This window comes from Cololabis saira, chromosome 22 (genome assembly GCF_033807715.1).
Source record: "Cololabis saira isolate AMF1-May2022 chromosome 22, fColSai1.1, whole genome shotgun sequence".
In the NCBI taxonomy this organism is placed as follows: Eukaryota; Metazoa; Chordata; class Actinopteri; order Beloniformes; family Belonidae; genus Cololabis; species Cololabis saira.
In genome coordinates this window covers 7,010,171-7,079,516 of record NC_084608.1, presented here as the reverse complement: position 1 = coordinate 7,079,516, position 69,346 = coordinate 7,010,171, and the positions used below count along the sequence as shown (strand labels likewise).

The 69,346-nt window shown below is 44.5% G+C and overlaps 1 protein-coding gene across 1 annotated transcript; it reads right to left on the bottom strand.

The window, feature by feature from the left end:
* Nucleotides 1-27,785: 27,785 nt before the first annotated feature.
* On the bottom strand, nt 27,786-66,544 carry mkxa (mohawk homeobox a). The gene is made up of 7 exons (XM_061713778.1): nt 66,444-66,544; nt 65,022-65,311; nt 62,742-62,901; nt 59,365-59,518; nt 50,652-51,014; nt 28,196-28,229; nt 27,786-28,078 (listed from the first exon to the last, which is right to left on the bottom strand). Exons 2-7 carry the CDS (start codon nt 65,198-65,200, stop codon nt 27,874-27,876), a joined length of 1,095 nt encoding a protein of 364 aa, XP_061569762.1. The 5' UTR covers nt 65,201-65,311; nt 66,444-66,544; the 3' UTR covers nt 27,786-27,873.
* Between the last annotated feature and the right edge of the window lie 2,802 nt (nt 66,545-69,346).

Below are 69,346 nucleotides of genomic sequence, written 5' to 3'. Positions count from 1 at the left end.
GCCGGCTTTCATCCGGGCCTCGGGTTACCGTGGCAACAGGCAAGGCAGGTTTATTTGTATAGCACAATTCAACACAAGGTGATTGAAAGTGCTTTACATCAACATTAAAAGCAGCAAGACACAATTAAACAGTAAATGACAAATAAATGAAATAAAATGATAAGAAAAGAGGTAAAATAATAAAAAGCACAAGTTGTTAAAAAGTAAGGGCAGTAGATCCAGCAGGTACATCTCATTCTTACAATGGCAAGAATTACGTTTCTATACGGTCAAAACGTACAAAGACCGGGTCAAATACAGTATTACAAAAGTAATCTGTAACAATTCGCGCGGTGAATTAAACCAATTTGACAATTCTATGCCACAATGCCTGTTTCCAGGGTCCATTGCAAGAATTACGTTTCTATACGGTCAAAACATACAAAGACCGGTGTTCTGCCAATCCTTGCTATCTGCCGAAAAATGCTACTTTGTTGTTCTGCGCATGCGCACAGTCGATTTTCAAAGTTTGCATCATTTCTTGCACGATGTCAAATTGATAATATGGGATGTTTAGTATTTGATCCTTTAAAATACACGACCCATGACATGAGTTGCATTACACTTTGTGAACATTATACGATAAAGAGGGAAAAAAAACAATTCTATGGCTTTATTTGATATTCATTCAGTCATTGGCCTTTATTTAACCAGGCAGGTCATTAAGAACATTCTTATTTACAATAACGGCCTGGCAAGAGACAAGGACCACTTGGGGGGGAAAGGGAAGTGGTTTAGGGAGTAAAACACAGTAAAATTGTAGCTCTACAAAGGTAGAAAACCATTTGGTAGCATTTTTTGGCAAAGCAGCAGAAATTGGCAGAACATCGGATCAAATACAGCAGTGGTTCCCAACCTTTTCCAACTCAGGGCCCACTTTTATGTCTCAAAAATTTTTGCAGCCCACCTCCGAACTTTTTAATTCTCCCTGTTGTAAGCCAGCTATCCATCTTTATACTCCAGTTTCAGGTATCAGCATCAAACGTAAATAAGTCAAGTGCAATGCAGTCCCGCTGCAAAGTGGTCCGACCGATAACAACAAAAGTTCCTATCGCTCATTTGCTTGTCACATGTCTAATACTTGAAGGAAAGCAAAACAAAATAATGAAAATAATATTTAAAGATTTTTAATATAATTTTAAACATAACTGAGTTTTAACATTTAAAACATTGTTCTGTAAACATTGTCCCCCCCCCCCACAAAAATCATACTTTTTTGGAAAGGATTTGGCGGCCCACTTGCAATACCTTACTGAAATACAGTATTACAAAAGTAATCTGTAACAATTTGTACGGTGAATTAAACCAATTTGACAATTCTCACAATAAACAGCAGGGCCTCGGACGGGCGGCGGTCGGCCTGCAGGACGGGCTGCAGGACGGCCTGCCGCAGGGGCAAAACGCAGAGATTAGTAGCTCCATTCATCACGCCACAACCCATCATTTCCCGTGTTCACGTTTCTCCCGTCCGGTGTGTATATCTGCGGCCGCCCGCTGCTCCTGCCGTCATCAGGCGTGTCAGGCTGCTCACCCAGGCCCCGCTCATGCTCCTCCCGCTGCCTGCGAGCCAGCACCCGCGCACTCAGGCCACCGGCTTCTATAATAAACTAATCACATTGTGTCAACACGGCCAGGGTGTACGTTTTCCACATGCCTTAAACATTTTCACGGAGGAGACGCGCGCTGGACTGCAGAGCTCTCGAAAAAAAATTAATAAACTGACTTTCTAGGTGACATGATTGGCATGTATGGAAACAAATTCATTATTTTGTATAAATAATCAGGCCCCTGCGTAGTAATTTCGTTGCTTATTTTTCTTTGCCAGACCGATCTTGATTTTTGTGGGTTTGACAAGCGTTTTTTACTCTTTTTTTTTTTTGGTAAACCACCAGGACTAAAAGACCACTGGAAGTTGCTTTGAAGAGATGAGGTGGTGTTGGAGACCCAGACCCAGATCCAGATCCAGATCCAGGGCACGCCTCTGCGTAAGAGGAGCCTAACTGGATACAAGGAGAAAGTTCAGAGGTTTGTGGCTCTCACAAGACCTCAAAGCTTCAGGGGTCGGCGTTATTACAGGTCCGGATCACTTTCTCTCTTTCTTCCTGACCATTTGCAGTCTTTTGTGCCGGGGATGTAACCCGAGCGTAGGTTTATTACAGCGAACCGCAGGAAGCTCAGGCGCCTCGACTCGACAGTGGACAATTGAATTTGAAAATGCAAAGCCAACCTCCACCACTCCCACCCTCCCACCAGCATGCCAAATGAAGCCAAAGTCAAATAAAGCTCTCCAAGGAAATTGGACCAGGTCACGCAAACACCAGATACTTTCATTTAATCCGGGGTTGAACGTGTACACCATCCACTTTGTCGCAAAGATTGTCTTTCAATCAGATTAGGAGAAATAACAGAGGTGTGACAAGTGTTTTGTAACTGCATAGGTTGGGAGAGTCATTCTGCAGGTATTTCTGTCCGTCTAATGGCCTGAGAGAAGACGCTGCTTGATCTCTGGTTACTAAAAGTGCAGATCAAGACATGAGAAACGGGCCTTTTAGTGTTTCTGGGGGGGTTTCCTTTGTGCCAGTATTGCTGGTGAGAATCTTTGCTGTGCTGAAGCGATGGATGAAGATATACAGGACTGTCTCAGAAAATTAGAATATTGGGATAAAGTTCTTTATTTTCTGTAATGCAATTTAACAAAAAAAATGTCATACATTCTGGATTCATTACAAATCAACTGAAATATTGCAAGCCTTTTATTATTTTAATATTGCTGATTATTCAATTCAATTCAATTCAATTCAATTTTATTTATATAGCGTCTAATACAACAGATGTTGTCTCTAGACGCTTTCCAGAGATCCAGAACATGAACATAAACATAAACATAAACATAAACCCCTGAGCAATTATTATATAAACAATGGCAGGTAAAAACTCCCATAGTGGGAGAAAAGCCTTAAGCCAAACAGTGGCAAGAAAAAACTCCCCTTTAGGAGGAAGAAACCTTGAGCAGGACCTGGATTATAAGGGGGGACCCTCCTGCCGAAGGCCAGACTGGGGGAGTCAGGGACGTCGACAGCACACAGCAGGCAGGTGGAAGCAGCAGCGGGATGACCAGAGGGGGGGGGGGGGGGGGGGGGGGGGTGTCAGCAGCACACAACAGTCATGTGGAAGGAGTAGCGGGATGACCAGAGGGGGGGGGGGGGGGGGTGCAGGCAGGCGGAAGCAGCAACAGCAGACATCCACGTAGGCAGGTGGAAGAAGCAATGGGATGACCGGGGATGGGGGGGAGGGCCGGGAACACAGGCCAGAACGCAGCTCCTGAGGCTCCGGCCTGCAAACATACACAAAAGAGAAAAAAGGGGGGGCCGGCACAAGAAACTACAGGAACGATGGACAAAAATGATAGCTATGAGATATTTATAATAAATAAAAATGGTAATGGAGAAGAGAGGCAGGGAAAAGGAGAGGAGAAGAAGGGTGAGAGGCACCGCCCAGTGGATCATGTCGGTGCCCCCTGCAGCATAGGCCTATAGCAGCATATCTACCGCGAAGCTATATTTGAGACTAACTATTATAGTTTTGTTCTATAGCTGCGACTAAGACTACTGACTCTAACACACTAGAGTTTACACTACCTAGAGATTTACCAACACCAGCTAGAGGTTTACTAAACACTAACTATAAGCTTTACTAAACAGAAAGGTTTTAAGTTTAGTTTTAAAGGTGGAGGTGGTGTCAGCCTCCTTAACCCAGATTGGAAGTTGGTTCCAAAGTAATGGTGCCTGATAGCAGAAAGCCCGCCCCTCCAAATCTACATTTAGATACTCTAGGAACTAGGAACTAGTTCTGATTATGGTTTACAGTTTAAGATTAAGATTCACAGAATATTCAAATTTTTTTGGAGATAGGATATTTGAGTTTTCTTAAGCTGTAAGCCATGATCAGCAATATTAAAATAATAAAAGGCTTGCAATATTTCAGTTGATTTGTAATGAATCCAGAATGTATGACATTTTTGTTTTTGTAATTGCATTACAGAAAATCACAATATTCTAATTTTCTGAGACAGTCCTGTAATGTCGATATTCTGAGTAGATATCTTATAAATCAAAGCCGTTTTTGTCCTTTTGATCAGCCGGACAAAAATCTGAAGCTGAACGGCTCAAGAGGGGAAAAAAAGGGAAGAACAACAACAACAAATGATGGTTTTGGTTTGTCTGTACTTGGATGAGATACCGTGGTGCAGCCTAAAGCAGGCTGGTCATGCTCAAAAACCCTCCAAAGTGGCTGAATTAAGACGATCCAGCGAAGAAGAATCCACCAGATTCCTCCACAGCGACGTGAAACGCTCATTGCCGGTTATCACAACCGCCTGATTGCAGCTGTCGCTGCCAGGGGCGGCACAACCGGTTATTAGGTTCAGGGGGCAAAGGCTCTTTCACATGCTGTACAGGCATGTTGTTGTTTTTGCTTTTCTGTTTTTTACCTTAATATTATTAAATTAAATCTTAATTTAAAAACTGCATTTTTTTTATTTCTTTTTATCGACATTCAGCATTAGACATTCACATCTGATACATCATGTATGCTACATCTTACATCTGTTGTCTGTCCTAAATGACGGAATAATGTTTTTGTTTTATGTCCAACAGTGAAAAGAAAGACAAACCACAAAAAACTACTATGTACAAGTAGGGAGTGATCTTTTCAACATAACACAGTCATTGACTTGAGAAAATAAAATCAGGCCTATGGAGCGTCACGCGTGACGTAGTTGACCCAGTTTTCCAGTTATGAGGTGAATTTCTCCAATTTATAATTAATAAATGGTGTTATCTTCATTCATTTTCTCCATTTTATAAATGTCATTTCTATCCATACCTTTAAAGTTGGGCTCCCCTGTGATAACCATTTCCTTGTAATAGTCTTTTTACAGGCCTAGCAGGATATTCATTAAATGTTTATCTCTTTTTGGCCAGTCCTGAGGTATGTGTCCAAAAAACATGCTCTTACTCTTGAGGGATATTTCACATTTGACGATATCCTGTAGGGCTTTTTAGTGTCTACGCCCTACAAAAACTGCATTTTCTATGTACTTGAGTTATTTTTGTGTGTTATAAAAAACGGTTTATGGTTTAAATAGTGTAAATATTAAGAAAAAAAGGAAAAACAGAAGGAATAAGGGGGGAAATACTTTTTCAAAGAAACGTAAACAGGTTGGCCTGATGTACGATTCTGCCTTTTCTGTTTTCTGAGGAGTTTAGAGGGAATGTTTAGGATTGTTGTATGTCAGAGGACACCCTCATGCTTCGGCGTCCATGCCACCGTGTGTGAGAGCTGAGGGATGCTCAGGCGGCCATAGTAACAGGGGATCTGTTTTGTCTACAGCTCAGGACCCCCGGTTGCAATCAGGCTGCTGTTATTACCTGGCTCGTCATAAAAGGCCGACTTCCCATGGTCCGGCCGACTGCTGCCGCGAGCTCTCCCGGTGCGTGAAAACACATGGTGTAGCAGCACGCCGGCGTTTGCACGTGTGGACGTCTGTTCCCCTCAGGGTTGCCACCCGTTCCTTGAAATACGGAATCGTTACGTAATTGGGAATTAAAAATTGCGTGCCGCGTGCGATGAGTCGAGGCCTAAAGGTGGACCACAGGACCGTTTGAAATACATAAAATTATGTACTTGGCTCTCTTCCTCCCTAAATGTGCTGTGGCATTCGCCAGGATCCATCAGCTCAAACAGAACTTGTTTAACATTAGCCATGGCCGGTTGATTGGCTCACAGGCCTGGGTGGTTGGCTCAGCTCGGGGTCGTAGCCCCCTGGAGCCGTAGCTCCTCTTTGATAAAGCGATCAACGTTGATTGAACCCTTGTTTAACTTGACCAACACGATTATTTGTTGCAGACGTCAATAGAGGGAATGCTCATGACGTCGCGGTTAAATCATAAAGTTCAGTGTCCTCATCACTTTAATTTCTACAACAAATCCTGCCTTGAAGTCGGACCAAGCGTCAAGACTTTATAAGCCTTCAAGCTTTGCTTCGTGTATTTCCCCGGCGTAGAAATTAAGTACATATAAATATCAGGAAACTGGATTCGTGGCCAAATATTAATGTCCATGGACCACTGGTTCTTGGTAACTGTACCAAATATTAATGTCCATGGACCACTGGTTCTTGGGGTAACTGTACCAAATATTAATGTCCATGGACCACTGGTTCTTGGTAACTGTACCAAATATTAATGTCCATGGACCACTGGTTCTTGGTAACTGTACCAAATATTAATGTCCATGGACCACTGGTTCTTGGGGTAACTGTACGGGTCACTGTCAAGTCCAACTGCCTTTAATTTAAGCCGCTGTTTTTGCCAGTTGGATGTTTTGCCACCCAGTGCGAGTAAGTGGTCCAGTGGGAAAGTGACGTCAATGCATACCCTCTATTGAACCAATACGGACATATATTATGCTCTTATTTATTGATGTCATAATATACAGGTGCAGGTCGGAAAATTTGAATAAATTGAAAAACTTCATTAGTAGTAAATTAAACTAAAGGTGAAAGAAATATATTATTTCCCATTACATTCAAAGTGAGATATTTCAAGCCTTTTTTGTTATAAGTTTGATGATTATGGCTCACAGTTTATGAAAACCCCAAATAAAAAATCTCAATAAATTAGAATATTTTTCTGAAATCAATAAACAATTCAATCATCAAAATTATAAAAAATAAAGGTTTAACATATCTTGCTTTGCATGTAATGTGACTATGTAATATATTAGTTTGACCTTTTAAGTTGAATTATTGAAATAAATTAACTTTTACACCAGTGAGATTTTACACAATTTTCTGACCTTCACCTGTATGTATATTCTACATCTGGGCTGATGTGGACATACATAGCATAGGAGACTAGTTCAGTTGCTATATGGTTGGCTGCCTTTACAGTCATGCAAGTTCAATGCTATTAAAGCACTTTAAACTTTAAATCAAAGCGTTTTGTTTTTTCATATGAAATAAATAGATTTCTATGAAGTTTAGAAGTTTTGGGGATGTCTCTTTATTTTTGGCGCCTGCGCTGCTGGAATCGGGGCGTCCCTTATTTCTGAAAGGTGGCGACCCTAGTTCCCCCACACCTCCAACCGTGGCTTCTCGCTCCTCTCAGCAGCTCGGGGAGATCTGGGAGATCTGAGCTCTGCCTCCCAGCCGCGCTGCGCTCCAGTATTTACATTCACTCAACCAGGCATCCCAGTAGCACGTATACATTTCAGTGAAGTCATGAGCTGCTGTACATTACCACCTCGCCCTGTGGGGAGATCAAGGAGCGGCTGCCGGCTCCTGAAGGGAGCACATTTATACGGAAGAGTATTAGGACCATGCAGGAGAAAAAATATTTGAGAGGGGAAGATTTTTTTTATTGTGCACTTCGAGAAAAAAGTTGAAATGTCGAGATTAATGTTGAAATACAATATGAGTGTAAACAAACAGCAGTGTAGTAGCAGTGTAGTAGCACCAAGTGAACAGACGGAACGCAAAAAAAGATGTTAAAATGCTGGAAAGGAACTGGAATTTACCGGGATACCTTAAACAAGGAAGCCAGGGAGCAGTATATGGAGAAAATAATGATTATTAACGGTTTGGATCCATATGAAATCCCTACTAAAGAATGGAGCTCCTCGTCAGAGCTCCACTCTTTAGAAAGATTTACTGCCGCAGTTCTGCACAACCCACGTCTTAGGCTACCTTGTTTAGGAGTGTTTGGCAGCTGCTTTGGTAAATGTTTGACTCGCCATGTGTTTCAATAAATGTGTATAATAGTACAACATACAGTACATGTTTTGTATTACTCTTACTTTTTTCTTTTTTTACTACTATATTATGCGGAAGAGGCTCCAAGGCGTGAGCAATATTTTTGTTTTCCTCGGGAGATTATTGTTTTCCTCTGCAGCTACAAATAGAGTTAATATTTTTTCCTCAACAAATTAGTTTTATCTGAAGATTGGGGTTAATCGCACCGCAGAGAGCCGGCCAGCAACTGTGTTTAGCTCGAGAAGTGGGGAATAAAACCCGTGTGAATGATCCGATCCCGGTCTGTGTGAGTGTTTGTTTGTGGTTTACTGTGGAAGGTTACAGTATGTTTGGTCGCCTTACAGCTGCGATCCAACCGAACCGACGACTCTTTTACTCTGTTACTCTGTTATCTCAGATACTTGGCCGGCCTCCGTGGTTCTGCCTCCGAGCAGGAAAGAGGTGAAAAGTTGAACCATTAGCGATCTTTTCCCCCACGTCTGTTATGTGTGGAGCTGCTGCAGCTACAACACAGCAACGGGTTACAATGGTTTACAGAATAACGGAAAGTAACGATTACAAGTACCGGTAGGCTAAGACGAAACGAAGAGGGAGCACGTCTGTACACAGAACAGTGGTCCGAAGAGCAGCTCAGGTAGCTGCCAACAGGGCGGCTCCGCCAGGTGATGACGTCAAGACGACCAAGCCCTATTTCGAGAAAAATGTTGAAATGTCGAGAATAAAGTTGAAATACAATTTCGTGAATAAAGTGGAAATGTCTCCTCTGGTCCATCAAATCCAGTTAGAGCGACCGACAGCTCTGCAGCAGCAGCCGTAACTAACTAACTAACTTACATCATTGGAGTGGAACGTTAAGGTTTCTGAAGTTATGCAACTGCATATGTGTGATATGTGTTTCAAATCAATATCGTAAAGCCAATTCTTGTTCTGAACTTTTTTCGACTTTTTTCTCAACATTTCGACTTTTTTCTCGAAGTGCATAATGAAAGAAAAATCTTCCTCCTCTAAAATATTATTTTTATTTTTCTCCTGCCTGGCCCTAATACTCTTCTGTATGGAAATAATGTCTCTATAATCCTGCTTATACCCATGAAACCTGCGTCATATACTTTATAGCAAATAAGAACATATCAAATGCATCATGTGATGATATCATAATCATACTTTGACTCTACTTTGATCAAAGCATAATACTCTTCCGTACATTCAGGTTTAAATCAGCGATGGATGTTGCTGTTTCTGTCTCCTGCTCCATCCTCCCCATCCTGCTTTACTCCTGACAGAGTTCCTGCGGTGCTCTGACCTGTCGCTTAGTAGGAAATGCTGTTTGTTTTGAAGCTGTGTGGCAGATAAGAAGATGCATTTATCAAGTTGGTGAGAGGATACCGCATGCAGCTGGTTAACCATAGCTTTAGCATGAAGTCCAACCTAAAACTGGAAACAGGGGAAAACAACTAGCCGAGCTCCAAAAATAACAAAATCCTCTTACCGACACTTGTGAAAGAGGCTCTCTGACAGCATACCAGACTATCTGTTTCCCAGTTTCCATTCTTACTAGGCTACAGTCGTGTTGTTGCTCGCTGTCTTCCTGCTCTCCACACTAAATCTGTCTGAGCCAAGCTGCCGCGGGTGCACGTTGTGCAACCGTTTCTGATTGTTGTCGCAGGTGTACGGTGCAGTGTGGTGCAATATTTACTTTCTTTTATGGCAACGGCGAGGAGCTGCATTTGCAGTTGTCTGACTGCTTCAGGCTGTGATCTGGGACTGAGTCCAGGGTTCTGGCGGGCAGTCCAACTTCACATTTGTGAAGATCAGGCTTGTTGTTGTTCCACCGAATGACCTCGTCTCCGTCCGTCCGTCAGCGCGGAGACGAAGCCCACAGCGGCCACAGCCAGGCAGCTCGTCGGGTGCCGCGAGGGCAGCATAAAAACCTATTTTCCTATGGACCTGGGAGGCCTCGTGCAGTTTCTAGCCCAAATGTTGCCATAGTCCTGCGCAATCCTGCACACAGAGCTAACCACAGCTGAAGACGGGGCGACGGTAAACCATGAAGAGCTCCGCTCTAGAAACTGGACATGGTGCAGGAACTGAAGCATCCGCTTCACCAGGCCGTGGTTTCCGTCCACCAACGTCCAGCCCGTGCAGAACCGGGGACTAAATCATCATATGTTTGATTAAACTTTCCTCTGAAACAGCCCAGGGATAATTGCAGATCCTGCGGCGGTGTTTATGTAAGTGACCCACACCCATGTGAAGGTTTATGGGTGTCCAAGTCGTAGCTCTGGTGGCATCTGACATCTCTGGACGGGGAGGAGCGCAAGCATCGGTAAAGCTGGGCATACACTGTGCGATATTTTAAATTGTTTGATTCAGCCCCATCTCACACTGCACGACTGGATCGCTGAGTTCAAAAGTTCACAGCCCACGAGTAATGGTCTCACATTGTACGACCCGATACTCTGATGCGACTCGTCTGCTCACACTATACGATCATAATCCTCACGTCGGACTTCTGTTACTGGAACTGCAACGTCAAAAAGAAGTGGAAGAGGAGGAACCCCGAAGTGGGAGACACTGAAGATGCTCAGCAAAATCAAACGCGCTGCCTTAAACCTGAATTATGGTTCCGCGTTAAATCGACGCCGTAGGCTCTGCGTTGGTGTAACGCGGAACCATAAATCAGCCTTTAGCAATTTGTGCCATTCTGTGTGGTGATAAATGAAAAAAGATTAGACAACGTCATGATTGGACAAGGAATTGGCTGGGCAGACGTGGGAAATGCAGTCTTTTTTTCTGCTATTAAAACATGATTTGTAATTTGAATTTGCAACACTTTAAACTACAAATAATAGTTTTTGACGTGACATCAGAGATTGCGCATGCTCTCTGTGAAAGGATGAGTCCAATTGGGTCGTAGCTGCTTCAACTGTGCGATTCCTTCACGAGGAGCGACCAGGATTTCAAACACGTTTGATTTTCTGGCGAGTACACGATTCGTGATCGGGAGCTCTTCGTGAGGTGTTAATCTCTCGTTGTGAAGTGTTAATCTCTCGTGAGGTGTTAATCTCTCGTTGTGAGGTGTTAATCTCTCGTCGTGAGGTGTTAATCTCTCGTCGTGAGGTGTTAATCTCTCGTCGTGAGGTGTTAATCTCTCGTCGTTACCCCACGTTTACTGCACGAGGCACGACCAACGATTGGTCGAAATCCGGCCCGATCCAAAAAATAGTCGCACGACTGGAAAATCAGTTCAAAACGAGCCGACAATCGCACAGTGTAGGCCAGGCTTAAGGGATGTGACTCTGGTTCTTCAAGTATGAGGGGAGTCAGTGAATGTTAAAAATGAAAAATTAGTTAAAATACGGGTTCATGTGTTCACATTATATGTAAACCTGATTCAAATGTACATTTGTGCTAAACAGGAGGAGGAACTTCAACCCCAAAGCAAACTGGTTCACCGCAGTCCAATTAAAAACAGGCCGGTAAAGATCCAGTTATTAAACCCCATTCATTTCCACTCAGCCTTATTCAAATTCAAAAAAGGAGCCTAGTTAAGGATCAATATCCACTTCAGTTCAGCCCCCCATCCTGAAAAACCCCCTCCAGCAGAACCAGGACCATGAATGTCAGCCGTCTGGAATGGTATCAATCAATAACTGTGCAATAATAATAATAACCACAATAATATGCTGTAAAAATGCACCTTTCAACAACCACGTCCACTTCATACTGCTGCACCTTTCACTTTTTTAAATTGTATATATGTTAATAAGAGCTGTCATTTGCCTATTTGCCTATTTACTGTACAGTGAGCGTAAATATCAGAGTCAAATTCTATGTCTTGTTTGACCTGACTTGGCCAAACAAACATGATTCAGGTTATGATTCAGATTCTGGTTGTGTCTGAGTCGACAGGAAAGAGATTAGTCCAGGAATACCTGCTCGCTGCTACGAGACGTAACTGTGAGTAATAACGGGAAAAAGATGGAGAGTAAAGAACCCGGTGCATCATCGGTGCTCCCTCTGAAACCACTGATCTGCTCTTAATCTGTTCAATATGTAGAGTCCCAGTCTTAAGACTGAAATGACACTGTTCACGCACACGTTGATCAATACTGTGAGATATTGTTCAGTAAATGAGGTGTGTTTGATGTGAAAAGGCGGTTTCCATAGCCATAATGCATATGTGAATAAAGATGAGTTGAGCAGGAAGTCTGTACTTGCCGTAGACGCAGGTCGGATGAATGTCCCCAGTGACGAGGTCGTGGATCCAGACAGCTCCCCGTCGGCGTTTTTACGCCCAACGCGTGTACGTATACGTCCGATGAGGGGGCGGGAGGGAAGGAGAAAGAGTTCTATAACTAACATCTGGAGGAGTGAGCTCCTGCTCATGGAGCTCCGGCCATGTGCTCCCATTCGATCACAGATTTATGGTAACGTTGCAGCGTCTGCTCCAGTTGAGCGATGTGAGGCCTACTTAGATGCTGGCCTTGGGAGCTGGCCGCCACGCTGCCACGCTTGTTGCCATGCCGCCTGCCAGGCCCGCTGCTCCTCACTTCACCTCCGCGCTTGGAGGTCACAGTATCTCGTGTGAAAGTGTGAGCATGCTTTTACGCACAAAAACAACAAGGGGATGGACAGGTTTTACACACACTCCATCAACAGTGGATTCTGTATTCCCAAACACAAAGTGTTAACGTGAGAGGACCTTCCCATCTCTCTCCAGGCCGCGCTTACTGCCAAACCGCATTCCTCCAGCAGCTGCCATTTCTTACATCTGCTGCATTGACGTGGTTTCACTTGACTGTAGTGAGGAATTTATTTAGCTTTTCTGTGATGAAATATTACAGAGAGACACCAGGCCCCGCTCTCTTCTACGTCCTCGTTGTGATCCCACGGCTGTCATTATGTGAGGAGGGCTGCAGCTCCTGTTTTACTCTGCAGGGTTCTGCAGCCGCCGCTGCAGCCGCTGCAGCTGCTGTAGCTCATCCTGCAGCTCATCCTGCAGCCGCTCCAGCTCAACCTGCAGCCGCTGCAGCTCATCCTGCAGCTCGTCCTGCAGCTCATCCTGCTGCCGCTGCAGCTCACCCTGCAGCTCATCCTGCAGCCGCTGCAGCTCATCCTGCAGCCGCTGCAGCTCATCCTGCAGCCGCTGCAGCTCACCCTGCAGCTCACCCTGCAGCTTATCCTGCAGCTCATCCTGCAGCTCATTCTGCAGCTGCTGCAGCTCATCCTGCAGCTCATCCTGCAACCGCTGCAGCTCATCCTGCAACCGCTGCAGCTCGTCCTGCAGCGGCTGCAGCTCATCCTGCAGCTCAGACTGCGTCCTCCATCACTGGACTTTTAGCAACATCCCAGTATGTGTAGAAAAGTGCAATTGAGTGTTTCAACTCTCACGTAAGCAGGACTTTATCCATTTATAACCATGTGATCAGTAAGTTTATCTGATATAAGTATTTTTAACCCACCAAAGAGCTGTTGTTTTACATGCCTGTTTTGTTTGAGAGTCGAATGATGTGTATTTTGATTGGATAATTCAATTGAATGAGTTTCATCTATGCTGACGTTTGAAGCTTCATTTGTCATCTAATGTTAAGCTTTTGTATCCAATATAATGACATATTTTTAAATTATTTGCTGCTTGAAGTGATTTACTTAAGACAGGAGATGATCCCAGTCTGTTTCACATAGATCATCTAGCATGTAGCTGGAGACAACCTCCAGAAGTCCTGTCTTAAACAAAACAGACCAGAAAAGAGCCTCTTTAACACATCGGAGCATGTCCAGAACCGTGAACACGCTACGTCTCTCGTGGTCTTAGGGATTTTAGCAGGATTTTAAAAAGATGCAAAAAATTTTTTGTCTCACTGACTGAAGTTAAATCAGACTACACAGGATCACCAATATAATTTTATTTGAGCTAAATGCCACAACAATGAGGGAGAGAATTTCTTAGAGATTTTTATAATACTGTCTTTGAAGTCAAAGACTTTGTTTGACCAATGTTACATTTGGAGGAATATGGGGGGAAAGCTTGTAGACCTGAAAACACCATACCAGCTGTGAAGCACGGAGGTGGCAGCATCATGTTATGGGGCTACATCTTAATATTATGGCAACATCTCAAGACATCACCCAGGAAGCTAAATGTTGCACCCAAGATGGGTCTTCCAGATGGACAGTGACCCTAAGCACACTGCCAACATAGTTAAAAGTGGCTTGAGGACAACAAAGTCAGTGTCTCATAGTGGCCATCACAAAGCCCTGATCTGAATCCCATCGAACATGACAAAACTGACAAACCTGACTCAGGTACATCAGTTCTGTCGGGAGGAAGGGGGAACAACTCCAGCAGAGTACCATCAAGCTGGTGAAGGTTACCCAAAATCCCAAGGTTACCCAAGTCATGCAGTTCAAAGGCAATGCTCCTAAATACTAAGGAAATGTATGTTAACTTTTGACTCTCTCGAAGAAAGTAATATGAAATTCTCTAAGAAATTATCTCTCTCTTTATTATGGCATTTAGCTAAAATTAAATATTTTGGTAATCTGGACTGACCTGAAAAAGTCTGATTTAACTTCAGACAGCGAGACAGAAAATGTTATATGTTTTTCTGTATGTAAACTTCTGGTTTCAACTGTACATTATATTCATTTGGGGGTTTCAGTCCAAAATACCAGACGTAGGTGTTGTGTTTTTAGATATGCTGTATAGGGGAGTTTTTGCCTGCCCTTGTTTATGTAATAATTGATCCGGGTCATGTTCTGGGTCTCTGAAAGCAAATGGGGTTTGTTTTTGGTTTTTTTAAACTTAAAGGGGACCTATTATGGCATTTGATACCTATTTTAAACAGGCCTTGAATGTCTTAAAAACAAGCTTTTGATTGTTTTTGCTAAATAAATTAGAAATTCAGCCTCTGAGCCATGTCTTTAGCATCCCATCTCTGGTTGCTTTCCTTCTTCTCTGAGTTGGCAGGCTGAGGGGACACCACTTTATATATGTTAAAGCAAGAAAAAACGTGCTTTTCATAATGGGTCTCCTTTAATACAGAATGTATATCCCTGCATGCTGCCCGGGAGAATCCCGGTGGGACCGCTGGCAGCAGCTCGGTCTCTCCTTCTGCTCCCACGTCCTGTGCAGGAACCAGCAGCCACTTTATCGCTGGTATGATGACGGCATCGTAACTGTGAACGACTGCAGCTTAACTCTTCCCGTCTGACCTGATCCATCCATTTTCTATAGCCGCTTTATCCTTTGCAGGGTCACGGGGGTCTGCTGGAGTCTATCTCAGCTAATTTCAGGCAAGAGACAGGGGTTCACCCTGTATGTGGCCCTGTGATGGACACGTCACCAGTCCATCACAGGGCCACATACAAACAGCCATGCACACTCACACTCACACCTACAGTACGGGCAATTTAGAATCATCAATTAACCTACTACGCATGTTTTTGGACTGTGGGAGTAACCGGAGGAAACCCACACAAGCACTGGGAGAACATGCAAACTCCACACAGAAAGACCCCCTTGCTGTGAGGCAACAGTGCTAACCACCAAACCACCGTGCTGCCCCCAACTTGATCCATCTTGATGTATTTTTAGTTTTCAGAGCACCCTCCTGGTGGCTGGGAGCCAGCAAGCTGCTTCACATTATTCTCTGTTTGTGTGTCTGGGAGGACCCCGGGACACCCTGCTGACATCTTTTCATGTTGTCTCTCCTTTCTCTCCCCTGCCCATTTTCAAAGCCACATATATAAATAGTTCACAAGTATATTAAAGGTTTTGTGTACTAATTGATTCCTCTAAAGTATCCATCGTGTATTTCTTGACTACTTGTGGCGTGAGAAGGGAGGTTGGCGTGGCCGTTTTTAGATCCACAAGTGTCTTTTTTTAAGCCGGCCTGTGTGTTTGTGTGGAAAATGATGCTCCCATCTCAGCGAGCCGCTGTCTCATTGGAGACACAAGATACCACTTTCCCAAACGAGCCAATTCGTTTGGCTAAAACCAGCGTCTCCGTGCCTGTTAAGAGTTCACCAAACAAACGGGCAGGGAAACCAGCTCCGGTGGACAAAGCTCGCGGGGTGAAGTAGCTGCTGGTGACACCACAGAATGCGAAAACAGCAATCATGCAATCATGGTATCTGGTGCTGTTATGAGCGTTATTTCTGAATTCGGCCTCTTTGGTGAGCGGAAACACCCAGATTTTCTACGGGAGCGTCCGTGATAAATGGTTTGTCGTGTACAGCATCGCTTCGAGGAGCCGTATGTTGCTCTTCTTCACTCCTCCGCTGCACATTTACCGTTTACAACCCACCAGACTGCCGTTTATTTATTTATTTATTCATTTATTACGGATCCCCATTAGTCCTCACTGCAGTGAAGATTATCCTTCCTGGGGTCCAAAATTGCACACATAAAACAATAAAATACAATCCTTACAATTAAAACATAACTAAATCTAAACAAAAGTGATCTGAGATGTGATGGAATTCAACCCTTAAATTGTTGAAACCAGCCAGAACCAAACAACAAAAAATATTCAATTTTACACACTCAGAATTTCAGAATAAACCAAGAATTTCAGAATAAACAAACTAACTAAAACTGACTTCCTTGCAAGTATTGCTTTTGAATCTAGCTTTATTGTTTATCGTGGTTAAATGTGGTGGAAGCTTATTCCAATATGTTACTGCTCTATACATTGTAGCATCTTTAGTGCATTGGTTCTTGCTAGAGGAAGAGTGAAGTGAACACCAGAAGCAGATCTGGTTGCAGAACCATGTTGAGTATAAAGGGTATGTATTGACGTCACTTCCCCACTGGACCACACCCCCTTACTTGCACTGAGTGGCAAAAACATCAGCAAAAATAGCTGCAACTAGTGGAGAAGACGGGATAACAGCTGATTAACGGCTTAAATTAAAGGCAGTTGGACTTGACAGTGACCCGTACAGTTACCCCAAGAACCAGTGGTCCATGGACATTAATATTTGGTACAGTTACCCCAAGAACCAGTGGTCCATGGACATTAATATTTGGTACAGTTACCAAGAACCAGTGGTCCATGGACATTAATATTTGGTACAGTTACCCCAAGAACCAGTGGTCCATGGACATTAATATTTGGTACAGTTACCAAGAACCAGTGGTCCATGGACATTAATATTTGGTACAGTTACCAAGAACCAGTGGTCCATGGACATTAATATTTGGTACAGTTACCAAGAACCAGTGGTCCATGGACATTAATATTTGGTACAGTTACCAAGAACCAGTGGTCCATGGACATTAATATTTGGTACAGTTACCAAGAACCAGTGGTCCATGGACATTAATATTTGGTACAGTTACCAAGAACCAGTGGTCCATGGACATTAATATTTGGTACAGTTACCCTAAGAACCAGTGGTCCATGGACATTAATATTTGGTACAGTTACCAAGAACCAGTGGTCCATGGACATTAATATTTGGTACAGTTACCAAGAACCAGTGGTTCATGGACATTAATATTTGGCCACGAATCCAGTTTCCTGATATTTATATGTACTTAATTTCTACGCCGGGGAAATACACGAAGCAAAGCTTGAAGGCATACAAAAGTATTGACGCTTGGTCCAACTTCAAGGCAGGATTTGTTGGTGAAATTAAAGTGATGAGGACACCAAACTTTATGATTAGACCGTTTAACGTTAACCACCCAAAAATCCAACATTACCTGATACAAAATGGGAACCACAAATCCAAATTCGGTGCCTGGAATCCAGTTGTTTCTGTGAATAGCAGTGATCCATTTGTCTCTCTTAAGCTCATTTTTCAGCAGTCTGTAAATCAATTACTCAGATTTCTTGCTAAATCTATGAGTACAGTCGATTGCACAACAGCTCTTTCCCATTTTAGATGTTTTCCAGTTGCTCAAACTGAAAGTTTACGCTGCCACTCAGTCTTTCTGCCACTCGGTCTTTCTGCCACTCGGTCTTTCTGACACCCAGTCTTTCTGCCACTCAGTCTTTCTGACACCCAGTCTTTCTGCCACTCGGTCTTTCTGACACCCAGTCTTTCTGCCACTCAGTCTTTCTGACACCCAGTCTTTCTGCCACTCAGTCTTTCTGCCACTCGGTCTTTCTGCCACTCAGTCTTTCTGCCACTCAGTCTTTCTGACACCCAGTCTTTCTACCACTCAGTCTTTCTGACACTCAGTCTTTCTGCCACTCAGTGGGCGAAACCCGCTGTGAAGTCGCATCTGTGACGTCATGCGCATTCCCTCTATTGATGGGTTTTAGATGTGATAACCTCTAAAACGTGTGCAACAAATAATCGTGTTGGTCAAGTTAAACAACGGTTCAATCAACCTTGAGTGCTTTATCTTTATTTGTTATGGTGTTCCGCAGGGTTCGGTGCTAGGGCCAATCTAGTATACACGCAGCCGTTGGGAAGTATAATCCAGAATCACGGCATACACTTTATGCTGATGATACACAGCTCTATTTGTCTATGAAGCCGGATGAAACAGAACCGTTAGCTAAACTTCAGGCATGTCTTAGGGACATCAAAGACTGGATGTCCAGAAATTTCTTGCTTCTAAATTCAGATAAAACAGAGGTTATCATTCTTGGTCCAGAGCATCTTAGGAAGGGACTAGATGGTGTTGCGATGGCTTCCAGTGCAACTGTGAGAAACCTTGGGGTGCGTCCCAATACTCCCCCTCGCCCTCCTTTTCTTCCCTAACCCTAACTTTTGCGCGTTCCCGTGAAGGTAGTGGTGTCCCAATTCCTCTTTTCACCTAGGGGGAGGGGGCATAACGAGGGCTAGGGGCTGAGAATAGCCCCTTCAAATCGAGGGATTTCAGATGCTGACTTGGCGAGCGAGGGGGTATGAAAAAAAGAGGCTCTGCGTCGATTTGACTCGCCGACCGAAGGCAAACAGGCAGACTGGTCTCAGAGAAATAGAGAGAAATAATCCTGTGACTCGTCAGATTTGTTTTGGGTGTTTCTGATATAATAGTCTTCAGAAACCACAAAGTAATCCAGCTGTTATCTGGGTAATTTACACACTTTCAGATAAAGTTGCGGAAGATCACGCCAGAATAAAGGGATTTATGGTTCCGCGTTACACCAACGCAGATCCTACGGCGGAGGTTACGCAACCTCCGCCGTAGGCTCTGCGTCGATTTAACGCGGACCCAAGCTCCGGACCCGGCAGACAGAAATCTCTAAATTTCGGAGCAAATTTCTTAACAGGCGTAGCTACAACTGTTAGATTTCATCTATTAAACCAACATCTTCCTAAATGATTTATTTCAGCCGGCGTGATTCTCAACAGAGCTGCGTCCCGGGAGAGAGTGTCTCTCCCGGGGCTGACGGAGCAGCCTGACCCGGCGGAGACGTCTGTTCTCGGGCTGTGAGCTGAGGCTGCTCCCCGGGGGCGGCGGCTCTTCTCATCTCCGAAAACATCGGGTCAAATTTCTTAACAGGCGTTATTTGGATAAACTGAGCCCCGGTTGGGGATCTTAAGGTTACCATTATACCTGAAAAAATATTAAAACTTAATAAAGTGCCATATTAACAGCGCTACAGCTGAAATTAAAACAGCTTTTGGCTCTCAGCTTCCTGATCAGGGTAGGGATGGAAACGAGGGGTAGGGGGAGAAATGGGACAGGCACCTGGGCCAAGTGCCATGGATCTCAAGTGCCCTAAAATCTCCCCCTTCTTTTTTAGGGCTTAGGGAAGAAAAGAAGTGCGAGTGGAGAAAAGAAGGGCGAGTGAAGGAGAATTGGGATTGGGCCTTAGTGTTGTTTTCGATCAGGATTTGTCATTTAAACGGTATATTAATCAGGTTTGTAAAATAGAGTTTTTCAATCTCCATAATATCGCAAAGATTAGGAAAATCCTCTCGCAGAGTGATGCAGAAAAACTAGTTCATGCGTTTGTATCTTCTAGACTAGATTACTGTAATGTGTTATTAGCAGTATGTCCAAGTAATTTGCTGAATAGGCTCCAGCTGATCCAGAATGCAGCAGCACGAGTGCTGACAGGAATCAGCAGGAGAGACCACGTCTCTCCAGTGTTAGCGTCGCTCCATTGGCTACCCGTAAAATTCAGAATCCAATTTACAATTTTATTACTTGCGTATAAAGCCCAAAACGGCTTAGCTCCGCATTATTTGCAAGACCTGATAGTGCCTTATGTTCCTGGCAGTGCTCTCCGTTCTCAGAGTGCAGGTTTACTCGTAGTTCCTAGAGTATCCAAATGTAGATTTGGAGGGCGGGCATTCTGCTATCAGGCACCATTACTTTGGAACCAACTTCCAATCTGGGTTAAGGAGGCTGACACCACCTCAACCTTTAAAACTAAACTTAAAACCTTTCTGTTTAGTAAGGCCTATAGTTAGTGTTTAGTAAACCTCTAGCTGGTGTTGGTAAATCTCTAGGTAGTGTAAACTCTAGTGTGTTAGAGTCGCTCCTGTAGTTTCTTGTGCTGGCCCCCCCTTTTCTTCTCTTTTTTCTCTTTTGTACATGGTGCAGCATCCTCTGCCGGTGGCGAAGAGCATCTCTGAATGCACAACACCGCAACCGGGCAGCACGGTGCAGCACGGTGGCTTAGTGGTTAGCACTGTTGCCTCACAGCAAGAAGGTTCCTGGTTCCACTCCCAGGCCCAGCAGGACCTTTCTGTGTGGAGTTTGCATGTTCTCCCCGTGCTTGCGTGGGTTTCCTCCGGGTACTCCGGTTTCCTCCCACAGTCCAAAAACATGCATGCTAGGTTAATTGATCATTCTAAATTGCCCGTAGGTGTGAGTGTGAGTGTGTCTGGTTGTTTGAGGGGACTGCGGGTAGAAACTAGCATTTCTGCTAAAACCCGTTGTATTCACACTGCTTAATGTAGTATGCATTAATATATATATATATATATATATATATATATATATATATATATATATATATATATATATATATATATATTAATATATATTAATATGCATTGTCCCTAAATAAAACTTTGAATAACCTGCAGCGTGGGAGTGAGAGGGGCAGGGTAACGGGGAGAAATTTGTCCGTCAAGACTCCTCTCCCTGGCCCTGCCCCTTCTAAACCTTTCCCCGACCCTGAACCTAACCTGGGGCTTGCTGATTGAGCTGCGTGCTGGCCTGCGGTCCCCACCCCTGGTCATCCCGTTGCTGCTTCCACCTGCCTGCTGTGTGCTGTTGACGTCCCTGACCCACCAGTCTGGCCTTCGGCAGGAGGGTCCCCCCTTATGATCCAGGTCCTGCTCAAAGTTTCTTCCCTCCTAAAGGGGAGTTTTTCCTTGCCACTGTTTGGTTTAAGGCTTTTCTCCCACTATTTTACTTGCCATTGTTTATGTAATAATTGCTCGGGGGTCATGTTCTGGGTCTCTGGAAAGCGTCTAGAGACAACTTTCGTTGTATTAGACGCTATATAAATAAAATTGAATTGAATTGAATTGAATTGAATTTATCAAAGAGGAGCTACGGCTCCAGGGAGTCACCGTCCCCGAGCTGAGCCAATCACCCAGGCCTGTGAGTGAGCCAATGAACCAGCCATGGCTGACGTTAAACAAGTTCTGTTTGAGCTGATGGATCCTGGCGAATGCCAGAGCACATTTAGGGAGGAAGAGAGCCAAATACATCATTTTATGTATTTCAAACCGTCCTGTGGTCCACCTTTAAGCCTCGACTCATCGCACGCTGATGAGGTGTGACCCCTTGAAGCTAAATGCAACGTACAGCAGGAGGTAGATCCAGAACTCTGACGGGGTTGAACCCCCGGAGCGCCTGCTGTCATCGGATTAAAATATATATCTCAGCATTTGTTTGCAGCAACAGTAGTTATGGTTCTCGCCCGCTCCGCTGGCATGTCATCCGGCTCTCCAGGCCCGCCTTGATCCGGCGCTGGCAGCCGTGCGCTGGCCCCTGGCCACCGCACCTCTGGAAGGGCTCTCGCTGTTTGTAGCAGCTATTTAGTCAGGCCGTCTCGGGAGCTCAGGAGAAGGCCAATTACCAGGATTTAGGCTGTTAAGAAACAGCTGAGCCGCATGCAGCCAAAGGCTGGCCGGCCCCCCCATCGTTACTGTGTGTGTGTTTGACTCTTGGATGGACTTTTACGTGAGATCCAGGGAGGAAATTCAAAAGCATCGTCACCCGGTAAACAGAAACGGACTGAACTTGGCGGTGCACGGTCGCCGCTGCGGAGAGGTCGAGCAGGGCTCGGCGGTGCGGTCGCGACTGGGGGATCATGTCCGTTTACGGGGAAACAGAAGAAGGAAAGCCGATGTGGTCGGCCTTTGTAAGCACGGCCGTGCCGATGACACGGTGCAGCCACTTGCGGTGGTCGAGTGAACGGAGGGAGAAAACTTGACACGAGGTATCAAAGCAGAGATTTCCTGCGTTCCCTCGCCCTCAAAGACCTATTCCCGTTCCGATTCATGAAAACTGCGTCTCAGTCTCTGTGAGAACAGTTTACTCTGGCAGATCCACCAACTGCATTTATCCATTTCCCAGTCTTTTCAGTTCAGAACAGCGTGCAGCGGCTGCAGTCTGCTCATACAAGTGCGATTGACCTTTTTTGTGTCAGGCTGACATTTCTGCCTTTTTTCCCCTTTCACAGAGCAAAAATGGAGATGATGTCCACCTGCAATAACAGCCAACACGTCCTCATCTGGCCGGAGTCAGCGTTTACTTGCGGTTCCGTCTTAGCGTTAGCTCGCTCCATCTTGTTCTCGGTGAGGTTTATTATGAAAAATGAAGACAGGAAATATTTCCCCGCTGCCTTAGGTTAGCTCAACAAAAAACGAGACTCAGAAACCACCTCACAACAAAGAGCGGTCCAGGAGCAGTGCGGAGAAATGGCTGACTTTGTTATGATAATGGAATCAAGAAGGCGAATTTATGAGTTCACTTTAAAGTTAATGATTTGAGGAAATGATACATAATGAAATCGAATATAAGATAACAAAAGTGCAATCTGGAAGATCAGAGTCATGATCTAATTCTTTCTTGGGCGAGAAGATCCCCAGCAGCAACAGGATGCCTTCATACTGAAAACTCAATATTTACCTGAACGGGTGCCAAAATACTCCCCTATTGACTTTAATTAATTGCGGCAGTAAGCACTGAGTTGTGTAATTCCTATCAGCACTTCTCCGACCATTTGTCTCCCATGTGATTAGCTCTGGCTCGCGATGTTCACGATCCGCTTCCTCAAACACCCACGAAGTTACCGCTGATCCAAAACAGTCCTGATCCCAAAATGATTGCAAGACCGGACCTAGTTTTTTAATCAGTCAATTCTTTCAGGAATCTAACAATTAGGCCCAGCAGTCTCTCTCCCGTGTTTGTGTCCAAGGGCAGGGGTGAGCAGAAGACCAAGTCCTGGCTCTAATGAGCCGGGGCTCGGCGGAGCATCCTTCACAGCAAGGTAACTAATTACTTCAGTATGCCTGCCGGAGTCATGTTTCCTCATCAAATGGAAAATGATTTTGAGAACCTCGGCATTCTTGGACGTCGGGTCCGTGTGGTTTCACCCGTTGTTCGGTGTTGCTGAGTTTCTGGCGGACAAAATGGCCAAGGTGAAGTCTGGAGTCTGTCAGCCAGCGGGCCGAGCCAAGCGAGAATCTCCACTTGTCCGTCTCCCCGCTCTGAGATAACCGTGCACTTCCATGACTTCTTTCAAATCTTTCAACAGCACACAAGAGGAGGCACGGACGAGAAAAAAAAAACGAGGACGGGAGAGAGCGAGAGAGAATGGAGAAGCTATAGGCAGCGTGGAATATCACTTAGTATTTGAATGGAAAATGTGGCTCAGTGGATCTGGGCTTCGGCCAGCGCAGCCCCGAGGACGAGGGGTCAAAAAACCCGATAGGATTGTTTCAGGAAGTGTCAACACAAGCCGTCCCTCAGGGCTGCGTCCAGAGCAGCTGATCCACAGGGAAACCGGCGGGGCACATCGGCCGGTCTTCATCCTGACAATCCCTGACTGATACCGACACCGGCGGGCACCGGGGGGCTCCTCGGCATCGGCCCGGTGGAGGCCACCGCTGCCACCGGCCTGAGAAAAGCATCTTTAAATTCACTTATTGCAGTCGTGTCTGCTGCTCCAGCATGTCCCCGACTCTCTCCCTCCAGGGGTGAGGGAGGTCTTGGCCCGGGCTCTGTGGCAGAGCTCTCAGTGGCATGGTAGAGCCATTAATGCACAGGAGGGAGAGTGAGAGCGCGCCCGGAGAGAAAGGACACACCTAAGAAGAGCGAGGCATAAATTCAGACCTTCCCCCCGCCGCTCAGAGATACCAGACACTGCACAAAGGCCCACTTGTCTCCCGATGCTGTATATTGTTCAGCGTTCAGATTATACGTGCAGACAAACTTTCCTCTCATCACAAATATAGAAAAACTTCCATCAAATTGTTATTTCATCCCGTTTATCTCTCGCTTCCTCCTGCCTCCTGCTACCGAAGGCCTTGCAGAGACCAGAGCGGATCCCGGGTCAAACAAATAAAGCGGAATGGCCCTCTTAAGGCAGCAAAAATACACAAGAGAGAGCAAATGGTGGGGCCCAGACCGCTGAAATGTGGCGTGCGGTAGGCGCAGAGCGACGGTTGGTGCACGCAGCTCCTCCAGCAGTTTGTCATGATTAGCTTTGTTTAACTCTTGAAAACCGCCCTGCCTTATCTTGCCGTAAACAAACATGTCCTGCAACCCCCGTCAGCGGGCATGGTTTGATTTAAAGCTGCAGGTTTAAACCTCGTTTAAATAGCCAGATTTGCTGTTTGCTGCTACGCTAAGTGCAGCTCTGCAGGTAAAGTACGCCGCCGCCCCGCGGCCCGGTGGGCTCAGGTCTTCTCCTCCTGCTGCCCGACAGTGTTGCCAACTCCTCAGTAAGGAAAGTAGCTATTGGCTGTCCCAAAAGTCGCTAAATGACGTCATCGCCTAATTTGCATATTTGGCAATTTGCATATAACTGTAATGGACGCTGTAGGAGAGAGGAATAACGTCGTGGGAGAGACAAAAGTGAGTAAAAAACACCCTAAATATGTTTAGAACTACAAATGTACAAAAAATAATTTCAGCATTAACAACATTTAATGATTTTAATGCTTTGTCTAGATCCACATTACACACATCAGTTTTGTCCTGTATTGTTAAATGTTATAACAGCAAATTTAATCAAAAGATTGTTATGTAGGGTGAAATTGCTAGCTCTACAACCAACCCTCCTCCTTTATCCGGGCTTGGGACCGGCAAAGTGACCCAAAAGAAAAAAGAAACGTTTACATTTACATCCCGCTCTGCAAGCCAGCGGCGGCTTTGCGCAAGCGCATTTCATTTGCAGTCTGGACGCGGAGTGGTGAGGGTCTCCTCTCTGCTCTGCTCTGCCCACCAGATAAGTCTCCAATAACACCACAAAAAGTGGCTAGATTTGTCGCTAGTCGCTTTTTTAAAAAAAAAGTCGCTATAGGGGTCTGAAAAGTCGCTAAATCTAGCGACAAAGTCGCGAAGTTGGCAACACTTTAATTTATTTGCACAACATAAAAACGGTACAAAAGTTGAAATGAACATAAAAGCATGAAAATATGTGCAGGTGAGAAAGGAAGCCCTAAATGGGCTTATTCAAAGTTCTCACCAAGAAAATACATTATACTGTAATAATAGCAAGAACAAAAAAAAAACAGCGTTCCAAAAAGATGGATATTGGATGGATATATATATATATCCATATCCATCCAATATATTGGATGGATATTGGATGGAACACTGGCGCCCAATTCAACTCACACACACACACGGAGATGCCACTCATTTCATCCAGATGTTTATTCATTGACGTGACCACATTGACATTTGTTTTTATAAAAGAAATTTTACATGAGAGCAAATGAGACAATACAAGGAGATATGTATTTGGTCATTGGATTGAAAGTCCAGTCTCCATCAAAAAATGAACAAAAAAAAACAAAAAAAACAACAAACAAAACTCAATTTATATAACTTAACAATAAAAAAACACACTGTGGTCACCACTTTCTTCTGAAAAAGTCTGTAATAATAACTTATATGTTGTCGTAAATGCCGTTGCTTCCCCAGGCAGCATGTGAGCGCGGGCCCGTGCTGGAGGAGGTGCGGTACCGCCGGCACAGCTTGTTTCACGTGTGGAGTCACCGTTGCCGGGGGCGACGGCTCTGAAGGGGCTTCGTCCTCCTCTCTCTTCCCAGCATGCAGCTGTGGCGCGGGGTGCAGGGGGGGTCACGAGCCCGGCAGCACCTCGCAGCTGCCCCGCCTGGATCAGGTGGATGAGAAACACATGTGGGAGCCCAAACAGTGCCCGGGGACCCCCCCCCCCCCCTCACCCCCCAATACTGCTGGCCCGTCCTCCGTTTATCTAACTCTTCTCTGCAGTTTTGTCAAAAACACCTTCACTGACAAACAAACTCTCAAGTGCAGCTTTTCTTTTCTCTTTTTTTTTCACAATTTGCACATTCTTGACAAAATAAAAAGTCACTTTGTGCACCTTCACCGTCTTAAAAAGTACTCGACCGTGATACCACCGAAGTCCGGGTGTCAGAAACAATAAGATTAACAAAATAAAGAGAGGATTTATAAGTATGCGTGTTCATTCGGACACATCTGAACAGTACCATGAAGATAAACATGAAACAAAAAGGCCCACTTCGGTTTCCTCCACGACCGGTGTCCCCCCCGCTCGGCGACCTTGGCGTCGCTCATCACAAACCTTTTCTTCCACATATGCACCATACATTAGCAGTCATTCTTTCCACTGATGACAGAAGGAGCCCTGCGTGTGATACGGTCCGGAGAAACCGAGTTTACATTAAAGAAAACAACAAAAAAAACACACATACGGCCCGACAATAACAAACCCTTTGAATGTTTACTTGGCTGACAAAGACATAATACTGAAATGTATTTGTGAAGTTGAGGGAAAGAAAAGAAAAGAGGCTATCAGGGAGAAAGTTTAACTTTTAAACCTGTCCTCTGGCTTCTTGTAAACAGCAATTTAAATGTAATGCTAAACAGCTGAGAGGCCTGAGGATCAAAAGGCTGGGAGGGAGCTGATGGTGGCTCTTTTCCTCCGCTCTTTTTTCTTCCCCTCCTGACGACATTATTGAGTGCACAAACGTGAAAAAGGCAACACTGTCCCACAAAACACGCTGATAACGCAAAGTAAAAACATCCCTTTTAGGTCACGGCATCCTCCAGCTGAACAGGCTGATCCGGGTGTATCTGCCCGAGCGGTGCCGGGGCCCAGCTGAGCGACTCCGGCACGTTTTTCAGGAACTTAAAGGCCGCGATAAGGAAAGGAATCCTTCGCTGGTTAATGAAATCCAAGGCCAAGATGTGGACAGGGAGGACAAGAGCTGGCTGCTTATCTGCGTATCCAGCAGTTACTGACGGGCTGCCAGAAACCCGAGTCCTGCTGAGACAAAGCAGCGTTCGCTTTTACAGTCAAAACCAACACTCCAGTCAAAACAAGAACAATGCCGTAGAGTAATTCGTGCTAGGTGTTTTTTTTTTTCTTTCGACGGGAGCGTGCGTTAAAGGCACATGATAATGATGCAAGGAGTCCTGAATCGAACGCAACACGCTCTGCAGAACATTCCTTCACAAGCTGCAGAGGCACCTCAGCGCCGCTTTGTTCGTCTCTTCAAAAACAAAACAAAAACCAAAGGCACTTTGGCAAAATTCAAAAAATTCTGTAGCATAAAAAAAGAAGAAATGAAAAAAAAAAAAAAAACTCATAAAAAAATAAGTTAACATTAGAAAAGTGTCTTGTTTGGGGTAACACTGCCGCCGCGACAGCCCACTTAGGAAAAGGAAGGTCAAGGCCTCTTTTGGAGAAATTTCAATAACAACAAATAAAATGAGTTTCTCTTCCCCCTCCTTCAAAAACAGTTCTCTTTATTTCTGGGGGGGGAGTTTATTTGGACTATGGCAGCTTTACGGAGTGAGGAATGTTTGCTGGTTTGCATAGAGGGACGGGAGGGTGACGTCAGAGCTAGTATTTCTGCAGCAGGGGCACTTTGACAGTCTTGATCTCCGCAATGTGGGAGGACTTCTGGATGATGCAGCTGGTCGTCCCGGAGACGCTCTCCTTCCCCTGCGCCAAGTTGGTCAGGGCCATGGCGGCGTTGATCTCCTTCCAGTACGTCTCGTCTTTGCCCTTCACCTTCTCCCTCTGCGTAGCTACGACGCCACCGCTGCTGACGTTGCAAACAAAGCGCCCGAAAAAAAGGACAAAACAGAGAGCGTTAGAGGTCACGTTGGGCCCGGGATGGGGAGGATTTTATCTGGGCTGCACGGCGGCATGCAAGACTTACTTGTCACATTTACTCAATCCGTGCTCCGTGGATTCTGAAAGCACAAAGAAAGAGACGAGAACTGAGATCAGCCAGAGTTTACTGCAGTCGTATTGAAGACATTGAGGAGACGCGTGCGCGCCGTCCTGCGGGTTCTGTTCTGTCGCATGCAAACACGTGTTGTTCTGCTTTCTTTCCTTCCTCTCCACGCCAGACGCACACAGAAAGAAAAAAAAAAAAAGGACGTTTTGCAAGAAGTCATCAAACAGCAAGGTGACTAATAGGATCAAGATGAAAGATGCTTTCTTCATGACTCACATGCTCCGCTCTCTAATATTTGTGTTTGAAAACAAATGGGCCCGGGCCAACGTAATTGAGTTGTCTCGAGGAGATTGGATCGAAAATGACTGAGCGTAAAAAGATTTGAGAGGGAACGAAAAGGCAGAGAAGTAAGTCAGTATGAAAAAGACAGATGCCGGCTTGCCTCTTTTTTCTTTTTTCCCTGCTTAAATGGGAGCGATCTCTGTCTCATATGTGAAACATTAGCGTGGAATAGCAAAGTCATTAAACAATGAAACCAAGCTTCTCTGCAGGGCAGCCAGTGTGTTTACTTCAGCGTGCTGTTTACTGATTGTGCTGGTGTCTCATATGGTGTGTGAGTGTGTGAGTGTGTGTGAGTGTGAGAGAGTGGGGTTCATTAGTGGACGAGGCTCCGAGCTGAACCTGTCTTCCGTCTTGGTCCAGTTCGAGGTGAGCTCTGCCCAGCCATGGATATGATGATACAGGCTTGGCTTTTCATGAGGCATTAAAAGAGAGCAGAACATCTGGATTTTCTACTCGTGCAGCCTCTAAGCACCTCTTTTTAAGCTAACTAAACCCACAGCTAAGGCACTGGGAGCTTTAAAGTTTGGTCTTGACCAGGTACGGATGACTGGACGGCTCAAGAATGTCCAAAAGAGAGTAAATTCTCTTCATATTTCCATTTAGTCATACCTATGGCAGGTTTTCCAGGCGCCGTGCTCGGAGTCGCCCGGCTACTTGTAAACACCCCCCTGATGCCACATCTCCCCAATAAAGCTGAGACTGAGCTACTGTTTCAGCAGCGCTTCCTCAGGACATCATTGCCGCTCGGCAGGAGTCGGCGGGCGGTCCTGAGTTGGCCCGTGTTGAAAAAATCGATTTTCCGATTCTAAATCTATTCTCATATTAATTCCTAAAAATCTATTCGTATGTCTAAAGATCGATTTTTTTTCTTCATCATTACATTACAACTTTTGGGATTTGTTTGTTTATGCCCAAAAAAGGAATGTTTTGTTGGACACGAGCATAACTAGTGCCATGTTTTTGCCTTTAAATATGTTTAAAGGTATGAAAACATCTGTCCATGTTTCCCCGGCCTGTTGTTCATCTGTTATGTCACCACTACTGACCTTTTCCATCTTTACAAGGGTCATAAACACCTGAATAACACACTAATGAGAGCATAATATAACATGTAGGCTAGTGTTGAAAAATTCGATTTTCCGATTCTAAATCGATTCTCATATTAATTCCTAAAAATCGTTTTGTATGTCTAAAGATCGATTTTTTTTTTTTCATCATTACATTACAACTTTTGGTATTTTTTTGTTTATGCCCAAAAAAGGAATGTTTTGTTGGACACAAGAATAACTAGTGCCATGTTTTTGCCTTTAAATATGTTTAAAAGGTATGAAAACATAAAAGTTTTCAGTTATAATTGCATAAATTGTCTATGTTTCTTTGCTTTATATACTGTCTTGGGGTTACATTTGCATAAAATGCTAAAAACCAAATTCTCAAAAATGGGAAAAAATAAATTTCATCTGGCCTCTGTTTGCTGCCCTGGATCTGTTTGGTAATTCTGCCACACAATGTTTCTGAAAGCAGTTCTATCAGCATTCTTGGAGCTGATTGGTCCTTACAGCATCAATAGCTGCCAATACTTGCTGTTGAATCTCAATATAATACTAGTATTAATATGTTGCAGAACTACACAGTCATATAATTCATGCAACAGCTGAAAATATTGGAATCGAATCAAATCAAATCAAATCTTGATAATCAATTCTAAATCTTAAGAATCGGAATCCAATCGATTTTTGACATTTGCATCGATCCCCAGCCCTGTCCTGAGCGGGGCGAGCAGCTCATCAGGTGTTGGAGCGGGCAGACACTAGGTTTCCCCCCATGTGTTTCCTCACCTCTGGGTGTCTCTAAACATCTGCCTGCAGGGTCCAGGCCTGTGCGAGCACTCGCGAGCCCTAATAGTTCCCAACACTCGCTCTGTTCCTCTCCCAGGCTGATCCCAGGCAGCGTGACCCGTGTTGACAGTGCGGAGCATGCGACGCCCCGGGCTAATGTGGGACTGATTATGAAATTTCCTGTAGTTTTCCAGTTCGTTTTGTAATAGCTGTGTTTCACGGAGAAGACACAGACCCCCTCTCTCCCCGCGGTTCTCTGCTGCTGATCACTCTTGGACATAGAAAAGGAATGTGTGCGCACATGTGAGGCCTTGATAACCCAGAGGTACGAAGCCACAAGGCAGGAGTTCAGGTTTTATAGTTCCAACAATATCCTCTCCTGCTCGCCTGGCCCGGCCCCGACTCCCTGCTGTCCCATCAGCCCCTCTGCGTCCGTCAGGCCTCATCCAGTCAGAACTGACCATGTCAGCGCAGGCCAGCCGTATTAGAGCATAATATAACATGCATATGATATATATCCTTTTGAAAGTCTGTAGAGGGATATTAGGATATATATCATATGCATGTTATTAGGGCTGGGGATCGATTCAAATGTCAAGAATCGATTCAATTGCGATTCTTAAGATTCAGAATCGATTATTAAGATTTGATTCCATTAGATTCCGATATTGATTTGGGTTAGTGTTATTAAAACTGTTTTTTGAGCTGTTGCATGAATTATATGACTGTGTAGTTATGCAACATATTAGTATTATATTGAGATTCAACAGCAAGTATTGTCAGCTAATGATGCAGTAAGGACCAATCACCTCCCAGAATGCTGATAGAACTGCTTTCAGAAACATCATGTGGGTCAGAATTACTAAACAGATCCAGGGAGGAAACAGAGACGGATGAAATCGGTTTTATTTTTTCCCAGATTCCATTTAAATTTTTTCCATTTTCCGTCTATTTCGGTTTAAAATTTTTGAGAATTTGGTTTTTAGCATTTTATGCCAATATAACCCCAAGACAGTATATAAAGTAATGAAATATAGACAATTTATGCAATTATAACTGAAAACTTTAATGTTTTCATACCTTTAAACACATTTAAAGGCAAAAACATGGTACCAGTTATTCTCGTGTCCAACAAAAAATTCCTTTTCTGGGCATAAACACAAAAATACCATAAGTTGTAATGTAATGATGAAAAAAATCGATCTTTAGACATACAAATCGATTTTTAGGAATTAATATGAGAATCGATTTTTTCAACACAAGCCTACATGTTATATTATGCTAAAATTAGTGTGTTTTTCAGGTGTTGATGACCCGTGTAAAGATGGAAAAGGTCAGCAGCGGTGACATAACAGACGAACAACAGGCCGGGGAAAGCATGGACAGCTGGAGCTGTACGTGTTTCTGTACGTGTGTCCGGTGTGTGTGAGGCAGCGCTGAGCTCACACACACAGCATCGCTACAACCCTCTGGTAGGCAGCGAGGTGACCCGAGCCGTGGCCAACGACACCAGTCTCTGAAAAAGCCCCGAACCCCAAAAACCTGCAAATGCACCACTGCATGAAACAACTGTATTTCCAAAGCCCCTTGCCTAAAACATCTAAAACTCAGAGTTTTAAAAACAAGAGCAGTGCCAACGACTCAGGATCACCGATAAATCACTGAGGACTTCTGCTGTTTCTTTTCTCTCCCCACCCCCCCGCCCTTTCTTTTTTTATTTGCTTTACTACTTTTGCTACTGAACACTCATTGAACTTTGTTGTTGCCTTTGGGCCTCTCGAACAGTGGGGTTTAACGGACCGCCAAAGGGGAAAGCTAAGAAGTCTGATGGTTTCTGGCATCGTGGTGGAAGTCCAAAAATATTAGCTCACCTAACATTGCAGCAGGGTGATGGAGGGAGAGCTACGAGTTGGCTGGAAGCAGGGGAGTAACTTTTACAAAACTTCATGAAAACCAGGGGAAACACACAGTGAGGTGGGCGGTGGGTTAAGGGGGGGGGGGGTCCACCTGTTGAGATGGCGACGCAGGAATGCAGCTAACTATCATGATTACCATGTGCTGCTGTTGTTAGCAACACGCAACAATAAACAAGGCTCCGTAAACCATTGGCTGGACCGAATTAGGCAGACAAATAAACACACCGACACACACACGCATACACAAACAGGCCTTTTATGACACTTGAGGCTGGCGGTCTGAAACCAGAGTGACTTTAAATTAGTGTCAATCCTGAATCAGCGAAAATTGCACGTTGCCAAGAATACATCTGCTGTCGAAAATCCCCACGAAGATTTTTTTTTGGTGCATCGTGAACTGAAACATCGAGAAAACAATGTGCGAGTCCTGAGTTTTGGACCAGACGCAGCCTTTTCTTCTCACTTCCAGCCTTTAAGCCAAACCAAGCAGAGCTAATCACTCGCTGGCTCTGGCTCCCTATTTAGAGGGTAAATATTATCCTCTCTCTTTTGAAAAGCTGAAACAATTTTCGAAAAGGTCTTCCGTGGTGTTTTGGTTGAAATACCTGCGTTTCAACCTCAGTTTCAAGGGGTGGAGTCGACATTTTAAACAGCTACACGTCACCCGCCCTTCTGTGGGGCGACGTCGCTGTTACAGGTTTGACGAACGCAGGAACCACGATAAGCCGGGTCATGTTACACGACATATTACAAACTTAGGTAGCCCCAGATGAGATGACAAAGTAGTTCTTTCATCCATCCCTCATCCAGACCTGATTCTTGCTATAAACTTAGGGTCTCGGGGATCTGCTGGAGGATCCCCGTCCTCTCTGGGTAGGGTTGCCAACTCCCTGAAAAATAAATAAGGGACACCTCACCGACCTGATTATCTTCACCTTTCCTGGTGTGATGAATTTTTTTAACCCCTTTTTTTGTGAGTGAAATGATTTTTTTAACTATTTGACTTGAACCTGAATTGAATTAGATGCATATTATTGAATGCCATGAACACATGGAAAACAAATTATTATCCAGCAATTCACTTTAATACAAAATAGCAAAATGAACTGAATAAAATAAGTATCTTTCTTAAACAGAAACCTGTCCTGCCTAACTTAAAATGGTATAAATGAATATAAAACAATAGAAAGAAAGCAGGACATCCATTCTGTAATAGTGCACATTTTTAGTGCAATAACAAAAGTGCAAACAGAAAGTCTGTAGAAAACTTGTAAACATATTTGTGTTGTAGTAAAACGGAAAAAAATAACTTGTGAACTCAACAGCTCAATGCCATTTTCCATTGGCATTTTATGACTATTGTTTGACTCTCACAGTAATACGGGACAAAGTGCGTCCCTTTTCAGCTCAATACAGGGCGCGTAGTTTAGTTTATAAATACGGGACGTTGGCAACCCTATCTCTGGGTGAAAGGCAGGTGCACGACCTCGTTAGGTATGACAAGGTCGAGTTTATGTGTTTATTGCAACCATTAGTCCTGAGAGTGTCAGTGAACATGGTGTAAATTAAAATCGGCTAATCTTGAGGATGTCCAAGTCACACAGAATCATGTGACATGTTTGCAAAAGAGGAAAGTGATGAGACCCATAACACCAACATGGTTATAGTCTTGCACTTATGTAGCCCCTTTAAACCAGTTTAACTCAGCGTTTCTCATGTACTCATTCACACATACTCACTCACGACTACAGGGCTGCTATGTATGGCAGCTGTTTGGGCTCGTATCAGCTGCACGCTGGCAACTAGTCGCTTCTTAGACGCTGTAATGAATAGAGGAGTTGTTTCCATTCATGTAAAATAAGAGAGGTGTTTTACAGCTCATACACAAAGTTACTTAGATGCCAACCAAATAAACAGCGTGCTTTCATATCGATGCTGCCTGCTAGACTTTTGATATTTGAAATGACAAATTTAACAAAATGAAGACATTCTAGTTCCTGGTTGACTTGGAAGATCCAGCATGTCTTGAAACCGGATGGATGCTGCAGGGTGACGATAATATTCTTTTGATTTCAATAATTTGCCGTCTGGTGAAGGGACCCTTTAACTCTCACCCCAGCATCCCGGTGCAGAACAAGATTAACTTTTTATAGCAGATCTTGAAGTCAGTTTGTTTGATTTTTTTTTTATTGTTTTCACTCAAAGTATAAAAATGACTGCCAGAATATGCCCTCATCAGATTGAGTTCTCACTGATCCATCTGTATGCTGGGTATGCCAAAATACCAATAAGGTGCTCTTCACCGTCTCCCGTCTCAAAGCAGCCGCTTCCAGGGAGCCGACTCACACTCACCCCCCCCCCCCCCCACCCGGGATGTGCATCCATCGCTTTTAGTTGCTTTTCCGCTACTCGGATCAGCAGTGCAGCCTTTGGAGGAAAAAGATAGGAAAAAGATGGAAAGCCTGGATAACACGTCTGCGATCTGGACACGTGACAGAATCCTGCAAATCTGAACGGCTCGTTTCAATGTCATGCTGCTAAAGAAAACCAAGCTGCAAAAGTTCGATTATGTCAACGTTTTTTAAATGGTAGTTACGTCAGACGCCCATATTTACGTTTTCAGATATAGAAAAAGTATTTTTCTTATCTCATGTCCCCTTGTAAAGAGAGAAGATGGTGATAATGAGGTAGAACCATAGAGGGGAATGTGCACGGCACGTTTCATATCTTTCTTATCAAATCACATCCCTCAAACACCCATTTAATGATTAATTATCTTAAAAGGTTACAAAGACCTCTCTTATGACATCTTCATACCAAAAGCATAAACCTTTACTAATGAATCAGTGAGAGAAAAAAAAGAGGATACGAGAAAAAAATCCCCCTTTTTTAAAAATGTTTGATACAATCTCAACAGTTGATGAGTTAACTTAACAAAAAGGGGGAAAAAAACCTTCTGCTCATGCGGTTGAGACCTTAAAAGTAGTTATTAAGACATCTTAAACATGTTAGAAAAAGAGCAAGATTTGGGCTTCAAGCTAAAAACCAAAAACATCTTAACTGCTGTTGAGTCATTAAAGTTCGGACTCAAATATCAAAGAAAAAGAAAGTGAATCAAGTGTTGGGGGACGGTTTTGACCAGACGAAGCCCCCCCCTCCCCTTCCCCTGCAGAGCTGGACACGCTGAGACGTCCCAGCTCAGGTGATGAAGGACAGAGATGAGCTGGTTTCCTGCAGACCAGCGAGGAGCTGCAGCCCAGCGATCCGCCTGCCGCTGACCTGCGCAACCGCAGCGCGGGTCAGCATGAGAATATGTCACGCCGCCGGCTCTTTAAAGCCTCCGGCAGCCAGAAGCCTGACGGATGAGTCAGGAGTTGCTGCAATCACAGCCGAGCCAGAACGCTGTCCTGGACAGAAAAGCCCATGTCTCCCCGCAGCAACGCCTGTGTCATGAGACGAGGCCCGAGCAGATGCTACGTCACCTCCACATTTCTGAATGTGCAGACGTATGACTGCTTGGAGTAATTACTTTTAGCTGTTTTGGAGCATAAAAGAGAGATGACAAAGCCTTCAGGCGACACGCTGTGACGTCTGCTGATGCTATCGCTGATCGGAGCCACAGACTGCAGCACGAGGTGTGGGACTCATGCTTTCTGCCTCCGAGATCTTTTATATATATATTTTCTTGGTGATCTGTGCTTTTTATAATGTCAAGAGGAGTCTGTAAATGAAGTTAGAGATGCTTTGGCACTCCAGCGCCTTGTGCGCTGCCAGCACTGCTTTTATATTTCTCCTCCCAGCCGTTCCCCCCCTCCTCTTTCTCTCTCTCTGTCTGGTGGACTGGTGCTCAATAAGTCTGAGGCTCCAAAAAAAACCCAACTGTCAATTCCACTCAGTCAGCCAAAGACATCATACATAGCGTGAATTTAATACCTTCTGTTTTTTCCTTGACAACACTTTCATTGCTTGAAAAAAAAAAAAAAGAATAATTAACTTTGATGCTATTAAAACGAACATACGTGCGTCGACAGAGCCAGACAGATACTGAGACGCTGCCCAAAAAAAATGATCCCTGGAGCATTTTGCTTTTTTTATGTGCTGCCTTTTTTCCCTCTTTCCCCGTGTCTGCCCGGCAGATGACACACTGGTGAGGCTGCGGTCGGGCCAGATAACCGACCAATGAGGATTGCCTTGTGTCATCCCGCCAGATTAAGAAATAATAACAGTGTTTCAGATGGTTAAACACTGCCAGGTTGTCATTGTGTTTACGAGTGCCAGTAAACAGAGTGCAATCAGGGACTCCCGAAATCAGCCAAAATGAGAGGAGCATCATGAGCGACGCAAGAAAACGCTGTAAATACGGGGGAGTGTGCAAAGTCTCTATTTGGGTGTGGTCCCACTGCCACGGTGCTGCGGACAAACAAACAAGCTCATCGCGATGACGCGGGAGTGTAAACGAGACGAGTCGGGGTAGGAATGGGCGATATTTTACCGTTCACGATATACCGTCAATATAATTCCTCACGATAAGAATTTGTCATCTCACGGTAAAAATGATAAATTCCTGTTGATGATGTTTTTGTGTAAAACTGATTTATGGTTCTGCGTTTAATCCACGCACAATGTACGTGAAGGAAGGAAGGAAGGAAGGAAGGAAGGAAGGAAGGAAGGAAGGAAGGAAGGAAGGAAGGAAGGAAGGAAGGAAGGAAGGAAGGAAGGAAGGAAGGAAGGAAGGGAGAAAAGAGGAAGGGAAGAAGGAAGGAGAGAGCAGGAGGAAGGAAGGAAGGAAGGAAGGAAGGAAGGAAGGAAGGAAGGAAGGAAGGAAGGAAGGAAGGAAGGAAGGAAGGAAGGAAGGAAGGAAGGAAGGAAGGAAGGAAGGACGGAAGGAAGGAAGAGAGGAAGGAAGGAAGGAAGGAAGGAAGGAAGGAAGGAAGGAAGGAAGGAAGGAAGGAAGGAAGGAAGGAAGGAAGAGAGGAAGGAAGGAAGAAAACAAGGAAAGAAGGAAGGAAGGGAGAAAAGAGGAAGGGAAGAAGGAAGGAGAGAGCAGGAGGAAGGAAGGAAGGAAGGAAGGAAGGAAGGAAGGAAGGAAGGAAGGAAGGAAGGAAGGAAGGAAGGAAGGAAGGAAGGAAGGAAGGGAGAAAACAAGGAAGGGAGAAAACAAGGAAATAAGGAAGGAAGGGAGAAAAGAGGAAGGAAGGAAGGAAGGAAGGAAGGAAGGAAGGAAGGAAGGAAGGAAGGAAGGAAGGAAGGAAGGAAAGGAGGAAGGAAGGGAGAAAAGAGGAAGGGAAGAAGGAAGGAGAGAGCAGGAGGAAGGAAGGAAGGAAGGAAGGAAGGAAGGAAGGAAGGAAGGAAGGAAGGAAGGAAGAGAGGAAGGAAGGAAGAAAACAAGGAAAGAAGGAAGGAAGGGAGAAAAGAGGAAGGGAAGAAGGAAGGAGAGAGCAGGAGGAAGGAAGGAAGGAAGGAAGGGAAAAAGGAAGGAAGGAATGAAGGAAGGAAGGAAGGAAGGAAGGAAGGAAGGAAGGAAGGAAGGAAGGAAGGAAGGAAGGAAGGAAGGAAGGAAGGAAGGAAGGAAAGGAGGAAGGAAGGGAGAAAAGAGGAAGGGAAGAAGGAAGGAGAGAGCAGGAGGAAGGAAGGAAGGAAGGAAGGAAGGAAGGAAGGGAGGGAGGAAGGAAGGAAGGAAGGAAGGAAGGAAGGAAGGAAGGAAGGAAGGAAGGGAGAAAACAAGGAAAGAAGGAAGGAATGGAGAAAAGAGGAAGGAAGGAAGGAAGGAAGGGAGAAAAGAGGAAGGGAAGAAGGAAGGAGAGAGCAGGAGGAAAGAAGGAAGGAAGGGAAAAAAAGAAAGAAAGAAAGAAAGAAAGAAAGAAAGAAAGAAAGAAAGAAAGAAAGAAAGAAAGAAAGAAAGAAAGAAAGAAAGAAAGAAAGAAAGAAAGAAAGAAAGAAAGAAAGAAAGAAAGAAAAGATAAATTCCCCTTAATTACGTTTTTGTGTAACAAACATGGCGGATCTGAGAGCGTGATAGATTTATAGTTAAAAGGTGGAGTTGAATTGCTATTTTTTTTATCGTCATTTTTGGATAAATGCCAGAAATGATCGTGATACATTTTTTAGTCCATACCGCCCATCCCTAGGTCGGGGTCTGGGGATCGACCCCACGGTGCCGGGGTCGGCTGCTTTTACAGGGCAGGTACCGAAGAGGCGGCGCGGGCCCCGTCGCCGTGACGACGCCCCACTGCAGCATCCCCGAGCAGGAATGCCTGTTTGTTTGCGGTGCTCAGGACACGCACATTAGGGAGCAGGGAAAAAGCACAGACCACAAGTAAACATTATTCAGATTTTTAAGTGTTTACATGGAGCACAAAAATAGCCTTTTTCGGGGGATCTGGAGGCCAAATGACATGTTTGCGGTTCCCTGCATCATTATGCTGCGAGTCCTCGCTGCAGCGGCGGCGGAGCTGCCCTCTCGCACTCTTCGGGGGATTTCTGCGTGTGTGTGTCCTGCGTCCTCGCCGGGTCACACCTCGGCTGGCTCGTTAAACCTCCCTCGCCTCTCCTCCCTCCCGTGGGAACACCGCGGCCGCCTATTGTTCCAGACGCCGCTGGGCTTTTTAAGATGGAAACAACGGCTGTTTTACGCAGGGCATGGGCAGCGCGGCTCGCTTTCCCCGACGGGGCCCGGCCCGGCCCCAGCTGTGTCCTCTGGAGCTGACCTTACTCGTCCGGGAAACCCTTAGCGTGCCACGCACTTGAAAGCGACCAGGTTGAAAGGACTTATTATTATACAGTTCTATGTTGAGGAGTTGCGTGTCAACAGAGCCCGGGTTAATGTTTGTGTGTTAACTCGTTTCCTGCCGCAAGGTTTCTGTTTGCTGCACAATCGGCATCTGTGAAGTGCTCGCAGGCCAGTGACTGACGGAGGTATAAAATGGCTTTCTTTTCTTCCTTCTTCCCCCACTCCCTCACTCGTTCAGTCTATTTATCCAGGATTACGTCTCATCTCTGCCAACTCCCGGGCCGTTCCCACCGGTGAACCGGCCACATCCTGCAGGACTCTTCACAGCCGCTCGCAAACCTCACGGAACACCTGGTTTCTTAGCATGTTCATGCCATCTCGACTGTTGCTCAGGTACGCTGTGCACGCTGTTGTGCCACGCGTCCACAGCTCAAGCGCGGGGAGTTCTTCTTCTTCTTTTCATGCAAATTTCATGCAAATTTCCATCCCTTCTATCGCAAAAATCACACAAATTAACGGGATAATGGCCCCGGTTGTCTCTTGTGACAACTATGAATCATTTTGCAGCATCACCAACGATGATCCGATACTAGAACAATGAAAACCAGATGAAACATGTGCTAATCTCGCTGTGGTGGACATCATCTCTCATCATGCTGAGAGTCAGAGAAACAAACAGAGCGACCGAAACCAAAAAATAAGAGTAACTCTTATATAGAGTCGTAAAAGCAGCTCAACCTCCGTGACTATATGAAGTCCTGCAAAAGTTTCTTTGTCAAATAAAGTCAAAGTTGAAGTGCAATTAGACAAAGAAAGCTTTTATTTCACCAACTTGTGGTTAAGAAAAGGTCAATAGATCTGTCATTAAGGTTTGTGATTAAGGAAATGGGTTAACTATCACGTATATATCTCGTAAGCTACCATAAACCCAATCTTTGCTCTTGTCCACAAAGTTCTGAGTTGGTATCACTGATATTCTCCAGTTTAGTATCTAATCTGTCAAACGAGTTTCATTAAAAAAAAATCACAATCAAAAATGCTGGGACCCCTTATTTACAGGAAGTCCTCAGAAATGCAGATTTCATTGGAAATTAAAGGACTAAAGTGGAGGTTTTATTAAATAATTAATATTAAAGGTATTGTGACATAATTTTTAACATGCTTTTAACACTATTAAAAGTCTTGGCCAACATCCCTCAAATGTGTCTAAAAGAGTGTAACAAGAAAAACTTCACTCTAGTACTCCATGCCTGGCTTTTTATGACAGTGTTTTTTTGCGCCGTGAAAAATGCTTCCTTTTCCCCTTTCCTGTCAATCATTCCCCCGCTCCTCCTCCAAACCTCCTCCTCCAGCCATACGCTCACAGCGGCATCGGAGAGTTAAGCCGGGAGCAACAGGCGAAGCATGCACGGAAAAGCAGCAGGGCGAAGCAGACAGTCCACAGCAAACAATCATAAAAATAAAGGCATGCAAGCAGCAGTGTCCCCTTATCTTAAGTCCAGTCAGTGGCCGCGGGTCTTCTTAGCAGTTCTCCTCCGGTGATTAGAACAAAAGAGGCTCTAAACAGCTCCGTGTTAAGCCTGATTTATGGTCCGCGTTAAATCGACGCAGAGCCTACGCCGTAGGGTTCAGGGCACGGTGCGCGTCGCCGCGTAACCCTACGCCGTAGGCTCTGCGTCGGTGTAACGCGGAACCATAAATCAGCCTTTATGGTGCGCTGGAGAGGAGAGGAGGCAGGAGCTGGGTGGAGGGGGCGGTGATTTAGCGGGCCTTGACGTCACGGCCCGCCACCAAACCACATGCGCCGTTTTTGCACAGTTATGCGGAAAATCCCAGAAAGCACATAATACACTGAATGTTAAAAGTTCGTTGTCTTTTGGGTGTAATTGACGTCAAGACACCCAACAAAACACAAAAAATCAAGAAAAATGTGTTTTTCATGTCACAATACCTTTAATGTTACATAATTTCTCTCATTTTGACCTTCGTTCACACAACGCTGATGTTCGACTAATTTAGAAAGAGTAAAGCGGTTTGACATGGTTTTCTGTGATGGAAGAATGTATCTGGCAGCACATTTATGGGACTGCTCCTCGTTTTGATCGGAGATTTTTTTGTGTTTTAGTCGTCTGAGGAAAATAAACCACATCGTTTCAGCTGCACTGGTAGAAATTTCAAGTACTAATTATTTATAACCGCACGACATTACGTGCCAAAACATAGGGATGTAGAGTATTTTTATGTATTTATTTTACCTTCACGTTTATTTTTAATCTATTTCTTTAGTCTCATTCCGGACCCGCAGCGCACGCAGTGGTGGATTTTCCTCTTTTTTTCTGACTTCCTATTGAAAAAGCGAATGTGACAACACGCACGAGCGCTCGCTGAGTTCTCCAGCAACCCGTTCTCCTTCTCTCATCCACCGGTCTGCCGTTCTTTTCGACTGGTCCTGATCTGAATGGAGCAGGCGCCTCCCTCCCTCCCTCCCTCCCCACCTCCTCCTCCTTTCATCCCCTCTTCACTGATTCCTAAAGCCTAACCTGAACCCAGTGAGTCTTGGCATGAGCCGCTGACTTGGAACAACATCCTCGAGCCCCTCCTTCTCTCTCTGCCTTCTTTCTCTCCTTTCCTATGAAACTGTGGAAAGAGCGAATCCCGGCCAGTTTGTCCACATCCCTGGATTCCTGGGATACAGAGTCCTCATCCATCACCGTGTGGGAGTGGCCCGTTGTCATCAGGTGGCCCTGTGTCGAGCATTGTCTTCCGTTTTGCTCTGCGGTCCGCAGTAAACGATCCCGCTAACTCATCTTTCAGTGAGCGGGGACGTCGGAGCCCTAAATCAGACACAACAGCCACCGTCTCTCAACAACACTGGTGCATAAATCATTCCAGTTGGGTTTTTTCACTGGAGCGGAAACAAGACAGACATTAATGTTAAGGAAATCCATTTAAGTATATCTTCTCGGATGAATATATGAAAACAGCCATTTACAGAAATCTATTATTATCGTCTCATCACATTTTTACCTTTCTATTTCAGGAAAATAAAGCCAAAAACTCACATTTCTTTCCATATTAAGAAGACTTCTCTTCCATTTAACCGGAACGCTCCAGAGCTGCTTAAATATCACTAAAATCTCCATGATTCAATAAGTGTCTGGCACTCTCCGGGATCTCATTTGAAAGGCCCTTCGGGTCCCAGCGACTGCCATCGAACGCTACTGGCGTCGTCAAACCATTTTTTGAAGAAAAACCAGTGTTTTTAGACAGCATCCTTAGACAAAAGTTAATTCTACTTGCCTCTTCGTGTCGACGTGTATGTTTCTTATATCCGTCCATATGCCGTTAAAAAATAAAAACCAGACAAAAAAAGTAGCTGGCCTGTTATTTTTAGGCACCGCTCTCCTGACAGTGATTTGTACTCTTCTAACTCTGGCGATCGCTTAAAAAAATGGTTCAACGGTTCGGTTTATGATCAGATGCTTGCGAGACTACGCCATCCACGTCAGCCCGCCCGAGCGGTGTTTGTTTTCAGCGCTCAGCAACCAACGCTGGTGAGATGTTACACCAAATGAAGATGGAAAACATGTCAGACGTTGAAGCTGGTAAATGCCAGCTTCCTGTCCCTTGAGGATGCTGATTCCACGCCAGACGAGGTTGGTATTCCAATATGGTCCAGATTTAGATATTGAATGGCGTATGACGGTTTGTGGATTAGATCAGGATGACAAGAGGATGGATACATTTAACCGCTTTTATTTACACGGTGCAAATTTGTAATTGGAAAGGACTCAGCTCCAAGGGCTGTTGGACACCTGCAACGTTTAAGGATGGATTTCGGAGATAATCCGTCTCGCAGAGCTGCAAAGTATGTTTGTGCCAAGACACAGAGGGTTGCGTCATCCTAGGTTAGCAGCTGTGGTTTCAGGCTGGCTACGCCGCAAATCCTAACCAACTTTAAAAGCAGGAGAGACGACGGACAGCTTCAATCCTGCAAACACATGCTGGACCAGGGCTCTCCCAGCCCGGTGCTCAGGGCCCCGCTGTCCTGCACGGTTAGGATGCTGCTCTGCTCCAACACACCTGGTTTGAAGGACTGGCACACCAGCTCGCCCACAAGAGCTACACAAACCCCTTAATGAGGTGTGTTGGAGCAGAGAGACGTGTAAAAGCTGCAGGACGGAGGAGTCTGGGTCGGGTCGAGCTCTGCACTCATCCAGCTGGACGGGGAGAACACACACCGCAGAAACACCAGCTCAATGGTCCTTACACAGAAAACATAGACAAACATTAACCAGCAAACACGTTGGATGCTGGAATACAGGATTCATGATGGGCTGCAGGATTAGGAAGGAATCACTACGAGCACAAGCTTCATATCAGGCCACATCACCCTCATTGTTGAGTGGGGCAAAAAAACCTGATTTAAAATACTTTTCTGTACAACAATAGCAACTCCTAAATTATTATATAATTTCAATTCAATATATTGTTTAATATATTTAGTGAGAAACACTAATTATTGTTTATTATGCTGTTCATAATTTAAAGAATGCTCTACTCCAGTTTGAGTTACCAACCTGGTCTACACATCCAGTAGAAGACGTTCATCCATCCATCCATCCATCCATCCATCCATCCATCCATCCATCCATCCATCCATCCATCCATCCATCCATCCATCCATCCATCCATCCATCCATCCATCCATCCATCCCTCCCTCCCTCCCTCCCTCCCTCCATCCATCCATCCATCCATGCATCCATCCATCCATGCATCCATCCATCCATCCATCCATCCATCCATCCATCCACCCATCCATCCATCCATGCATCCATCCTTCCATCCATCCATCCATCCATCCATCCATGCATCCATCCATCCTTCCATCCATCCATCCATCCTTCCATCCATCCATCCATCCATCCATCCATCCATCCATCCATGCATCCATCCATCCTTCCATCCATCCATCCATCCATCCATCCATCCATCCATCCATCCATCCCTCCCTCCCTCCCTCCCTCCATCCATCCCTCCCTCCCTCCCTCCATCCATCCATCCATCCATGCATCCATCCATGCATCCATCCATCCATCCATCCATCCATCCATCCATGCATCCATCCATCCATCCATCCATCCATCCATCCATCCATCCATCCACCCATCCATCCATCCATCCATCCATGCATCCATCCATCCCTCCATCCATCCATTCATCCATCCATCCATCCATCCATCCATCCATCCATCCATCCATCCATCCATTCATCCATCCAATCATCCATCCATTCATCCATCCATCCATCCATCCATCCATCCATCCATAGATCCATCCATCCATCTTCCATCCATCCATAGATACATCCATCATCCATCCATCCATCCATCATACATCCATCCATCCATCCATCCATCCATCCATCTTCCATCCATCCATAGATACATCCATCATACATCCATCCATCCATCCATCCATCCATCCATCCATCCATCCATCCATCCATTCATGACATACACAATGTTTAATATACAGCTCAGTGTAGTTATAAATTGTGATAATTACCACTATAGTGACGTTGCTAATGTAATGATGTGGGTGGGGTTAGTGGAGTGATGTAATTGTATTTATTTATGTATTCATATATTTAAAGTGTAAAGTATTATATGACGTATATATGTAAATGTACTTTTATGTGAATGTACTTTTAATCTTCATGGTATGGAGCTAGAACAGTCTCATAAATCACAAATGCACAGGACAAGTTTTACAAATGCACGGACCGATTTGCAAATACACACACCGTTTCACACGTGCACAGGACAAGTTTTACAAATGCACAGAACGATTTGCAAATACACACACCGTTTCACAAATGCACAGAACAATTCACACGTGCGTAGGACAAGATACACAAATGTATTTTTGATGCACACACAAATATAACCTGATTTACAAATGTTTTTTTTGTCTGTGAGCTGCGCTGGATTTGTGTGTGAGTTTTGAGACTCCCCTGACGTGACAAGATCCACACGTAGGTTTTTTTTAACACGGAAGGATCTGCAACCAATCAGATTAAAGGGGCGGATACACCTGCTGTTTCAACTGCGTTAGCGCTGTTCACATAGAAAAGTGATTAATATTTCAAGTTGGTGCAGTAAAGATAAAAAACAGTTACAGGAGATAAAAAATAAATGAACAGGATGGAGAGGAGATCACTGCTGCTTTTCTTGTGATCCCGGTAAATAAAACAGCGCGATCAGAGATGGTTTGTGGGACTGTTCAACCAGAGCCGTCGGGACTGGAGAGCTCTTAGTCCTGCCGATGCAGCAACTGATGATGAGAAACAGTGGAGATTTTTATATATTTGCTCTGTTTGGTTTCACGACGTAGGCTATTACTGTCCCGCTGATTGAGCTCAGAACCAGACAGACAGCAGAGAGCTGCTGCGCTACCTGACGGGGACGAGCTGCAGCGCAGGTGGAGCAGCAGCTCATGTCAGGAGATTAATTTACCGAAATATCTGGAGTAAAGTCGGTATCAGTCGACTGATAACCGAAGAACCTCTGTATCCAGCTCAGATGTTTGATGATCGGTGGACTAAACCCCGACCAGCATCATCACCGCTGCATCTTCCCATGCATGACTCTGCACCGGGAATGTGTTGATCTGCCACCGCTGGTTTGTCTCTGTGTGGTGGCAACGTCACATCATAAATGTGAGGATAACAGCTGCTTTTTTCTGACCTCCACGTCTGGTCACTTGTGGTCAGCTGGTGTCTGACCGGGACCAGCGCCACTCGCGGCCAGAGCCAGAACGACCTGCAGCAATATTCACCCCCGTCAACAGGCTCATTCTCCTGAAAGACACCTGTAGTTCAAATACAGAAATATCTCTGCTGTTTCTCATCATCAGTTGCTGCATCGGCAGGACTAAGAGCTCTCCAGTCCCGACGGCTCTGGTTGATCAGCCCCACAAACCATCTCTGATCGCGCTGTTGTATTTACCGGGATCACAAGAAAAGCAGCAGTGATCTCCTCTCCATCCTTTTTATTTATCTTTTATCTCCTGTTGCTGTCTTTACTCCACCAACTCCAAATATTAATCACTTTTCTATGTGAACAGCGCTAACGCAGTTCAAACAGCAGGTTTTTTCCCCCATTTAATCTGATTGGTTTAGAGTAAATCGTCCCCCACGTGGGGTGTGCTCTTATGATTGGCTGGAACAAATGAAGACATCTGATTGGTTGCAGATCCTTCCGTGTTAAAAAAAACCTATTTGTGGATCGAGTCACGTCAGGGGAGTCTCAAAAGTCACACACAAATCCAGCGCAGCTCACAGACAAAAAAAACCTTTGTAAATCAGGTTATATTTGTGTGTGCATCAAAAATACATTTGTGTATCTTGTCCTACGCACGTGTGAATTGTTCTGTGCATTTGTGAAACGGTGTGTCTATTTGCAAATCGGTCTGTGCATTTGTAAAACTTGTCCTGTGCACGTGTGAAACGGTGTGTGTATTTGCAAATCGGTCCGTGCATTTGTAAAACTTGTCCTGTGCATTTGTGAATTATGAGACTGTTCTAGCTCCATATCATGGACCCCAGGAAGATTAGCTGGCGAAAAACGTAGGTTTCTCTCAGTTTGCCAGTTTGGAGGAGTAAATACCGCAGACTTGATCTCAATCCCTTATCCACCTGCCAGATATCTTTTACATATCATGCAGATATCAGTTTTTAAGCATCTGCCCTTTTCCATACAGTTTCCGTGCACGGTTTCCAGACGGTCCTCTGTAACAAACCATCTGACGCATGGGGTTAGAAACAGATATCCAGGAACGTCGGTGAACCCTTGAGGTTCATTTAGCACCAAGAAGACGACCAAGCATCTGCAAATCCAGCAACAACATCGACACCTTTCAGCACATCCAGTGCTAATTACCAGCTGTAATCCGGATAAAGTAATTATCTCAGTTCACCAGATGTGCCTTTAAAGACAAGCATATAAGAAAGCAAATTATTGGAAATTTACTGTTGGCCGCTGACGAGCTTCGAACTGCTCGAGCTTTTCCACATCAATGGATGCCCTGGCAGGCGTCCCCGTTTCACCATCAGGCTACTGTGTGCAGCTGTAACCAGAGTCCACGGAGGGGAGATCCTGAGAATACCAAGCACTGTCAATCTCCCCCAAAAACGCCTGATTGAAATCCTACAGTCTCTGTCCCGCAGAAACGGGAGTTATTTGGCATATAATGATCTATACGATATCGCACGGGGGTGAAATCTGGTACAGAGCTAGAAGAAAAACATTCAAGCAGATTCCTGCCATTTAATATCCCATTAAAGGGTAATTTGGCATGAAACTCCCCCTGGCATGTGTGATGGAATTCTACTGCTCCTTGTGTTCAACGAAATTCCCCGCAGGCTTTTGGACTGCCGAGTGTGTGCAAGTGGGTGTTTGTACTGGATGTGTGTGCGCATGTGCTTGTTTAAGGGGCTGCGAGTTGTACATGAGTGTGAGTCCTTTCAAGCCCGACAGAAGTTTAGTTTTCCACTGGGGTAAATCTATACTCTCCATCGTCTGCCACGTCTGACTGCCCTCTGTAGTCTCAGGGGCTCAGGCTGCGCCCACAACAACCAGCTGGCCCGCTCGCCGACCTCTCACCAATGGGGCGATGTTGCCAGGCACGCCACTTCTACTCCGACCAATCAAAGCCGCTTTGCACGCTCGACAAGAATGCAACAAGGTTTTGTCATTTAAAGTTTGGTTTCTCGGTCTTCATACGACTGAAAATGTTAAGATTATCGTAGCGTTCATGCAACAAGGCAAGGATCAAGGCTGCAAAGGAGCATGCTGGTCCAAAAAGGCGCCCCCCTCAAACACCAACTCACTATAAATTCAGAATGGAAATGTCAAGATGGAAAGAACCACTGAAAACATGTACATTTTGCATAAAAGTTGCATAAAAAAAGCTTTAAACGTGCTCAGAAAGACTTGAGTCAGAGGGAGCATATATAGATGTGCCCCCCCCCCCCCCCCCCTGTTTCAGTGTCAGCTCTATTTTGTCACAGTCAAAAAAAATAAAAAATAAATGGAAGAACATTCAGTGATCTTAAATCTAATTTGCGCCGTCTCATTTTCCCCCGCGCAGCTGATATAAGTCCAGATTTATGTGAAATCTGCTACTCGGGGACACATTTTCCTCTTATTATAAAAACACAATAAAACTATTTGTAAAAGAGGAATGTGTTCACTACAGAAATATCTGGAATGTGCAGCCCACAGGAGGGAGAGAGAGAAGAGAGAGAAAAAAGGGGCAGAGGAAATGATGCAAACCTGAGCTTGCAGTGATTCCACTGTCCGGTCTTCACTCGCTCCGTCTGCATCAGCGGAGATCAGACGTGGAATTAAAACTTCATTTTCATGAATTTCTTGTTTTTTGTTCCTTGGACTTGGCGACCAGATCAGTGGGGAGGGGGAAGGTGGGGGTTTTTAGCAGGTGCTCAATCCCATGAGTCACTAGCGCCTCTGAGAACTTTCCATGTGCGGATTAGCAAGCGTCTCGCATGTAACAGAGTAACACCTCTGTAAACGGGCCAGAGACTTAGGAGTGCAAGAGGAAGACGTCAAAGCCAAGAAATCATATTAACCAGAGAGATAGAATAGTTACTCTCTATTAAAAACAGCAGGTCGGCCAGGTGAATTAATCCCTTTTTTGGGATTTCTCATATTAAAATATGGAGCGGAGTGAAAGTTATAAGTCTCGCTAGGTCCATCCACCTCTTTCATTCACCATCTGTGCGTCTCAGCAGGTGCTTCGTTGTCAAAAGGCCTGATATTCATCCACGTCATGGGGTTTTAACTTTTTTGATCAGAAGAATTGTTCCTGTCACAGTCGTTGATGCATTTCATATAAACCCACGCATGCACGCACGCACACACACACACGTGCTCCCATTCACGCTCGGGTAATAGGAAACACATTTGTCCGTAAGAGTACGGACTAAAAGCAGCTCTTCCCTCCATCACTCCACCACCTACACCTTCAGATCCGGCCCCTCCGGGTTCTGTCCATGCTCAACACAAAGTGAAAACTTTACTATTGGATATGAAGTTCCCGTGAACAAAAGGGCCAGTGTTCTGAGCCGAGGCAGACAGACCTGACCCTGATTGTTCACAGCTCGGACGGGCTGCAGGGCTGAAGCGCTGCAGCACGCCTTTGCAAGTCTGCACACTCTTTGATTTTTGCCAAATCCTTGCACTAAATTCACAGCTGGGGGAACGTCAGTCGTACCAACCGCCGGGGCAGATCCGGCTTTAAAACCATCCAGTTACCACACTCAGTAGAGGTTAAAATAATGTAAAAAGCAGCAGATTTTCAGACGGAAACCAGGCCAAAGGTCTCCTGACCTTTACACACCACATGCACGTAAAAGATGACGGATCCACCTCGCTTTTAAAAGCTCCGTCTTTGCAAAACACGGCCTCAACGAGGATAAAAATAATAAATAACAAAGAGATTAAAGTCCATGAGGTGACATCTTTCGGAGGATTATTCCTCGTGGAGAATTCCATCCCCATCTGACATTTGGGCCAAAACACAGTGAACACACTGTTATTGCAGAGCAATATGAAAACAACAAGGCAGAGATAGAGAGGATTAAACAGGAGTTATGCCCAGACCAAACACACACTTCAGCTCTGGAGGCTGTTTTCATTCTGCACTAAATTTACGACGGCGAGTGTCAGCAGAGCTGGACGCTTCCAGCAGCGCTGATGTACCGGGGAACCGGTACCAACCTTTTAAGGGAATCTTCCCTCCGACAGAGACGGAAGGCCTTTATATCAGTGATGAAATGCACCTTTTTACTTGTGTTTTAATGTGTTTTTTTTTAAGCTACAACTTTTAGGGAGTTTCTTTCTTCTTTTTTTTGGAGGAGGGGAGGTTATCACACATGCACACGGTCCATATGCCTCAGGTCTGCTCTCTGCAGGACCTCGTGGTCGGATCAAAGGCATGCCAAACAGTAGCCTGAAAGCGAGCGTGTTCTACACGGCCTTGTTTTGTCTGGCCTGTTAAATCCTGGTGAGCGGAGCTGGCTGGGGGGAATTCCATCTGGGTGAAAGACAACCAGCACGCTCGCGTTTTTCATGCGTACAGTTTTTCTCCTCCCCCCCCCCCCCTCAGTCGGATGCACGAGTGTGCGTGTATGCTGGTGAGCTGGAGATCAACTGCACCTTGTTTAAATCTAATAAAACACTTCAAGGCCCCTCTTAACTACCCCTCCGCTGCAGCAGTCATAAGAACCAGACTCACAAACGGCTATGTTACATGAAAGCTGAAGAGAGCGCGGCGATAACACGGATAATGCAGATTTGGAGGAATAACAGACAGAGGGCAGGAAGACCGGCAGAAGGGCAGACGCTCGGAGGAACGGGCCAGCTGCGAGAATTAAAACAAAATGTGCAGTTGGAAGGGACAAAAAAGAACAAAAGTGAAGGATGTCGTGTGTGTGTGTGTGTGTGTGCGAGAGAGAGAGAGAGAGAGAAAGAGAAAGGGAAAGAGACTCTTAAAGGGAAAGAATGCAAGAAATGTGGCTCCTTACCAGCCCGGTAAACAAAATTCGCCTCAGCCTCGGAGGATGACGGGGACAGCAGCTCGTCGTCGTACTCGTTGGAGCTGAAGGAGCCGGAGTGGTTCCTCCTGCGGGCGTCCATGACGGCGTTGGCCACCATGACGTGGCGCAGGGAGTCGTTCAGGTAGCGGTGCAGCAGGCTGCTCTTGTACTTGGGCGGGGAGACGTAGTCCTCGGCCAGGGAGGCCGCCTCGGCGGCGGAGCGCAGCCCCGCGCCCATGCCCATGGTCATGCCCACCATGGACGAGCCCTCCTTCTTGATCACGCTCTGGTACATGGGCTTGGTGAGCTCCTCCGGGCCGCTCTGTGTCGCTCTGTGAGGGTTGTCCCCGTCTGCAAAGAAACAAACACGGCCATCATTTTAAAGTTCACTGCAGGACACGATCTTCTATTAATTGTGCTTTCAATGAAAAAAAAGGTTCTTGTGGCCCCGATGCCACAAAATTAGAGAAGCACCGATTGATCGGTATCGGCCCGATAATGCCCCTATCAGTTTTGATTGCAGATCGGAAAATAATAGTTCAAAGCAGCTGATCAGATGACGTTTACAACAACAAACCGCCGCAGAAAAGTTTAAGCTAGTAAGCTACACTTACTCTTTGTAAGCTGAGTCTAAATCAGCTCTAAGAGTCTCTAGAGGCTGAAATATTGCAATTTATGATATTTTCTCGTCTCCTAATTTTGATACCTAATAATACAATGTCAGTGTCTTAAAACACAGTGTCAGGGGCTTAAAACTTTCCTGTTAAGGAAGGCTTTCCCTGGTCTTTTTTAGATGTTTTTATTATTTTTATCCTTTTTTATTTCTAGTCTTTTATGTGTCTTGATTTTTTTTCCCTTGTTTATGTAAGCACTTTGAGATTATTCATGAAAAGTGCTGTACAAATAAAATGTATTATTAGTGTTGTGTACATGAGACAACAGTATTTACGAATTTATGGATTTCATGCTGTGATCGGTGATCGGCAACATCGGGATCGGCAGATATTGATTTTGGAGATCGGTTATCGGTGATCGGCCCTCAAAATCCTGATCGGTGCATCTCTACCACCACCGGGTCTGTCCCCATCAGGGCAGCAGTGGTCTTGAATTTCTTCCATCTGTTCCCCATCTGATGGAAATTAATTGAATTTTTCTTTTAGAAATATTTTTTAATTTCTACTTTTCATCACCTTGAGATGTGTTTAAAATATTTTCCTGATTTAAAAATGAAAGAAATGAAAAAGACGTTATCGTTTTTGCCTTAAAAGTGTTTTATTGTCCGCTTTTTACAACTCTGATGAAGGAAAATGGTTGTGATGAACACAGACGTGTGGAATAGCCTGAACAGACTGTGATGTTCCGGGTCCTGCCAGATACTGAGACACACAAGTGCTCAAAGCCCAAGAGACCGGAAGGGGCCGGTGCATTAAACTCAGATCAGCTTTAACGCAGCAATAAATGCCCCCGACACAATTAGCAGTGCCACACATGGCCAGCGCGGTGGTCCAGGTCCGTACAGCCCACTGACTCTGATTCTGGATGTTTGGAGCAACGTCCGAGTCCAAATATGAGGGCATGGAGACTCCAGGCTGGCTCTCCTGCCCCCCCACTCCCACCGCTGGCTCCACCTCAAGAGCAGAAAGCCCAGCGGAGACTTAAGACACATTACCAAACCGTAACGGATGGTTGACAATTTCCTCTCCATCAAAAGCCCGCTGCCCCCCCTGCCCCCCCAGCAGAAATAAATAACGTCCAGGGTGCTCTGCAGCTGAAGAGGCTGATTTAAACTCCGGTTCCTACCTGATGAAAGAAACAAGAGGGAGATAAAACGCCGCTAAAAGGCCAGATATGCTCTAACCATAGCCGCCCTCCCTGCCAAGACTATTATTGTGTGATCCGGGCAGGTTTGGACGTTTGATTCAGCCGGGGCCAAATTAAAATTGCAGCTCCCACGTATCAGAAACACATGGTCCTCCTTCCCTAACGCCGGTCTGAGGCAGAATTGATCTGCTCTGACCTTCCGCTGTGTCTCCACTAGGAATGGGAGATATTTTACCGTTCACGATGTACCGTCAAAAAAATTCCCCACGGTAAGAATTTGTATCTCACGGTAAAAATGATAAATTCCCGTTGATCTGGGATCTGGGATCTGCGTTAAACCCACGCACAACGTACGTGAAGGAAGGAAGGAAGGAAGGAAGGAAGGAAGGAAGGAAGGAAGGAAGGAAGGAAGGAAGGAAGGAAGGAAACAAGGAAAGAAGGAAGGAAGAACGGAAGGAAGGAAGGAAGGAAGGAAGGAAGGAAGGAAGGAAGGAAGGAAGGAAGGAAGGAAGGAAGGAAGGAAGGAAGGAAGGAAGGAAGGAAGGGCGGGAAGGGAGGAAGGGAGGAAGAAAACAAGGAAAGAAGGGAGAAAAGAGGAAGGGAAGAAGGAAGGAAGGAAGGAAGGAAGGAAGGAAGGAAGGAAGGAAGGAAGGAAGGGAGGAAGGGAGGAAGAAAACAAGGAAAGAAGGAAGGAAGAACGGAAGGAAGGAAGGGAGGAAGGGAGGAAGAAAACAAGGAAAGAAGGGAGAAAAGAGGAAGGGAAGAAGGAAGGAAGGAAGGAAGGAAGGAAGGAAGGAAGGAAGGAAGGAAGGAAGGAAGGAAGGAAGGAAGGAAGGAAGGAATGGAGGGAGGAAGGGAGGAAGGGAGGAAGAAAACAAGGAAAGAAGGAAGGAAGGGAGGAAGAAAACAAGGAAAGAAGGGAGAAAAGAGGAAGGGAAGAAGGAAGGAAGGAAGGAAGGAAGGAAGGAAGGAAGGAAGGAAGGAAGGAAGGAAGGAAGGAAGGAAGGGAGGAAGGGAGGAAGGGAGGAAGAAAACAAGGAAGGAAGGAAGGAAGGAAGGGAGGAAGAAAAGAAGGAAGAAAAGAGGAAGGGAAGAAGGAAGGAAGGAAGGAAGGAAGGAAGGAAGGAAGGAAGGGAGGAAGAAAACAAGGAAGGAAGGAAGGAAGGAAGGAAGGAAGGAAGGAAGGAAGGAAGGAAGGAAGGAAGGAAGGAAGGAAGGAAGGAAGGAAGGAAGGAAGAAAACAAGGAAAGAAGGGAGAAAAGAGGAAGGGAAGAAGGAAGGAAGGAAGGAAGGAAGGAAGGAAGGAAGGAAGGAAGGAAGGAAGGAAGAAAACAAGGAAAGAAGGGAGAAAAGAGGAAGGGAAGAAGGAAGGAAGGAAGGAAGGAAGAAAGAAAGAAAGAAAGAAAGAAAGAAAGAAAGAAAGAAAGAAAGAAAGAAAGAAGATAAATTCCCGTTGATGACATTTTTATGTAACAAACATGGCTGATCTGAGAGCGAGGAGATTGAGTCATGACAGTTTTGCAGTACAGGTGTAACTCATTTAATTGGTTTTTATCAATTCAATTTAATTGGTGTAGTTTAGTAGTATTTAGTATCTTTTAGAGCAGTGTTTTGGCTCCAAAGACTGAATGTGGTGATAGATTTATAGTTACAAAGGTGGAGTTGAATTGGTATTTTTTTTATCGTCATTTTTATCGTTATCGGGATAAATGCCAGAAATGATCGTGATACATTTTTTAGTCCATATCGCCCATCCCTAGTCTCCACGTCTTTCTGCGTCAGAAATTTGCATCAGAGCTTTCACTGCGTCGCAGCAGCAGCATCTCCACTGCGGAAAACACGGTTTGCAGCTACAAAACAAGCAGGAGTGTTTTGTGCCGGCGAGAGGAGCAGACACGGGGTCAGTGGGATCACAGCTGGACCCATATATAGTCTCGGGAACAAAAGCATAGGCTTAAAAACATAATTTCAGCGCTTGGGTCAGAAGTGGGAGCAGGCTGCGGACAGCTTCACAACCATAATGTGACAGTGAGAGGATTCGGGGAGATATACGGAGCCTCCGGTGGTACGGTGGCCTGTGGCAGACACAATGCAAACAGCATGCACGCATTCCTGCGTGAGCCGCACGCTCAGCTTCTCCTACTCGAGAACCTAATTAGAGATTACTGACACCACAGCGCTCTTCCTCTCTGCGCATCCTGCCGCTTGCAGGACTAAAGCAGCTTTATTTTTCCCGAGTTTTTCCAGACCGTGGACTTTTTGGTGCTGTCAGCGAGCGGGAGAAGCCCATCCGTTCCCCGGGAGGACCGACACGCACGGCATGCATGTGTTTACAGTAAATACACGGCTGACGGAGGGCTGCTCATGTCCAATTGCAGGCTGGGAGGCCGAGGTTGGCTCGGTGGGGTGTCTTAATGACAGCGTGCCGCGGGCCGCCGGGCCGCCGCGTCTCTCAGCTGGGTCGCACGCTCGCCGTTTCTTACTCGCCCAGAACATGGTTCTGCACAGCATCAGCTCGGCTCGCGGCCCGACCTCTCGCTCGCTTGCAGCGTGACGTAAGAGCGCTTTTCCTGACCCTTATCGCTCCGAGTGCGTTAGCTTCCCTTTACGGCTGCGTAACATCAATAACGGACCTCGGCGTCTGAGCCAAGTTTGCAATTTTTATTAAATGACTTTGCAGTTAATTGAAAGAAAAGTGCGTGCGAACCCGAACAAAGAGAGGAATAAGTATCATGTAATGACAGAGAGGTACTAAAGGTTAAGACGGCGGGCTCCTCTGCAGAGCCGGAGCTGGTAATCACGGCCCGCTAACATCTGCTTCAGCTTGGCTTAATGAGCTTTTTAACACCTTGGCCTGTGAAAACACTTGACTCTGCTCGGCCGTAGGCGTGGGTTCATTCCAGCTTGCAGCTCTACATTAATATGCCGGCATTAAACTCCAGTGGGAAGGCCTAAGTGAGCTCCAATGTACTGTAGAGGTTGGAGAAAGGCTTATGTGTGCATCCATTAAAATATATTTACCGGTATATATATATATATATATATATATATATATATATATATATATATATATATATATATATATATTTATATATATATATATATATATATATATATATATATATATATATATATGTATATATATATATATATATATATATAAATATATAAAAACAAAAAACAAAAACTCACGGTAAGAATTTGTCATCTCGCGGTAAAAACGATAAATTCCCGTTGATGACGTTTTTGTGTAAAGCTGATTTATGGTTCTGTGTTAAATCCACGCACAACGTACGTGAAGGTAGGAAGGAAGGAAGGAAGGAAGGACGGAAGGAAGGAAGGAAGGAAGGAAGGAAGGAAGGAAGGAAGGAAGGAAGGAAGGAAGGAAGGAAGGAAGGAAGGAAGGAAGGAAGGAAGGAAGGAAGGAAGGAAGGAAGGAGCCTGAAAGAAAGAAAGAAAGAAAGAAAGAAAGAAAGAAAGAAAGAAAGAAAGAAAGAAAGAAAGAAAGAAAGAAAGAAAGAAAGAAAGAAAGAAAGAAAGAAAGAAAGAAAGAAAGAAATGAGCCTGAAAGAAAGAAAGAAAGAAAGAAAGAAAGAAAGAAAGAAAGAAAGAAAGAAAGAAAGAAAGAAAAGAAAGAAAGAAAGAAAGAAAGAAAGAAAGAAAGAAAGAAAGAAAGAAAGAAAGAAAGAAAGAAAGAAAGAAAGAAAGAAAGATAGCCAGCAGGCCCGGTTCTACGAGGGTGGATAAGCATGCATTGCACCCTTAGTTTATGTGTTTGCATGCTCAGTTGAAAAGACGGGGAAAAAAACGGACAAAAACTTAAAATCTTACCAGGAATATTTGTCTTATTTCTAGTTAAAATGTCTCATTTTTAGTCCAAAAATCTTATTACACTTAAAACAAGAGTAATTACCAGAAAAATAACTTGTTATTTGACAATTTTCACCTGTTTCAAGTGAATTTTCACTTGAAATAAGTAGAAGAATCTGCCAGTGGAACAAGATTTATCTTCTTATTACAAGCAAAAAAATCTTGTTCCACTGGCAGATTTTTCTATTTATTTTAAGTGAAAATCTACTTGAAACAGGTGTAAATTGTTGTTTTTTCCAGTGATGAATCTTGTTTTAAGTGTAATAAGATTTTTTTAGACTAAAAATGAGCCATTTTAACTAGAAATAAGACAAATATTCTTGTTAAGATTTTGAATTTTTGCAGTGTAGATTATCTGATGGGTGAGGTAGCCCAGACTAAATGTAGCATTTTCTTTGTTATGCAGCAATATTGCTGCAATAAAGCATTTGAAATACACTTTAAATATTCTTGTTTTACTAGTATCATTCCGCTTGAAATTATGGGAAAATGCATAATTTAGTGTTGAATAACGTGCCAGGCATGTGCACCCCCTCTGATCTGAGATGCAGCCCTAGTCATCATTTTCTAGAACCGGCCCTGCGAGCCAGAAAGAAAGAAAGAAAGAAAGAAAGAAAGAAAGAAAGAAAGAAAGAAAGAAAGAAAGAAAGAAAGAAAGAAAGAAAGAAAGAAAGAAAGAAAGAAAGAAAGAAAGAAAGAAAGAAAGAAAAATTCCCATTGATGACGTTTAGTGGTATTTAGTATCTTTTAGAGCGGTGATTTGGGACTCCAAAGACTGAATGTGGTGATAGATTTATACGGTAGTTAAAAATGTGGAGTTGAATTGTTATTTTTTTTAATCGTCATTCTTATCGTTATCAGGATAAATGCCAGAAATGATCGTGATACATTTTTTAGTCCATACCGCCCATCCCTAGTGAGAACTATGCAGATCTGAGTGACAGAGAGCGAGCTCGTGTGTAGGAGGGAGCGAGAATGTAACGTTATCTCGGCTGGGAAAAGTGCCGTAAATCTGCAGGAAGTGGAGGGCCTGGAGTGACTGAAATACGGCGTGTATACAGTATGTCTCCGCCTCTGGCCACAAAAGACAATACGCACGGGTTTTATAGCTGAGCGGTGCTGCGCCCGGTGCAGGACTGCTCTGAATAACACAGCAGCAAACACATGCGAGCTGTCACTTCTTCCTGTTTGGCTCGGCTTCACGAGAGCCCAGAATAAAAGCTAAGAAATGCTATTTCCAAGTCGGTTTTGCATGTGGCGCTTTGTGGCAATGAAACAAAAAACACTTTCAACGTATTTTGCACTAAGAGATCCACTAAAACACGTCACACAGTTGTACGAGCAAACAGCCAACGCATGACGGTGTTTAGGGTGTCATCTCCTGCACTAACATGCTCTCCACTATTCCACCTTAAAGGGGATATATTATTTAAAAAGAAAAGAAAAAAAACATAGTGCTCATAAATAAAAAAACTCTGATGTAACCAGAGGTGTCAAGTAACAAAGTACAAATACTTTGTTACCTTACTTAAGTACAAATTGTGGTTATCTATACTTCACTGGAGTAATTATTTTTCAGACGACTTTTTACTTTTACTCCTTACATTTTCACGCAATTATCTCTACTTTTTACTCCTTACATTTTAAAAACAGCCTCGTTACTCTATTTCATTTCGGCCTTTAAATAAAAACTATCCAGTTAAATTGCTCCATCCGGATAGAGTGAATTTGGTTGTGGTTGTTTCAGATGTTCTTGTCCAGTTTTGTTCTTACATCCGTTCCCTCAGATTCCTGCAACTAAACTTGGATGTACATTCCAATAAAGGTTAGGATAAATGATAACATGCCTCTGAAGTTTGACTTTTTGCACCATTACAATACTTATAGGCAACTAGTCATCATATCTCCTGCTCTCTGAAACACATGTTAATGCTCAATAGTACACATATATGCTTCTTTAATATATTTGCATTATACTAAGATGCATTCATTTTCAATGGCTTTTGTCCTTAATGGCTTTTTTCCCCCTTACATTACTTTTACTTTTATACTTTAAGTAGTTTTGAAACCAGTACTTTTATACTTTTACTTGAGTAAAAAACTTGAGTTGATACTTCAACTTCTACAGGAGTATTTTTAAACTCTGAATGTGAATACTTTTGACACCTCTAGTTGCAACCCAACCACGACATTTTGCTCGGGGCCTCCTAAGTCTGAAAATATGCTGCACTTTTAGTTCGATGCTACATCCCAGACCTGATCTGATCAGCTACTCGGCTTCTCCATCTCCATTTCCAACCTCTGAAGTGTGGACCGGAAAGCCCAAACAACCATTTCAAATCAAGTCCCCGATGCAGAAGAGGAGGAGGAGGAGGCGGAGTCCAGAGTTTGGCCCCGCCCCCTCAAACCAGCTGCTCGGGAACGCCTTTCACGATAGTTTGACCAAAGGACGTCACAGACATTTCATTAAAATCTCAGGAAATTATTTCAGCTTTTGGAAAAAACTGGCACGCCGTGTCGACTTTAAGCCCTCAACTTTTCAACTCTTGGAGTTTTGTCTAAACGTGCTTTGGGGCCAGTGTTTGCAATGCTTCTGATCAGGAGAAGGCATTTTGTTTCTTCATTTTGAGAAGAATAAAACTCTGTGAACCGCAGCTGAGGAGGTTATTACATTCCATCAAACGCGCCGAGTCTCTCTCGACAGACTATCGCACATTTAATTGGAACAGACAGTAATATCCTCAGAGAGAACCGGCAGCAAGTGTCCTCCGCTCGCAGAGGGAATTACTGAGGAGTAAAGATAGTCTGAGGACGCCAGATGATTTGTTGCTGATGGTCATCTGAAGTATTTCCTCATTTGAAATCTGGGTCACGTTGATCTTTCGATGGCCGTGCATCAACTAAAGCTGTGGACAAAGGTGCTGACGCACACGCTGAGGCACGATCAGGTACTCTGACCGCGAATCTGACTCCCGGGACAGAGGATGAAGGGATAAGACTGAGCTTTTACCTTCTGAGCAGCTGTCGTCACTGCTGACGCTCAGCCTCTCCGCGTTGCCCTGCACATATTTGTTGTAGAGTTTGATCCGGAGCGCCCAGCTCAGGTCCGGCTGCCTCACCGTGTTCTTCAGCCGTCTCCGGGCGTTGGCGAACCAGTTGGATACCTGGGACGGGGAGTGGGAGAGAGGGAGAGAGGGGGGCAAACAGACACACAGAAACCTGTTATTGTTGTGAATCTGAACTAGGGATGGGCGGTTTGGAATAAAAAATGTATCACGATTATTTCTGGCATTTATCCTGATAACGATAAAAATGACGATAAAAAAAATACCAATTCAACTCCACCTTTTTTACTATAAATCTATTTCGCTCTCAGATCCACCATGTTTGTTACACAAAAACCTCATCAACGGGAATTTATCCTTTTTTCTTTCTTTCTTTCTTTCTTTCTTTCTTTCTTTCTTTCTTTCTTTCTTTCTTTCTTTCTTTCTTTCAGGCTCATTTCCTTCCTTCCTTCCTTCCTTCCTTTTTCCCTTCCTTCCTTCTTTCCTCCTGCTCTCTCCTTCCTTCTTCCCTTCCTCTTTTCTCCCTTCCTTCCTCCTTTCCTTTTTTCCCCCTTCCTTCCTTCCTTCCTTCCTTCCTTCCTTCCTTCCTTCCTTCCTTCCTACCTTCTTTTTTCCTTTCCTTCCTTCTTTCATCCTCCTCTCTCCTTCCTTCCTTCCTTCCTTCCTTCCTTCCTTCCTTCCTTCCTTCCTTCCTTCCTTCCTTCCTTCCTTCCTTCCTTCCTTCCTTCCTTCCTTCCTTCCTTCCTTCCTTCCTTCACTTATGTTGTGCGTGGATTTAACACAGAACCATAAATCAGCTTTACATAAAAACATCATCAACGGGAATTTATCATTTTTACCGTGAGATACAAATTCGTATCATCAGGAATTTTTTTGGCGGTATATCGTGAACGGTAAAATATCGTCTCATTCCTAATCTGAACCATCAGAAACATCTGCACCTCAGTCTCATTCAGAGAAAACAGCAGCCCTCTAAAACTGAGCTCTAAGAAACATCCCAGACGCTGCAGAGACACCCAGCGGGCCTTTTGATTTCTGTATCATTGCCACGCGTTAAAGCGCCGCCAGCGAATGCGGCGTTTCATTAACTAATGTTCTGACTGAGATGCTCGTCCCCCCATGCTTATTCTGGATTTATGCAGCCTTCCTCCAATAATACATTTTTTTCCAACACCGTCTTCGAGATGCAATAAAAAAGACACTTGAGCCGGCGCTCTTCCTTTCACTGGGAGGGGAGACTATTAGATGTTATACTAGAATAACTTTTCATGCTCAATAGATTTCAAGCGGCTTATGAAGGGGCAGGGACGCCGGGCCTCATGCTAGAGTACTTATTTTTCAGATCCTCTCTTCACGTATCGTGTTTCTCGTTAACTATCCCTTTTTGTCTGGAAAGCAGCTCTGTGGCACACCAGGGGGAAGGCGGCATCTCGTGCATGTGGCTCGGCCCGGCGGGGAGGGTAGGGGAGGTGAGGACGTGTGGGACGCTAATGAGGAGCGGAGGACGGACGTTCAGAGGGACCAGGACGGACGGCACGCCTCCTCCAGAGGACGACCGGCGAGATTAAAAAACAAAGAAACGAGGAGCCAAACCGACCCGCTCAACCGCGGCGTGTCTGCACTGTTTGTACCGTGGCGAGGGGTTTCGGCGCGGGGTCAGCCGCACCAACGCTGAAGGAATAAGTCACAACATTTACATGGAAGACAGTGGAGCGCTGCTCCAAACATGACAGATTTAGTCCGGTGGGTGTTTCCAGGGAAAAATGCACAGGAAGTGATGCGTTCAAGATCACCAGCAGACCTAACAGCAGTCTGTCTGGACCGGCCGGTGGAAGAACCGCGGCACGGGAGTAAATCATGAACTGTTTAGTTTGTAAAAAGTCAAGAAGAAGGAAAAAAAAAAAACAGTGGTCATTACACAGCTGCAAAATTATTTTTTTAAATCAGAAGAAAACATTTCATTCGTAAAAAATAACAGAAAAGGCCTTTTGGTTAGTTTGATCATCATCTCGACACAAACTTCCTCAACAACAACACCAGACGAGATAGATGACAAAACTTAAACCCCTCCGTGTTAGAAAATGTGAAAACAATTTGTCTGTGTGTCCTCAGCCACGTCCAATTTCAAGAAATCTTCCACTGACCTTTGACCCAGCTGCTGGTATTTGGGTGTCAGCTTAAACGTGTGTGTGTGTGTGTGTGTGTGTGTGTGTGTGTGTGTGTGTGTGCGCGTGTGCGCTGGCGGCGCAGCATCCCAGAGTCCAACACAAAGCATTCCTCCGTGCTCTGCTTCGCCCTCACCAAAACAAACAGCTCCGCCGGGCCCCCAAAATGAGAAGCAGATTAAGCGCCGTGGCCGGCGGCCCGAGGAGCCGCCGCAGACTCTCTGAGCCTGTATCAGTGACCTTGTCAGCCAGATGATACTGCACACACACACACGGCTGCACGTGCCAGACGCAAAACACACACGCGTACGCATCCACGCTGGGCTTTCCTGTCAGCGGTCAGTCCGTCAGCTGTTTGAGCCAAACCTTTCACGGCAACACTCGTCAGAACGACCATCAAAGGCTTCTGCTGACACCTTTCCTGAAATCTAAAGTTTGAAATTAAGAAAACGTCTCGAGAACTGAGAAAAAATCAAGATCAAGGTATGTGTTTTGCTGATTTTAATGCAGCATCACACTCGAAGCATTTAAAATCTCGTGCAACAGCTCGCACGCTCCCGTTTTTGCAGTCGTTTATATGCAAAAGTTTAGTTGAATGGCATGTGTCTGCTCTTCTATTGGCACGTTGAGCGACTCTCTCACACAGCTGTGAAATTAAAAAGAGTGAACACGAGGATGAGCTGTAGCGTTTGGAAACGAGAGGGAATCAAATTCAAGGGTTTCGGCTGTAGCAACTTGAAGGCATGTGAGCAACAGGACAGCGTGTGTTTGCAGTCTGAAGACAGATGAGAGGTCTTAACAACAGACATCTATACTTAAATCACTGCAGAATGCCATGGAGGATGTCACCTGACCCTTTTTTTTTTCTCTCCAAATGCTCAGAAATAAAGCGAGCAAAGAACCTCACTTATCATGTGGGAAGCAGGAGACCGAGCTCAAAAACAAACGGGAAATATAAAATATCGTCCTTAATTCCACACACGCTTAAAACTCGGCTTTTCAGATGGGATTTGAAGTACTGGAAACTTTGAAAATCAAATGTCTGAGATCGAGCCAGCAGTCTGATCGGGCCCTCACCTGCAGGAGCACGAACGAATTCCCCCGTTTCTCCTCTTTTTCCCCCGTTACCTGAGCGACGGCAGGAAGCCAGAACTCACCTGCACCAGGGTCATCTGCGAGCCGAGCGCCAGCAGGATCTTCTCCGTCTTGGTGGGGTAGGGGTTGTCTCTGTGCTTGTACAGCCACTGCTTGAGCGGCCGCGCCATGTCCTGCAGGGCCTGGCGCTTGTGTCGCACTTTACCGCCGCTGGGACGACCCCTGAGGATCAATTTGTTGCATAAAAGTCAGATTTTTCCTTTATAGATATAGATATATTTTTTTAAACATGCACAATCTGCAGGTTTTCTTTTGCTAACAGGTTGACGCAGCCCTGTCAAATATCACGGGGGAGAGAACAGGTCTGCAAAGAGTCGGGAGGGAAAAACAAATTCTTGTCCTAAAAACTGCGAAATGGTTTGTTTTTTGTTGTTTGCTGAAATGAGCCAAACAATGTTGTGCAGCTGCAAGTGGAGTCCTGAGAGGAGCGCTGTGTTGTCTGCATTCGTTAGGCATGATCACATAAAGAGAACACTATACAGCATGCAATTTTCTCACCAAACGCACTGCAATTACACTAAGAGATGCTGGATTAAAAGAGAAAAGAGTGAGAGAGAAAGAGGGGAGACAGAGAGAAGGAGCGAGAGGCCAAAGCACACAGAGCCAGAGAGAGAGAAAGAGAGAAAGAGAAAGAAAGAGAGCAGCCAGTTTATTTTTCGCTGCGTGTCCCACAAACTGCCAACACTTTGCAATGAAACAAACAAAATCATTCTGCTCAGGAGCACATTTCTGCCAGATTATCTTTTCACACCGAGGAGAAAAGAACATCGTAACCATGTCACGGTTACAGTAAAGCCCTCACACAAAACCTGACAAGAGTGAAAAACTATACAACAGCTTTTTCCTACCGAAACATACATCATTGTCCGTGGAAATTCCTCACAATATATTTTCAAAATCCCAATTTGACAAATAAGTGGAAACTACGGCAGCAGGTCACCCAAGAACGCTCTTCATCTCCGCTAAACCGTCACAATATCTCATGAAATCACCATAAATCCGTCTCTCCGGGATCCCGAGCACCTGGGTGAATATAACAAACGATCTCCCCGGAGTCCAACCCAAAGAATCTGCTGGGTTTTTGTTTTTTTTTTCTCTTCCAAGCTGTGAGGTTTTTGGGCCCTCACCTGTAGCTCCAGGTTTTCTGAACCTGTAGATGTCAGTGTGGTGCTGCGACTCCGCTTCTCCCTTTATCTCCACCAAAAAAGCTGCACTGACTGCAGATGTAACATATCTTAGTCTTAACCTCAACGCCGGCCTGGGGTTCATGTTCTACAAATATTTCCCTTGTAATCTCGATCTCTATGAACATCCTAAAGGACATCTCACCCCATGTTCTGAACCATTGATTCAGACACGCAGGTACACACCTCTGTTTAATAATCCCGTGTCCCTCGTTTGTACCGATTCGTACAATATTATTTGGTGTTTGCTGAAGGTTTCTCTCTGTGAGGACACTCGGCGCAGTCGCCACTCTCCTTCCCCTTTTTCTTTTTCTAATACCACATGAAAATATTAGCAAAGAACAGGATCTTATTTTCCACCTGCTTCCTGTTACAGAAAACCAACATCAAAAAATATAAATTAAAAACGAGAGAGGGCTCCTGTGTGATGGACCAGACCACACAGAGAGCTCAAGGATGGATTTATTTATTGGAAACAGATGGCAAACCTCTATAAGAGAGCTACTGAACAGGGCTGAGCCATTTATTAATTCTAAGATTAGCTGCGAAACATTAACACCTACACGAGGAAACTACTGTTAATTACTGGATGCAGCAGACTCTGCTGCAGAAAAAGCACATGTCAAATGTCAGACCGGAGGGTCAAATTTGTCTTTGAGTTTAGAAGTATTCAACGCAAGTGTTGGCAGTTTCAGACCCATAAAAGGACAAACTCCTGACTTTTCTTTTTGCTGTGTTCATATTTTTTGCATAAATGCATAATTACGCACAGCTGCATTGGGTACTATTTTTTAAATCCATTTACATTTGAACTCAAAATTTCCATCCATGTATGCATATTAATTAAAAAAAATATTATTTTATGAATTGTGGGCCCTTAAACGTTCCTCTGAGTTTGATATTCAGTTAAGTATTTTATCTTTGCGCACCAGCTGGAGTGATTTCACCACGTTTGTCGATATAAATAGGTGTGAAATCGAGGTATTCGTGATCATTATCACCCTGGGGTGGCACACACACACACACACACACACACACACACACACACACACACACACACACACACACACACACACACACACACACACACACACGTACCCGCTGCGCCGGTGCCGGATGGCCTGGCTGTCCCTGATGATGCTCTGGTTGCCGGTCAGCAGGTCGGGATGCTGGCCGTCCATCACCTCCAGGTAGTTCCTGCTGCTCATCTCCACCTCCTTCGCCTTCTCCTCGAACAGGACCTGGCTGCTCAGCTTGTTAAACACGATGGTGTTCATCTTGGAGACGCAACAGTCCGCCGATTTCTCTCCGGTGCGTAAAAATTGAAGAAGGGAGAGGGAGGAGGGGGGAAATCTCCTCGGGTCCGTCACTGTGTCCCCGTGTCTGTCCTGCCGAGCAAATGTGGAGATTTTATTCAAAATGAGTATTTACATATGGCTTTCAAACTTTAGGAATTTATGTTTTTAAAAATGCCATCAATAGTCATCCTAGGATCCGATTTAAATGCCACTTTAACGTGTAGAAATATTAAAACAATATGACCTGCACACTGACCTGTGACAGCTCTTTGTAAACTATTCCAAATGACAACTATTTATTTATGTAAACTCAATCCATTTAAAAAAAATGAAATAAAAACCAAGGCTGCACATTCGTACTCAGATCTAATCAAACAAATCAATAAACGCTCATAAATAAATAAAACCCTGCTTAGTCGGTGCGAGACAGCAGGCCAGGCTTGCTGAAAATTAATATTTGTACAAGTACACGCAAAATAATTCCCAATAAAAACCGTATGCACAACGGATTTAGTCTCCAACCCGGTTTTTTGTTTTAAAATTCAATATTAAAATCTCTGTTCACGTCTATTCCAACGTGCACTTCCGCTCCTCGGTGCACAAACACCAGGGAATAACAGAGACGTCTCTCGCCAGCCCTGGTGGTTTGGACTGTAAACAATTTGCAGCTTAAAAATTGTTTCCAGTGGGGACTGTACAGTAGAAGAAGCATCTTGAATATTTCTGCTCTTCCTCCCCTGCCCTGCGGTCTGTGCGCCTGTAAGCCATGAATGGGTTATTTATGTTTGAGGAAGAGCTTTCCACGTTTTCATACAAAACAAACAAACGCGACTGGCTTCAGAAATGTGACACGTTGTTTTTTTTTTTCTTTCTTCTTCCTCTTCTTAAGTTTTAAAAATTTCTCTTGAGCAGGTTCGGTGCGTGGATCCACTAACCGGCAGCCCTGCTGAAAAATGCGCACAAACTGAAATAAATCACCGGGGCTGGCGCTTTTAAGATTGAATATGTTATGTTATTTTCAGCCGTTAAAACGAGTCCAATGTCAAATTAAAAAACAAAAAAGCAACTAAGTCCTGTTCATTCAACAAGTTTTAGGTGTGTTTATCCTCCTCTGCATCCCTGCTGGTAAATATGACTTTACGCGTAAAATGCGTAAAAGCGCACAAAGCGCGTAAAGCTCGAGTCTGCCCGCCGTGCGTTTGCGTGTGAGCCGCTCCGGTACCTTGTCCGCGTCCCTCCTGCGTCTCTGAGCTGTGCTGAACAATAATCCTGCTCCCAGTCGCCCATGCCCCGCTCACATGTTCCCCTCCTGAGTCTCTGCGCTCTGACCAGACGCGCCGCCGTCTCCTCCTCCGCTTTATCCGGCGGCCTGCGCCGCGCCGCCCGGGACCATGAATACCCGGCCCTGCTCATGTTTCCTCGCACGCAGGCCGAGCCTGCGAACATACAGCTGATGGGTTACTCCGGTTCCGGGGCGGCGGCCGCCGGAGGGAGGAGAGGGAGGACTGCACCGCCGCGTGAAGAGGAGGCTGTCTAAATCACAGAGAGATGGTTGAGTCTGAAAAACTCTGCTCTGGTGTTTATATGGTATATTTCATCATTGTGGTTGTTGAATTCAACATAATGTCAATTTAAACTTTTTCATTTCGAAACAATTCCTGAGGTCTTAATGCAACGTTATAGTCAAATGTGGCAGAGATGCAGTACAACAGCTCCCTTTTTGAGCATGTGTTTACAGCTCTGGTTTTACAGCAGCTGGTTTTAGGGGTGTATGTTTGTGCATAGATAGTGCTTATATATATATATATATATATATATATATATATATATATATATGTATATATATATATATATATGTATATATATATATATATATATATATATATATATATATATATATATATATATATATATATATATATATATATATATATATATATATATATATAAATGTATAAAACTTGGGCTGTCAAACAATTAATTTTTTTAATTGGGATTAATTGCATGTTGTCCATAGTTAACTCGCGATTAATCACACATTTATTCACACATTTTTTACTGTTCTAAATTACCTTAAGATATTTTTTAAATGTTTTTTTAATACTGTTAACAACATGAGAAAGGGTAAATATGCTTGCTTTATGCCGATGTTTATTCAACTTTCCACAAAAAAAAGCTTTTGACGTGAATGTAACATTAAAACTAAATACATAACTAAATACATACATAAATACAGACACAATGTAGTCCCCAACTTTACACTTGTAAAGACTAACTTAAGATTGCTTGTTTTTTTAAGCAGCTCAATGTAAAACAATGAACCATATGCATCACAAACATTGTACAAGAAGTGCATTGATCAGTTAATTTTCCATGTAATTATGTCTAACCAAAACTGCAAGCTGCTATCTAGCGTTGTCGGCTTTTGAAGGGGTGGGGGGGTTGACGATGGGGGGGCTGCGCTCTCTGCATCAGTCGTGTGTTAGGTTGCAAGTGGTATTTGGGACTCGACGTACTTCGATGGTCATTCATTTCAAATGGACAGTACATGCAAATAACTTTAGTCTTGTCGAGTGAACCATCTGCATCTTTTTGAAAGTGAACTTGCAGTTCAAAAGTCCCTTTTCATTCTCCATCTGTCCTCGCTTTTCAAAAAAGTTCACGCAGTAATCCACCATAATTTCTTCAAGCTACGGGGCTAGAAATTACATATATATATATATATATATATATATATATATATATATATATATATATATATATATATATATATATATATATATATATATATATATATATATATATATAATATAAAAATTATAAATTCCCTGCAACTATTTCTAAAAAGCAAAACTTCAGAAAGACAGTCAAGCTCCTTAGAGGAATTTTATATATAAAGTTATACCTGATACATCATCCACTGAAAAATGAACCCAAATGATTTATCCTGCAGCGTATAACTAACGAGGAAGACAAACTAGGTTACCCGTGCAGCGACAGAGTGACTAGTCATCCTATCCATCCTACCCAACTTAATGAAGCTCATTTCAGTGCACCGCATGCCTTACCTTCTAATTTTCACTTACTGTAAGCGGCCTTTAAAGCTTTAAAAGTGCGGCTAACAATGAGCATCCTCAAATAAGTTTGAAAAAAAAGTGCAACAAAGTGGGTCAGTGGAATTTTTTGACCCCGCGTTGCTGCACGGCTGCATGTCTGTCCGCCGCATCCACGGTGATGCTGGCACCGCATCCCGCATCATTGCGCATCATGTTCTGTCACTGCAGGATTACACCTCGCTCCCAAGCACTCTAATTCTACCTAGTTAACGTCTTATTGCTTGAAATTGGATCCCGTCGCAGCTGTTTAAAGTTTCAACAACAGGCCTGATGCTCCTCCTGCGATGATAATCATTCCATCAAATTCCAGCCAAATGAAAGTCAGAGCTGGATCTAGTCACAGCCTGGAAAAAGAGAGAGATTTGCACTGTATATAGCCATGCCACAGCTGATTACTCCTGATGCACCCTCTCATTGACTTCCATTATAAAGCTGTCATATTATGGGCTGGTGAGTCATGGGTTCTGAGGTTCTCAGCTGTGTGTTCCCTTGGGGTTTATCCAACGTAGTTATTCAAAGGACGTGACTAAGCAGCAAGAGCCGTATGAAGGGCTCTGGCTCTGTGTAATTATTGTTTATTTGTGCTTATTTTCATTTAACGGGGGAAGTTAACTTTACTAACAGCTTGTGCAAATATGCTATGAATGGCGCAGTCATGTAATCACCTTAATTAAGGTCAGGGATGGTTTACTCGCTCAGGTTTTACACAATATGTAAGTTTAACTTGTCGCCTGAGGTGAACCTCACTCACCTCTCTTGACCTCATCCGTGTTGTCGAAACCTGCAGCTCAACGCAAACATCTCTGGAGCTTTGTTTCCTTTGCGTCTTTAATCTTAATCCGCCTTCTCCAAAGGCGCCGGCTTGGGCCCAGTGCAGCGCTGCATCTGACCGCTGGCTGTCGTCCGCTGTGGGCGAGCAAAACGATTCAGCAGGTAGGAGCACAACATCAATCTTGATGTCCCAGCTCGGTGGCAGGGACTCTGCAGGCGATCCCTTCGCGCAGCTCTG

Coding starts and splice junctions, on each gene's coding strand:
- mkxa (XM_061713778.1), bottom strand. CDS start 65,200: ATGAACACCATCGTGTTTAACAAGCTGAGCAGCCAGGTCCTGTTCGAG. Junction 62,902..65,021: donor ATCCGGCACCGGCGCAGCGG/GTACGTGTGTGT, acceptor ATTGATCCTCAG/GGGTCGTCCCAGCGGCGGTA. Junction 51,015..59,364: donor TGACGACAGCTGCTCAGAAG/GTAAAAGCTCAG, acceptor GTTTCTTTGCAG/ACGGGGACAACCCTCACAGA.